This window comes from Adiantum capillus-veneris, chromosome 5 (assembly GCF_014529385.1).
Source record: "Adiantum capillus-veneris isolate H3 chromosome 5, ASM1452938v2, whole genome shotgun sequence".
NCBI lineage: Eukaryota > Viridiplantae > Streptophyta > Polypodiopsida > Polypodiales > Pteridaceae > Adiantum > Adiantum capillus-veneris.
The window spans coordinates 60,771,279-60,843,367 of record NC_140935.1 but is presented as its reverse complement, the minus strand read 5'-3'; the positions used below and the strand labels follow the sequence as shown (position 1 = coordinate 60,843,367).

Sequence of the window (72,089 nt, the reverse complement as noted above, 5' to 3'; positions counted from 1 at the left end):
TGCTTGTCATCTTCTCCATGCGGGTATGCATTAAAGGTGCATGTGTTGCTGACAATGGTATTGTCGGCTATTGTTTTTGGCATTTTCTAATGGTGAGTTCATAAGTTCATACCTTGGGTGGCCCTAATGATCGGCCATTATGCCAGAGGTGATTCACACGGTGAGAAGAGGCAAGTGTGATGCCATGCTAACCTAGTTGGAAAGAGGAGTTGTATTGACTGAATGCGAGTTTCCTAAAATAAAAAATAAGACACCATTTTTATTCTATTTTTAGCAACATGTCCAAAAGAAGGGGAGGAGGGAAATCTGGGCATTATTATTGGATGTATTAGAAAAATTATGGGGGAGGAGAAGAAGGGAAGAAAAGAAAAGCTTATTGAAGAAGAAGAGGAGAAAGAGTAGCAAGATTTTCTCATTTCCTTGTGTTCAAGTGACAAGTAGCAAATCCTTTGATATCATTAGGAAGGAATGGGGTCTAAGGGGGCCTCTTTATTTTCCATGGGATTATAAAGGAGATTATGGAAGGGGCAAATGGGTGGATTCCTATGTGGACTGAAATGGTGGGTATGGCAAGGCCTAACGGTAAGTGGTCAAACTTGTACCCTTTTATAAAATATAAAGATAAAATCTCTTATAAATTAAAAAAATTGAACTTTTCTCTAAATAGTTGGGTAAAAACCAATCCTCTCTCTCTAGTAGCTGCCAGTTTCTCCCCCCCTCTCTCCTAAAAGGGGGTCCCTCCAAAAACGTGATGATCATTCCCTCCCTCTCTCTCTACTGTACCATCTCTCACTTCTCTTTATTTCACCTTGCAGGTTGCTTTTCTTCCTTCCTTTCATTTTTCCCTCTCAAAAGCTCTATAACAGAAGTTTGAACCTCCTTTCCCTCCTCAAGCTTACTGCATTCTCCTCAAGCTTGCTGCATTCTCCTCAAGCTTAAGTTCTCCATTTCTCCATGAGACTCCTTAAACACCTCTACCTAAAGCTGAAGATTTGTAACATATCCTTCTGCTAGATCATCCTTCCATCTTTCCTCAACAGGTTTCCTACTCCTTCTCCATTAATCTCTCTAGAGAGGATCTACTTCCCTCTCAAGATTTGCAACATTATCTTCCCCATTAAGCCAACAAATAGATTGAGCAATAAGTGGCATCAATCATCTTTGTGTACTGTTGGAATTAGGGATGCAGAGAAACACACACAGCTTGAAGAAGACGAAGGAAGCTCAAGGCACACATAGAGAGTATGTTACTTAGTATGAAATGGAAACATGGATAGCCCTAGAGTGATGGGCGTATATACAATGCTCGGGGGAAAATACCTCCTAAAGAGGGAAAAACTGCCTCAGCGGTACTAGTGTGTTCACACACATCACTACCACATGTATATGGTAACAAATCCCCCCTGGAGTGATGCGATGAACGAGAGCTGGCACATGAGTAAAGGGAAGTGCCATGCCCTGAGGACATAATCAGTTCACAAAGGAGAGTAAGCCCAAAGCTTTGCGGAAAGCTTCAAACTTCTCACGAGACAATGCCTTTGTGAAAAGATATTCAAGGTTGTCCTGTGTTGGCACATAAGCCAAGCTGATATCTCCTGCTGAGAGCCTCTCCCTGACAAGGTGGTAATGCACCTTAATGTGCTTTGTGCGAGCATGAAAAATTGGGTTCCTCGCAACTGCCAATGCACTCTGACTGTCAGTGTAGATAGTGTTGGCAGTGTCCTGTCCAACACCCAAATCAACCATAAGGCGTCTCAGCCATACACACTCAACCGTAGCTGTGAAGACTGCCCTGTACTCAGCCTCACAACTCGAAGTGGCCACAGTAGGTTGCTTCTTGCTCAACCATGATATACATGAACTGCCAAGCATGAAACAAAAGCCACTTGTGGACACTCGCGTGTCAAAACAACCAACCCAATATGAGTTCGAAAAAGCATGTAAGTCTGGCGGCAATGATCCCCCCTTGGGATAAAACAAGCCAAGATGTAAAGTGCCACTAAGGTAGCAGAAAATCCTCTTGACAGCCTGCCAATGCTTAGACCCTGGGCTATGCATAAATCTACTGATCTGTGAGACTGCAAACTGAATATCCGGCCTCGTGTTGCATACATAAATGAGACAGCCAACAACAGTTTGGTAAAGAGTGACATCAGCAGGATTGCCAGCATCATGTAGACTCAACTTCAAACCTGTTTCCATGGGAGTGGCAATAGGTTTGCAATCCTCAAGTCCAAACTTACATAGCAATGTCTCTATGTAACTTTTCTAACACAAGGCAATACCACCATCACACTGCTTAAACTGTATGCCCAAATAATGATGCAACAACCCCAAATATTTCATCTTGAAAGTAGCATTCAAATCAGCCTTAAATTCAGCAATATGTCTCTTATTTGGTCCAATGATCAACAAATCATCGACATAAATAACCACAATGAGAAGTACATCACCCTCACGCTTTACATACAATGTGGTTTCTGTTGGACGTGTTACGAAAGCCTCGTTTGACCAAATGAGTGTCAGCTTTCTCATACCAAGCACGAGGAGATTGCTTCAACCCATACAAAGCCTTCTTACATCTGCACACCTTGTCCTCTTGTCCTTTTATGACAAAACCGCGAGGCTGCGTTACATAAACTTCCTAAAAAATGTCACCATTCAAGAAAGCAGTAACAATGTCTGATTGATGTACATCCCAACCAAAATGAGCTGCCAATGCACATAGAAAATGCACAGTAGTCATACGACAAGTGGGAGCAAAGGTTTCTTCATAATCTATGCCTTTTTGCTGTGCATAACCCTTTGCAACAAGTCGAGCCTTATGGCGATCGATCTCACCATCCAGCTTGCATTTCAACTTGTAAACCCACTTCGTACCAATGGCCTTTTTTCCAGGAGGCAAATCACATAAAGTCCATGTGTCATTTTCTAGAAGTGCATCATATTTTGATTGCATGGCAGCCATCCAATTTTTTGAATTCTGTGCTTCATCAAAAGACAGAGGCTCCTCAACATCATGTAAGCTAGACACAGCCAAAGCATAACAATCTGATGCATAAGATGCATGGAGAGAGCCTGAACGAATACGACTAGATAGAGGTGCATCCAATTTACTATCACAAAGTGTGCACCAGCCATTTTGGCATACCTCTAGCCTGCTCATATTCAGCCCTTTCCTCATTAAGTACATCATGTACATATGCATCAGTAATAGGCTGATCTGTAACATTTTCAGAAACCCCCATAGGCTGTACATTTGTCTCATTGGAACTTACATTCGTATTTCCACCACTGAAAAGAGGCAACAAAGTGTCATAAATGTCCTGTGAGCTTACATTACTGTCTCTAGTACATGACAGCAAGAGCTGAGCAGAATCTTCCACAAACACTACATCCCGTGAAACTAGAATACATTTTGTTTGCGGATGATACAACCTGTAACCTTTGTTTTCAACATATAACCAACAAAAATACATTTGACAGCATTATCATCCAGTTTTCTGCCCTGTGTTTATGGCAGCAAAGCATATGCCAAACAACCAAAAACACGCAGGTGCTCAATAGAAGGCTTTCTATCATGCCATGCTTCATATGGAGTAATAGACTGCAAAGATTTCATAGGACGCCTGTTTAGTACATAAGTGGCACACATGATGGCCTCAAGTCAAAAAGAATGCGACAAAGCTTGACTTTTGACCATACATCGTGCCATTTTTGTAAGTGACCTGTTTTTCCTCTCAGCAACACCATTTTGCTGAGGTGTATAAGGCACTGTACATTGGTGTTTTATCCGATGACTAGCCAGAAATGCATTGAATTCATGAGACGTATACTCCCCCCCTCGATCGGTGCCCATAGTACATTTCGAGACATTTTCAGCCATAGCCAAAAACTGTTTTGAAGTACATAAAAGCTTCGGACTTCGCTGTAAGTGGAAATACCCATGCATGCCTGGAGTAATCATCAATGAAAGTCATGAAGTACAGGTAATTGCCCAAGGACGGAGTTTGCATGGGCCCACAAACATCACTATGCACAAGCTGCAACTTGCATGTGGCCCCAACTGAACCATCCTTTGGAAACTTAGAACGCTGTACCTTACCTAAAATACAGCCTTCACAAACATGTTTGACAGGTGCTTCAAGAGGCGGCAAAGAAGCAACCATACCAGATTTCTGGAAACGCAGCAAACTGGAAAAATTCAGATGACCAAAACGTGCATGCCAAAGTTTTGCATCTGAAATAGCCCTTGAAGCTGCAATAGCATTTGCGAAATTTTGCCCACACTTGTCATACAAAGTGAGCTTATACAACCCATGGCACAAAAGGCCAGCTGCAAAAATTTCATCAACGAAATTGAGATCATGAGCTGTACATCTGTCATCCACAAATTTGACTACAAGTCCAAGTCTAGCAAGTGTAGATACATACAAGAGATTCTTCTTGATCCCAGTTACATAAAGTGCATCAACAAGTGTGAAAGAACTGCCATTTGTAGCAGTAAGCACAATCTTTTCAACTCCCTGAACGGGATAAGAGGCATTGTTAGCACAAGTGACTGAATTCCCATGAGGGACAGACTCGCGAGAGGTGAACAATTCACGATGTGAGGTAATGTGCTTTGTAGCACCACTGTCAAAATACCACACATGTGAATCTGTAGCAACTGACAAGCATGCATCATGGACAACAGCATTGTAAGTGCACTGTGCGCTAAAAGCCCATTCTGCATCAACATCAGCATCATAGTCTCTTTCACAAAGGACTCAACAATGGCTGCATTTGTAGTGGGACCAGCATTTGCAGTGGAACCACCCTCTTTCTTCTTAGCCTCTTTGGCCTTCAACTTAGGACACGACTTGATTAAGTGATCGTTAGCTTTACAATAATGGCAACACATTTTCTTTTTGCCCTTATCACCAGAATTGCCAGACGAAGTGTTGCCAACAAAAGCATTGGGAACAGAAGTTTTGCCACTCACAACAGAACCATAAGAAGTGGATGCATTGCTATGACCACCCTTTCTTTGAGAACCAATAAAAGCCTGTTCAATTGCACGCTGCCTAGTCCTGTTTTTTTTGGAAAGTGACTCTTGCAACAACAATGTGCATAATGCATCAAACTTGACAACTTCAGGATTTCCTTGTGAAATAAGTCTCCAAGTACTAGCAAAAGTCTGGTAAGAATCTGGTAAGGCATCTTGAACAGTCTGCACAAGGGAACTGTCTGAAATGACTTCACCTGCAGAAATAAGTTTCTCATTGATATCCTTGACACCAGTAAGAAAAGTGTCCATATCATCTTCCTCATGTATAATCTTCTACTCTAGCTCTTTATGCAGCAAAGCAATTTTAGCCTCATTGCGGCTTGCATAAAGACCTGCTAGAATATCCCAAGCCTGTTTTGCAGATTTTGCTGAACAAATGTGAGGAACAATGGTGCACTTCACAGACAACGCAATCTAGCATGAGCCTGCACATCCTTTACATCCCGACCAGCTTGTTCTGCCGTAGGCAAAACAACTCTAATAGCAGTAATCCTTACAGCAAGACCTGCAATATCCTCAACATCGCCTACATCCTCAGAACCAGGACGTACATCAATGCCCTGCACAATATTCTAGATGCCCTTTGACACAAGAATGTGTTGCATCATATAAGCCCACATAGGGTAATTGTCCCCATCCAACTTGTCCTCAGCAACAAACATCTTGAAGACATCTGTGTTGTTGTCAGCCATGGTAAATACTGCACCTGATGTGAAAACTACCCGAAAATAGGAGAAATGGAGCGGGAACAACACGTGCTATATAGCACAGACCGTAGAAGACTGTAGGGCACTTGTTATGTAGGAATTTTGGCCAAAAAATAGGATTATGCAATTCTTGTAAGTTGGTCATAACTTTCACTTTAACGATTAGTTCTCCCCTGAAGCATCAGAACAAAAGGCTTATCCTCTAGCAGTCTAAACCTCACAAACATGAAGTTTAGAGTGGTATATTTGTAAAACTTTGAAAAAAAGCCAAAAGCACGACCCGTTTTTTCACACAGTTTAGATTCAAAAATGTTGTGCAAGAGTAAGGTTAATGGTGAGATTGGTATTCCAACAAAAAAGTCAAGTTGTTTTCAGCTCATAAGGTAAATTTGTGGATATATAGCACCTAGAAATTCATTTTCATAACTCTTCAAATAATTCAAGCAAAATGATCACTTAACAGGACACAAAAGGGTCCAAGGACATAAAAGTGTCCTGTTACCAGTCTAGTGTTAATTAATGGTCTTTTCCTATAGAAGATGGAAGCTGACAATGGGAGAATGGGAGGCACTTGACTCTGATGTGCTGCTAGAGAATCAATTGACCTACGAATATGCCTCCATGATGATACATTATACGACATTGTAGTGAATAATGATTGGCACCTGAGTCACCTTTGCAAGTATCTTAATCTCAAATATACCTTGCCCAAGCAATATCTCTTTGTAATAAAAGAATAGGTTCTTCACTCCAGAAAAGAGAAGAGCTTTTTGTGTGAGAACATTTCGTTTTCACGATGTATTTTTGTAAAAGCCTATAACTGATAGAAATCTTGCTCCCATTAATACATACGGTGTTTTGAATCTCGTTTCTGTGCATACGTGTTTATTCTCAACTTGTTCAAGTTTTTGATTGAAACATGCAATTTCTTTGATGTGGATCACAAATGTTTTCAATGTTGGTGTTTTTCAATGCTTTGTCGCGTGATTTTGTTTAAAATTATGATTTTAAGTTATTTTGACATTAATTTTAAGTTCTTTTTCAAAAGTGACTTTCTAAGTTTTAAACTTCATTTCTCACATTCACAAACTCTAGCTCTAAGCTCTCTTTGCATCTTCTTTGCGAAAGAACCCATGGCAACATTTATTGATGCACTTTTCACACAACCAAAAAAGGTAGGACTTACAGATCAAGCACATGAACTACTCACTGTGCTCGAGGGGACAATTGACATGCATGCCATTGCCAACCTTCATGCAAAGGCATTCAAAAGCTTTCTTGACTACATGGTGCAACACATGGAAGAATATGCCATACTCTTTGATGGATCTGACACGGCGTGGTTGCCAATGGGTTTCCTCAAGCATCTCTATGCGACCGATAAAAACTTTCTCTTTCCCTTGTTGAGGTTTATTTATTAAAGGCCTCATGGAACAAGACTGCATGACAGAGGATGAGGATGATGTCATAGATTTGGGCATGGGGTGCATAAGCACCCAATTTATTTGTTGGGACATGGTTCTGGCCTTACTTTTGCTTGAGGGCACGGATAAGGGAAAATCAAAGAAAAGGTCAACCAAAGACTGCCTGTGACTATTGTGGAGGAATCAAATGAAGCTATCGAAGAGATTGATGAGCAGTCTGAAGCATCTATGGCACTCGTCCTCTTGCAAGGGCCCAGCTCCACTGAGAAGGAAGATCGGATGATAGAGGGATATGAGGTGCTGGAGGAAGTCCCAAACCTCCAAAGTCTCACTTTGCATGCAGTGGTGGTCGATGATCGTCACTTTTTGTTCCTTGACGACATTGCCAAAACACTAGGACTCAGAGAAGATGAGTCGCTTGCAGTGCTTGCTATCTATGTGGGCATGAAGGATCCTAGTGGAAAGAAAGAGAAAGTCAAATTTCAAATTGACTTTGAAGACCAAGGTCTCCCAGCAAGCCTCTCTTTCCTCCCCAATGAAAATGAATAGAAGTTGGTGCAAATAGTAGCAAGTACACTTGTGGAAATCAAATCATGTGCCTCATTTTACGAAAGCGTCTCGAAAAGCACTTTTCATCCACACAAACCACTGATCGCGATGGGTAGAGATGATCGATCTAGCATCAATCTTACAAAGAAAAATCTTGAAGAGAAGGATAAAGAAATTGAGGTAAACATAGCTTAACCTGGTTGATTGTCTATTGCTCGATACAACAAGTGTTAAAGTCGTTTAAAATGATTTGCAGATGGCATGCCATGTTGAAAGTTTGCAATGCATACTGGAGGTTGATACAATGCGTCCATTGGTAGGGATAGCTCGCTTTGGCACTACTTGAGCCACTTGGGTCCATCAATTCTTTGAGTTGCTCACACAGAGTTCTCCAAGAATGGTTTTGCGGAGCTGCTCAAGTGCAAAGCATTAAGTGCCATACTCGATGAAGTTCCCTCACCCTAAATGCTCACAAATGTATATTGTTGGACCAAGAGGCGGCATTGTATGCCTTTACAGGCAAGCGCCCAAAGATCAGTCCTCTCCTACTGCGCCTTCAGTCTAGGTCAAGGGGTGACAAACCCAGAGGAAATTGTAAAATCCCTTGGCGTCAAGTCAACCATTCGCCCCATACCCATATATGTAATTTGTAGTAAAACTAATTGACCATGATGTAATATCCAAATCAATATAGAATAATTGTTTTTGTTAGCGATTTCTATCAACATTCTATACTTTTTATTTATTTATTCATATTGTCTAATAAATTTCATTTACGCAACACATGCGCACAGAACCTCAAACATGTAGCGACCCATCGGCTGGGGGGGGGGGGGGGGGGGGGACACCTCTCGAGGATTTTTTTAACAAAACTGGCCAGCAAGGGGGGGGCCTACGGGGTCAATGGGACCACCACGGAGCACCGAGAAACCCTGTGGGATCAAACGGTGCGAAAAAAAGCCCTGGCATATAGGGTTTTTTTTGCCTAGTCGCTCGGTTTTGTAAAAGAATCATCGAGAGGTGCCTCCCCCCTCCCCGCCCCCATCCTCCTCCCCCCTCGACTGATGGCTCACTGCATGGCCTTTTTTTGCACCGTCCACCCCGCCGGGCGAGCCATGTGCCATGGTGATCAATTTAAATTTAACATCTTGAACAATTCAACTACTTAAAAAAAACAATGTACAAAATCTAGTTCAACAATTGCACGGAATGGTAGAAGTTTGACTCTTTAATATTATATAAAAAGATTACAAATCTCATAGAGAGAGTACATGGGATAAACTATTTGTTATGAAGGCATCCTTTATTTCGCAAATTGATTGCTAGAGCTAAATCCATATTTTTCAATGTTATGCGCTTAGCATGCACCATACAGGAAATTGCATCCTTGTCAGGACAAGGGTCCTGTACCCTAAGAACTAGGATGGTCATGGACTACGGCCTAGGGTCGGGCTAGACAGTGTGGACAGGGCATCTGTATAGGGCAAGGGGCTAGGAGCCCGCCTATATAAAGGAAGGTTGGGAGGAGGATCTCAGGTCTAGTTTCTCTAGTTCTGACACTGGTATCAGAGCTTAGGAGTCTCTCTCCCACTCTCTCTCTAGGCGTGGTCTCTTTAGGTCCCTAAAAGCAAGCTCTTTGGGTGAGAACCGTGGCTTTTTGGGGGCTTTTTCAAAAATAGCATGTTTTTTTGCCAAATCGGGCTGCCTTTCCCGTTTTGGAACGGAGTATATGGTGCATGGAATCGCGAGGTTATTTGGCTGGCTTGCAACGCCGTGGGAAGGTAGGGAGGTTGCCAGGAGCTCGCGGCCGTAGCCGGCCCCAGCAAATCATGCCATCGACTTCTTTTCCCTCGCGCTGAGAAGCACGCTGTCTCTGCGTTTTTTTCCTTCAAAAATCCACCTATTTCACATTGAAAGGCCTTTTGGCCATTGGCTTTTGAACTTGGCCACTAATAGTGGCCCTTCCCACAGCAAGGCAGCACCTTCGTGTGCCGGCAAGCCTCCCCTCAGTTTGGGTGATCCGGTGGAAGGCAAACGACCACAAATCATTGTTGAGTAGGAATAACTCATCATTCTGAACCGGCTGCAAACTAGTTTTGGCAGTTTCGCACACCACAACTTTACAGAATAAAATTGTCCGTTTGCATAAGATGCACATCTAGTTATCGGCCACTACGAATTGATCGGTGTTTTTCAACTGCATCCTCGGCGGCAAGGCAATTGTTGATTTCACAGTTGCTTGGGATTTAAAATCCGACTTCGAATTCAACGTTCGGTTCATCAAGTCTACATTAAACGCCTTGCAATTTGCGGGACTGCAAACAATGCGAACAAGTTTATTGGGAAGCTCGACTTTCTCAATACTTTCAATGTCATTGGAAATTTGAACTTCCTCGGTAATTTCACCTCTTCGCCAATTGTACCGTGACTTGAAATTCACCTTCTTTACGACCGCCGGCGAAGTTAGCACGGCTAACTACCGACCTTTGTGTTCGATACGGCTATGAGTTTTTTTGCACTCCAAGGTACTGTTTTCTATTTGTTCGCACAACACAGATTCGCCATGAGTGCGAAAATTGATGATTAACATATGTTTGACTTTGAATACCTGGAATTGGCTCCACCTGTGGATGTCATGGGGCCGAATACTCTCACGTAGAGTACCATCATGGCAACAAGGATGGATGGTGCAAACCCAGGTGATCTATCTCCGTCTCCTCATTTATCAACCCCTCCTCCTTAGAGTGTGTTGGATATTCTAGAGGATGACAATCAATTGCCGGATGCCAGGGAGTTTGTCACTCGACAGGGCTGGCAAACTTTTGATGCCGATTTCGCAAGCTTGCTGTAAGGGTCCAAATATTGGTGACGCAAGTAGAAAATCTCACACAACTAATTTACAGAATGCTACAAGAATCAGCTCCCCGCTTGCCAGCAACCCAAGGGGTTGTCAATCTACCAGTTATGAACAAAGAGGTCCAACATGTCCAAAATAATTGAGTTGTCGGAACAAATCGGGGCACGACCAACGTGGTCAGGAAGCGCATATCACCATCCGACTTTCAACGTGCAAAAAGTCAAAAATTATGATTTATTTGCTTAGGAATGCATCAAAAAAAGCAGTGTCCACATGTCCGACAACTTAAGCATGATGCATGAGTTCGTGATTTGACATAAACTCCACTTTTGGTGCACGGCACAGTAGTTATATGGCTTTTGAACATATTATGCTTAGCCATTTTCTCATACTTGAATATGGATTTTCAGCGTATTGTAAGTTTTTGAATTGGGTACTGTTACGCCCCAATTGTTTTTCTGCCATAGTCATTTTTCGTACGACCGGTCACATCATCTCGGCTTATACGATCTGCCGAAAACATTATGAGATGCATGCAAGATCACTGAATTAGGTTGTATATGATACACGTGTCCTACAACTTTACGTTTGGCATTTACTTTGGACAGTATCATCGAATCCCTACCAGTCTAGCCGATGCAAGGCACTTAGGGTGTTGACTTTTATGGTTGTCATGGTAGCCACGGGCTTCCGCTCTTGTATGCAAGGCATGGTACCCAGATGGTATAAAGTACGCTCTCACACAATCACTCTATCAAGGACAATATTAGTTATGCATTGTTTTCCATAATTTTCGGTTGCTATCAAGGCACACACCACTAAAAAGAACCTAAAACTTCTCCTGGATTCACAACCCATACGCGGTAGACACTCAGGATGTGACTTGTGTTCCCTCTTGCGATGCGAGCATCATACAGTCAGATGGTTGCATGCTTATGGGATAAGCTGCCAGTCAGGCATAAGATGTCTAAGAGCACACATTCTGGGCACACACACACTAGAAATGTAAGGAAAGTTCCTCAGCTCAGCATGCTCTTCTGTTCATTCTTCATCTCTTTCTCTAACGAACAAAATGAAATTTTCAACGAAGTTTGTTTCATGTTTCACTACTGAGTTCTCCTAAGCCAAGATGCTCTAAAATTATCAGCTAGAAATTGGGGAAGGTGCCATTCACATTCATTTTCATCGGTTTATCGATTGAACACTCATTACCATAAGGGCTATGAACCACACACGCTGGCTAAGGGCCATTGCTAACTCTAGGATAAGATCCACTTGTTGGTATTCCTTGGATGATTGTTCTAAAGATCGAATAGCTCTACGTTAATTGACAAGCAAGTGTCTTGTCATTACGGATGTCATTACGATGTTTAGGGTGTCATTTTTGCACTACATGTTTTCAATGCAACGCTCATGTGCGTTTTTTGATAATCTTAAACTCACACAGGCTAATCTCTACCACGGAGTATAGACGCAGCAATCAGTTGTGACAACATGGTCTTAAGGGATCGGTAGTTCACTCGTGTGGGTCTCTTGCTCTCTCTATAGCACTACGAAGTGTCTATGGACATACTGTTTTGGGGTAAGACCCGGCGGGTGATTGCTACATCACCCCATAGGCATTAAGGATCACAGTTTGATCTGCATTGAGGATCACAATCGATCTCTCCCAGTTCTACTTTCAAGGAAAGAATTCTTCAATCTACCACGCGGTAGCAGACGAACACACTTTTTAAGTTGATTCCACTCAATCTATACACGGTTAACTATGTTGGTTACCGTTATCTCCTAGTTGAGCAGTTTCTACAAAGAAGTCTTATCAAGGGGTTTGACTACGTAGATTCTAATTCAAGGGCTTGGGTTGCAAAGGCAACAACCATGGTTCCCAATGCAATACTGTTTGTTTTTCAGGTAGGGGATGTGCTCCTCTCCATTTGCATACAGGTAAATGTACATTATGTTATAGCATTTGCATACAGGTAAATGTACATTATGTTATTGCATTTGCATACAGGTAAATGTACATTATGTTATTGCATTTGCATACAGGTAAGTGTACTGATTTGGTGTCAATTCCATGTTTATTATGCTTTGCTTGGTGTTTCAAGACGTCTAAGTATGCTTGAACGTTACAGAGCCATGCCAAGGGCATGTCGGCACAAAGTATTTTGGGCCAAGTGTCCAATCTATCTTTCTGCCTTATGCAGTTACAAACCTACTTGTAGGGTTCAATTTGGCACATGTTTTCACATGGGATACAACATGGTCTGGAACTCAAGGAGTTTGGTTTAGCCAGTGGAGCAAGGCGAATGAGGGTCCCTCTCACTCCCGTCGTAGAGTGTTTGCAATTACCTCCACACACTAGTACATCTTGTACTTGAAGGATGTTCCTTTTTACACATCTTTACATGAGACATATTCCACATGTGGAGAATATGAGTCTCTGAACTGACACTGGCGTCATTATTTCAATTATGTGTCACGACAAATTCCCTAGGTGCTGGTCACATCTGTTTTCTCAACCATTTTTAGCACAACGTATTAGGAGAAATTTCGTGGCCAGAAATTGTCGGATACTTAAAATGACTTGTTAAGGTACAAGTACTGCTAAACAACATTACAGATGGTTGTTTATACATATAGCAAGGCTATAAGTTGTTAATGAAAAAGTTTCATTGTCTGCACCTAGAAGTGATCAATGTTTCACCTTCTATTGTGATTCAGACATTTCAACATGGCTTGCAAAAGATTGCAACTAAAAGTATTTAGTTTCTTTTCAGAACTATTTCCATTCCTTTCAATGTGTGCTGGGCGCATCACATTTTCCATAAGTATTGGCAAGGATCATTATGGATATACAGGTTCGGGTTAGTTTTTGCTAAATGCATGCACACTGGGTGTTATGGGCCCTAGTGTTTAGCAAAGGCTGATTTGGAACGGCATGCATATTCCTCAAGTTGTTGCTTATGAAGCATTTTGCACTCTATGTGCACTATCTCTCTGAGATTACTTTTGGGTCTACTAATAACCAATAGAGGTCATGGCTCGGTTTGGGCGTTTGTGGATTTCTTCAAGTTAACCACAATGGTTATTTCGGACATTGTTGATTCCTCACCAATGGTATACACTACTGTGATTCCCCGTTTGCCAGTCATCTGGGACGACTGTCTGTAAACGTGAGGAAAACACACCTCAATACTGTCAGTTATCCAAGGGGATAGGCAGATTACAAAGAGTAATCTTGTGCTAAAGGATCTGCTAAGAGCATACGTTAGCGCAACGCATTTCTGAATAGATGATTCTCTCCCTATTCTAGAATTTGCTTAAGTACGGTTTTCGACTTTGAACACTTGTTGTGGTGGGGTTGGAGATTGTGTCAATACTTTCATACGTCATACGTTAGCGCACCACATTTCTGAATAGATGATTCTCTCCCTATTCTAGAATTTGCTCAAGTACGGTTTTCGACTTTGAACACCTGTTGTGGTGGGGTTGGAGATTGTGTCAATACTTTCATACGTCAAGGACTTACTAGGTGTGCTGACAAAGTATGTTGGCAAGTAACCTTAATTAGGGATGAACATGTAGTTCTTTGTGTTCCAAACTATTCAGAATTCTAACACGAGGACACTCCCTATCTATGAACTTTTCAAGATACTCAGGCGAGTAGGAAATCTGGCTCACAACTACATGGAAAGTTTTGCCAAGGTTTCCTTGCATCATCCAGTACCTTCAAAAGATCTGAAATCTGGTTATGCCTTTGGACAACTCTTAGTTGTGGTTACTCCTTTACAGTACTCAAGTGAGTTATAACTGGAGTTACCATTTCAACCCAAGTGGTTGCAAACGGACAACAATGTTGAAAATCAAGATGTTGCTCTTGGTTGCATTGAACCTCCTCACTTCACCAATTATTGGTCATACAGACAATTGGATCACTTATGCGACGTCAATAAAGAAAACATCAGTATTCTTAAGAAGATAGTACTACTTGTGTTTTCGAGGACGAAAACTCTTCCTTAAGGGCGGAGTAATGTCAGGACAAGGGTCCTGTACCCTAAGAACTAGGATGGTCATGGACTACGGCCAAGGGTTGGGCTAGACAGTGTGGACAGGGGATCCGTTTAGGGCAAGGGGCTAGGAGCCTGCCTATATAAAGGGAGGTTGGGAGGAGGATCTCAGGTCTAGTTTCTCTAGTTCTTACAATCCTAAAACAACTGCACCAAAATGTCTTTAACAACATCCTGTAGGTGTAGTAAGGCTGCGTGTTGTATGCATGTAATGATGTTGTCTTTGACAGCATCTTGTAGGTGTAGTAAGGCTGCGTGTAACGAAATCACTATATTCATCCATTATCTCTCTCACCATACGAGAGAAGACCGCTTTGGTATGATGGACTCAATGCTCTTCTAATACTTTCAAATCTCCCACAAAGAAACTGTGTGTGGCTTCTATGTCCACTTTTTCTGTGTTGTTGGCGATGGCGGAGGAGCCGCTTGTCTGGCCCATTGAGGAGGGTCATTTTTGTACTTTTTCCTCCTCTCCTCCTATGCATGTTTTTCTTCAAGCGTCACCTTGTCCTTCTTTCTCTTTGCACGTTGCTTGGATCTTTCAGGTACTTTTGAAGGCCTTGAGCTCCCAGCTTTTGCTTGTTGGGTGGCTTGAGCTATATCCTCTGCCACCTTCTTCTCTGCCTTTGCTCGTGCTTGTAAGTTTGCCAAGTGAGCTCTCTCGGCATCGTCTCTCTGCCATTCCTCTTGCTCCCTCTGTCTTCTTTGTTCTTCTTGCATTCTTTTTGCTTGCTTCTTAGTTGCCTATTTCTTTTCCATCTCTTTCATTCCTCCCCCTCTTGGCCTCTCGTGCTTGTGAGAAACCGGGCTACATGGTATTAATTTGATTACCCTTTGTTTGATTCGCTGTCCAAATATTTGCGACGTGGCACCTCATGCTAACCACTTTCTTATTCTGCGTTTCAAACTTCTTTGCACTCTTGTCTTCTTCCTTTCTCTCCTGCTAAAACTCTGTATAAAAAATTGAGCATCTCATGTAGGGCATTTCTCTTTTTCCTTCCACCTCCGTGCCGTGTATTTTTAAAATACAATGCTTTTGCTTAATAGTGTGAGTGCTCCATTCCTTGGCTACTCCAGATGCCCAATGAACCGTATGTGTCAAAAAAAATGAGCTATGTGAAAAAAGAATGTGCTGAAAAAACAATAAAACTTTAGTTCAAACACTGATGTTTCTTGACTGCAAAGACAAAGTGTTCAACCCACTATGTAATGTGTTATGTTCGTCTCCCCCCAGGCATCCACCATTTGTGATGTGAAACTATTGATTACAAACTTTAAGGTGGATATCTCAGCACGGGTTAGCTTTTCCTTTTCAAGAAAACAAAGAATATCATCTACAGACTACCACACACCAGCATGCTTAATTCCTAGGGCTGCTTTGTTACCTCTGTAGGTGGTAATGTCACACACCTTTTTCCACAATTGAAACTCATTGGGACTTTGGGAGTCAGAATAGTCTAAAATCAAATGCCTAGCTTTTAGTGCTTTACTATTTTTGTACAGTTTACTATGAGAGCCTGCAGAAAGAAGAGAAGAGTGTATAAGAGAACTCAAATCTATTCTATCAAGTGTTGATCAATGGGGGTGTAGTTGAGTTATCAAAGGACAAGAAGGCATCTGAAAGTACATAGGATCGTCCTAATAAAATATGTATGGGTGTACAAAAACATTGGGACTTTGTTGTAGTGCTTTAGTGCTTTTGTAGTGGGCACACCTTTCGTAGAGTTGACTGTAGCTTTGCCACCCTTATCCTTATTGCCCTTTGACTTGCTGGCCTTTGCACCCTTGCCCTTAGTTCCTAATGAGACTTTAATGTGGCAGCAATAAATCCATGGAAAGAGGGTCATTGCACCTTGCTTTCACCCTAACATACACTTGACAGTTTTCAAGTCTCCTGCCAAATGACACTCCACTAGTATACCTAGACCTGAAACCTGCAATGATTGTCCTTCTTGTTGTTGTTGAATGACATCAACGATTGGGGTGTGATTAAAATACCATTTGAGGGACTTGTGTGTCTTGTGTGGGAGATGAAAAGATGCCAGCCACCAAATATTCTTCTCTGTGACTGAACACCTAAATAGGTGTTTCCCTTCTTGTTGGCATTTAGCTTAACATCGACACCCACCAAGGCTCTGTTCATAATCGTAATTCTTACCCTTTTGATCCATTGACCTTTGACAATTAGACACATCAAACTTCATCACAAATATAACTTTGCCATCACACTCTTCGTGTGTCAACCCATAAAATTTGATCATTGACTCTTGGAGCTTCAACAAGTCAACATAGACATTATTGAACTCGTTGTAACGGAAGGATTTTCTCTCTTATAATGGCAGGGCATCCTCCACATATTGAAATCCACCCAGCAAGCTTGCAACATCATTATTGGTGCACCTTTTCACAACGCTAACATATTGTAAGGTGTTGGCAGCAACCTAAACAAACCTTTTTCTCTCTGACCTAGTGTGACAATTCTATACAAATCTTCGTAGGTCTTGAAACTTATTCTTGCACTGTCACACACCTCCATCATCTCCTGAGGCAACACAATGCTCTTTAGCTCACTGGAATACTTCTTGCAAAAAACATTAGCAATGCCAGCATTGGATGGATCGTCCAATAGCTCCACCCACTCCTTTGAATTGATGATATGTTGTAGCAAAGTATGTCCAGTCGTTTGAGCATCGAAATTGATTCTCATGATCATCCGAGCCAAGTTCCTGCATATTGAAATAACATTACAACAACTTGTAGAAAATGTAAGAAATTAAAAGCTTGCATTTGTATCCCTACCGAGTTTGATGGATACATTTTTTTCGAGCTCCACCGCTTGAAGATATCATAGACATCGCATGTCTCTTGCGCTTGCAAATGTGGTAGCCCAATGGAACGTGTGTGAGATGATCAATTTGTCGAGGCATATTATGCACAATGTGTTGTAGCTGAACGTAATTGTTTAGACGGTGCTCTTGATACATTTTTTGATGCTTTACTTTTTGATTAAGCTTCACCATCTCATTGTTTAACTGCTGCGTCTTCTCGTTGGCTTCCTCTCTGACTTGCTGAATGTCTTTTATGTATTTCTCTTGCAATGACAATTAGGTAGCACAAAGATGTTTTCTTGCTTCCCTTTCATTGAGATGAAAGTTGAATACAATCTCCAGTAGTAGCCAAACCATCCATCTCTCCCATCTCCAATAAAACACAGTTGCTCAGTGGCGTTACAAAAGGGTGATGATGCATTGGTCATTAGATCGTCATGGTAAATATGGCCATCAACCCATAAGTTTATTGCCTTGCACCCAAGGTTCCATAACTGATCTCCAACATTGGGATTAGATGTGCCAAGTCGCACAGTAGAATAATCCTGCTCTAAATCAGTGTTTAATAGATATCATTTTGTCTTGTTAATAATATCTTGTAGTGGTAGGGGATTGAATGAAATTTGTGTTAGCTAATCAAGCAAATTATAGAGAGAATGTGTAATGGTGACTGCTATAAGCAGGTGAAGCTGACTATGGAGGAAACAAGTGGAGAGTACTCAGAGATATGAGAAATGGATTATGTTTTGGAGGGAAGAAAGAGAGGGAGTGCAGCTCAATCTCCTTTGAATTCAAATTGTTGATCATGAGTGTAGAGAGAGAAATGCTACTGCACATAGAGGTAATGGAGTTTTCCATTACTCTTAGCTAGAGCTGGAGAGAGAGAGAGAGAGAGAGAGAGAGAGAGAGAGAGGGAGTGGGAGATAGAAAGAAAATAAAGGAAGAGAGAGTGGGAGAGAGAGCATATATGCAACCTTGGGAGGATCTAGTAGACAACAAAGAATGTTTCCTTAATGATTGGGAGGTGAAAGTGACGAGAGAGAGAGAGAGAGAGAGAGAGAGAGAGAGAGAGAGAGAGAGAGAGAGAGAGAGAGAGAGAGAGAGAGTTGGCTCACAGTGAGAGAATGTGCAAAATCTATTTTTCTGATGGGGGGGGCTGAAAAGTGCCTCTAATGAGATCTAAGTGAGAGAGAGTGTTTTATATGCTAGAGAGAGAAGAGAGGTGGGGAGAAAATAATTTAAAATTCATTTACCCACCTCTCTTTTGGGTTGATGAATAGACTATTTTCAAATACAAAATATGGAAATGGCTTTTAAAAAAATCTTAGCATAGGCCTTTTTGCCCTCTCTTTTAGGCTTGGTCAAACTTGGCTTAAGCTTTAAGCATTCCCTTAAACTTCCAAATAAAGAGGCTCTCCTATACCCCATTCACTTCCTAATGTTGGTACAAGTGAGAACTTCCACAATTTTTGTTGTGCAATCAACACAAGGTTCAATTGGTGCAAAGTTGGTTTGGATTTGAAGCTAATCAATTAATTTATTGGCCAGTTTTGCTTGAAATTGCATAATTCGGGTGTATATTGATCATTGATGAGTATATGGAGGACTCGTCTTGATTGGATATATTGAATTCATCAATTGGATTTGTTTGTTGGCTCAATTCTTCTCTATCTCTCTCTCCGATATCTTAATTCTTTATTAGTATCTGCAATTAGTAGTTGATTACTAAATTCTAACATCTATATGCTCTATTTGAACCCAAGCTACACTCTACTCATAGCCAGAGGCTTGACACCTACTTGGTCTCCTCTAAAGAATGACCTTCTATGACACCATGTTACACCATACCATATTTTTTCCATACACCCCCAATGGAGGTCTATTGCAAAAGTAATGCTATGGTGCGACACGGGACCGAGGAGTCAGACTTGGATTGCAATGAAACTTTTCTAGAGAAGAGGGATTGGTGCATTCCCTACCTTTACAAAGTTTTGTTGAAATTTATTGATATCGTGTTAATGTTTCCATGCTGCACCTTAATCTCTCATCTAGGTTGCATTCAAGCCCCTACATAGTGCTCTATGGAACCATTGGCTCCCCCCCGGTGTCAGCGAGCTAGGTGGCTTGATCACTCTCTCAACTTGAAGAGTCTCTACTGCTCATAACTTTTTCCATAACCATGGATTCCTTTGGGTCGTATGCAATGGTAGTTTGCTTTTAGCCCTAGAAAAAACTCTACATATAGTTGCATTGCAAGATATATGGGCACTTGGAAATGGTGGGCCAGGCTCCATGGTACATTACATATTGTAGTAGGACGTGCTCCTTCATGGCATCATGGAGACAATGGTCAACTATGAAGGGTGGTTGAGCCTTTGTGTCTCCAGGCCTAGGATGAAACTACTATCTTGTGAGAGATTTTATGTAAGGCAAACTCTCCACCTCACACCATGAAAGGCCTCAACACCCAACATGCTGAGTGGCTATCCACACTTGGAAAGTATAGGAGTCATGCATTGTGGCAAATGTATCCGTGGTAGCCTTGAGGGACTCTGGCATTGACATAACCCGTATGATAGGAGGAAGTTTGAGAAGACACTCTACCACTACGAAAGAACTAATGGGCCAAAGTGCGAATGTGTTGTAGAGAGGGTAGTGGCATTGAAGGAGCATTGAAGGGGGTTGTGGCTACTACCATTGTGGAGGCTATTGCTATGCATCCTAATGTTGTCCATGTTGAGACTGTTGTGACTGTTGTGACATGGTGTCTACATTGAAAAGAAAATACAACAAAAATCAACAAATGGTCATAGTTGCAAGAATCTCCTTAAAATAATTTATTGTTGTTATTTATGATCAACAATAACATATGGTCATGTGCCATGGATCCCTATATGTATAGTTCAATCTATGGTCAAACTTATGCTTGTATTCCCAAGTCTTTCTAAGAAGCTAAACTTAGGGTCACGTTGAAGATCAATTATCTAAGGTGCTGTTACTATTTGGCCCAATACATAGAAATTATACAAATATACTTTGGTCCAAAAATATATATACTATGACTAGTCCTTAGCAAAATTCTTTTATATGTTTTTGTTTGCCTATCGTTAAGTTCATTATGTAGGGTTATCTATAAAATTATCTCTATGGGTCATCTGTATGGTTGTCAATGTGGACATCTATACGGTCACCTACAATACGAATGTTGTTTTTTCTAGATTGTCATCAAATGATCACTTCACCCATCAATTGCACACCTATGTTGCTCTTCTAAGGTCATATATGGATCTATGCTCCTCTATTCGGTTGGAAAATTGTTTGTTGCCATCTATATGGACATGTAGTTATCATTTACCAATGGTCATCAATATGGTACCGTTCTTGTTTATATCATCATCTACTTTGCTATCCTTCAACCATAGACGAAGGATATCAAAGTAGAAAATTGATTGTTGCCATCTATATGGACATGTAGTCATCATTTATCAATGGTCATCAATAGGGTACCGTTCTTGTTTATATTATCATCTACTTTGCTATCCTTCAACCATAGATGAAGTCGTCGTTTATCAACAACCATCAATATGGTATTGTCCTTGTTTATATGATTGTTAACTTTGCTATTCTTCAACCATAGATGAAGTCGTCATTTATCAACAACCATCAATATGGTATTGTCCTTGTTTATATGATTGTTAACTTTGCTATTCTTCAACTATAGATGATGATATAGAGAACCATTTGTGGCCATCAATATGGAGATCCATGTGATCAATTATCAATGGTCATAAATATGGTAGCATGTGCTCATCTGTAAGGAGGTCTACATTTCTATTGTACAAGGATAGACAATTATATGACCGTCAACAATGTGGTGATCCCTTGATGTGAGCCATAACCTACAATATGGGTATCTAAGAGGTGGGCTCTATTTCCACAATTATGTGCTTTATGAGTCATGAATGCAAAAATGCTAAAGTTATTGATATCAATCCACCAAGTTTTTATCTCTTGTTGGTCGATACCCTCTCTTGAAATTTGGTTAACATGTTTGTCTTTTGTGGTTTGATACATGAACAAGATATCTTTTTCAACTATGAAGCCAATATGAAGTAATGCTTCAAACAATCTAACTTTGGAAATTTGCAATAGAGAAATAAAGCAATAGTAGGCTCTGGATAACCGATTGAATGAGAACTCTCGAAGGAGTTAACGTGGCTTATAGCGGACCTATGGAAAAGCTTTGTCTAAGAGGGCTCACCTCAATGCTCCATAGATAATGAGCACAACCTCAATGAGTTTCTTTAGGGTGTAGAAGATTGTCAAAAATTGTATGTGGCTTATTTTGGACCATTGAGAGTATAGATAAGGTTTCCTTATGTAGTATGGCTAAGAAAACTTGGGAATTGTTGCTGCTTGATATAGCTAGACCAATAGAGATAGATGGGGGATCCTCAATTTCTTGAAACACGAACTAAACCATTGATCAAAATTGGCTAAAGAGATGAAACTCCATAGATTGGAAGATCTAAAAGCTGAGCTTGCAGTTTACCCCAAATTTCATGATTTTAGCTAGTAGAAAATAGACTAAAGTCGGTTTTTCATGGACCATTTTCTAAACTACATGTCATGTTTTTTGTAAACCATTTTTCAAACCAAAGGTCAATTTTTTGTAGATATTTTTTTTCCAACAATTATTATGGATTTTTAGATATATTATCTAGTTTTTAATAGTCATTTTTAGTTCTTCAAAAATTATAGTTACAAAATTCAAAAAGTTTATTGTACTCTCTCTCTCTCTCTTGAGAGAGAGAGAGAGAGAGAGAGAGAGAGAGAGAGAGAGAGAGAGCCACCGACTCGGAGCAACGAAACTAGTCGCCACATGCAATGTTGGAGTGAGGTTGGAGACATGACCTAAGCTCTCACATGATATGTCAAGGGATGGTGGGCCCACTGCTATCACCTCTTCTCCAGTTTACGTTCACAACACGTCCCCTTGATCAATGCACACAATTCTATCTTGAACTACATGCATTAAGCAACTCCTTGAACTTGACTAAATGAGTTCAAAATGGGTGCCTCCACATAACTTGATGAGTTACATGGTACGTGTTACCATATACATGTGGTAGTGATGTGTGTGAACATAGTTAGGACCACCAGGGCATTTTTTTCCTCACTAGGAGGTTTTTCCCCCGTGCATTGTACATATGCCCATCACTCTAGGGCTATCTTAATTTTTAAATTGCACCCTAAGTAATACACTCTTTGTGGTGTGTCTTGAGCTTCCTTTGTCTTCTCCAAGCTGTGTGTGTTTTCTTGCAACCCTAATTCCAACAATTGGTATCTGATTAGGTTGCATCCTCCAGGGCTTAGTCGCAAGAAGCTCCAGTGCACACCTGCTCACTTTCTTCGATTTCTGTGAGCTTTGGCAAGCGCTCAGATTTTTGATTAAGGCTCATTTCAGCCAGCGCTTCCACTACACATAGTACTATGTAGGATATTTTATCATTTTGTGTAGAATTTCTGTCAGTGCTATTTTTTGCATCAGAAGTCAAGCTCACAATCTTCTACGGTTTGTGCTATAGCACGTGTTGTTCCCGCTCTAGCTTTCCTCTTTTCGAGCAATTTTCACATCGGGTGCAACATTGGCCATGGCTGACAACAACACAGATGTGTTCAAGATGTTTGCTGCTTAGGACATATTGGATGGGGATAATTACCCTATGTGGGCTTACATGATGCAACATTTTGTGTCAAAGGGCCTTTGGTTGTAGGCAATGTTGAGGATGTTGCAAGTTTTGGTTGCCGATGCCATAGTTGTTTTGCCTACGGCTGAGCAATCTTTTTGGGATGTAAAAGATGCATGGGCTCATGCATTGATTGTGTTTTCTATGAAGCGCACTATTGCTCCTCACATTTGTTCAACAAAAACTACAAAACAGGCTTGGGATATTTTGGCTGGTCTTTATGCAAGTCGCAATGAGGAAAGAATTGAATTGTTGCGTAAAGAGCTAGAGTCAAAGATTATGCATGAGGAAGATGACATGGACACTTTCCTTGCTGGTGTCAAGGATATCAATGAACAACTTATTTCTACAAGTGAAGTCATTTCAGACAGTTCTCTTGTGCAGAATGTTCTTGATGCCTTGCTAGATTCTTACCAGACTTTTGCTAGTACTTGGAGACTTATGACCCAAGGAAATCCTGAAGTTGTCAAGTTTGAGGCATTATGCACATTGCTGTTGTATGAGTCACTTTCAAAAAAAAAAAAAAAAGGACTAGACAGCGTGCAATTAAACATGCCTTTATTGCTACTCAAAGAAAAGGTGGTAACAACAATGTAGCCACTTCTCATGGTTCTTCTACAAGTGGTAAATCACATGTTTCTAATGCTTCTGATGGAAGCAATTTATATGGTAATTTTGGTGAAAACGGAAAAAAAGAAGATGTGTTTCCATTATTGTAAAGCTATTGATCAAGGAGCATCCTAAGGTGAAGGCCAAAGAGGCTGGTTCCACTACAAATGCTGTTATTATTGAGTCTTCTGTGAAGGAGAATGTGATACTGATGTTGGTGCAAAATGGACTTTTAGTGTAGAATGCACTTATGATCCTTCTGTCCATGATGCATGTTTATCAGTTGCTGTAGATGCTCAAGTGTGGTACTTTGATAGTGGTGCTACAAAGTACATTAACTCTCATCGTGACTTGTTTACCTCTCTCTAGGATGTCCCTCATGCGAATTCTGCCACTTGTGCCAACAACACCTCTTATCCTGTTAAGAGACTTGGAAAGGTTGTGCTTACTGCTGCAAATGGCAGTTCTTTCACATTTGTTGATGCACTTTATGTCCCTGGGATCAAGAATAATCTTTTGCATGTATTTGCACTTGCTAGACTTGGACTTGTAGTCAAATTTGTGGATGACGGATGTACAATACATGATCTCAGTTTCGGTGATGAAATTGTTGCATCTGGCATTTTATGCCGTGGGATGTATAAGCTTACATTGTATGACAAGTGTGGGAAAAATTTTGCAAATGGAGTTGTGGATTCTAAGGCTATTTCAGATGAAAAACATTGGCATGCACGTTTTAAAAATTTGAATTTTGCGAGTTTGCTGCGTTTGCAAAAATATGATATGGTTGCTTCTTTGCCGCCTCTTGAAGCACCTGTCAAACATGTTTGTGAAGGCTGTTTTTTGGGTAAAATACAATGCTCGAAGTTTCCAAATAATGGTTCACTTAGGGCCACATGTAGGTTGCAGCTTGTGCATACTGATGTTTGTGGGCCCATGCAAACTCCATCCTTGGGCAATTACCTTTACTTTGTGACTTTCATTGATGATTACTCCAGGCATGCATGGGTATATCCGCTTAAAGCGAAGTTTGAAGTATTTATGTGCTTCAAACAATTTTTTGGCTATGGTTGAAAATTTGTCAAAATGTACTATGGTCACCCTCCGTTCCGATCGAGGGGGGGGAGTATATGTCTCATGAATTTAATGCATTTCTGGCTAGTCGTGGGATAAAACGAGGATAAAACACCAATATAGAGTGCCTTATACACCTCAGCAAAATGGTGTTGTTGAGAGGAAAAACAGGTCACTTACGAAAATGACACGATGTATGGTCAAAAGTCAAGCTTTGCCGCATTATTTTTGGCTTTAGGCCATCATGTGTGCCACTTATGTAGTAAACAAGTGTCCTTTGAAAGCTTTGCAGTCTATTACTCCATATGAAGCATGGCCTGATAGAAAGCCTTCCACTGAGCACATGCATGTTTTTGACTGTTTGGAATATGGTTTGGTGCCACAAACACAGCGCAGAAAATTGGATGATAAGGCTGTCAAATGTATTTTTGTTGGTTATAGTGCTGAAAGCAAAGGTTACAGGTTGTATCATCCGCAAACAAAGTGTATTATGGTTTCACGGGATGTTGTGTTTGTGGAAGATTCTCTTCCGCCCTTGCTGTCATGTACTAGAGTAATGTAAGCTCTCATAATAATCAATATCTAATTCTGCCAAATGATTTTCTCATGTTAAACTGATCATTTAATATGGGGAAGTACCAAGGGAGAAAAAGCTAGAATATTGGTGAAGCTAGTAGACCGGCCACAATAGGGATCCAAGTGAGGGAAAATAGGGATCCAAAGGGGGGCATCTGTAAAAGAGCCACGTGCAACAATGGGCTTAAACGACCCTAAGGTTCAGCCCATTAAGACTTCCAAAATGCCAAGGTTCCAAAATTCAAAGGTTGTGTCCCAAGGTTAAACTTGGGGGGAATTGGATGCTTTTTGTGTGTCCCAAAAGTCTTTAGAAATCCCTACATAGGAGGGGGAGAGGCTTGCAAGTAGGGGATGAGAGATAAACTCACACACTCACACACACAAGCTCCCTTTACACAAAGGGAATGAGGGACACATGTCAGCTCCCTAGCCCAGATGCCCACAAGGTATACCCAATTCCTATTGGATGGCCTTGGAGATGGACCAATGAGAATTAGGCTAGAGTAAATCTAGTTTAATTAATTTTAAAACACTTAATAAAAGAACCAATAAGAATTAAGCTCTCTAGAAGACTATTGGACAGTCTCCCAAGGGGACCAATGAGCATTCAGCAGCCCAATGGCTTGCCTGATTCCTATTGGCCAGGAGGAAAAGGGGTCCAATGAGAGTTTAGTTGAATTAAATAATTACCTAAATCTCTCACAAAAGGGGAAAGGGGGAAACATGTCAGAAGGCTATCACTTATGCCGTGATAGCCTGGGGAGGTCCAATAGGATGCTAGCAAGAGCAAATAGTAAGAGGGGTCAACCAAGAGAGAGAGAGAGAGCTGATTTTTTCAAAGGCGCTTTTTCTAAAGGGGTAAAGAGGAGTAGCAACTAGGGATTGAAGTGCCAAAGTAAACCTAATAATTTACACCTAAAAGTTGTTAGAATGGCTGACAATAGTAAAGAGAGTGAAATTAATGTTGATAACTTTGATTTTGCTAATGAGCAAGCTACTAATGATGCCCCGATGCTTGTTAACTATCTTGTTTCTAGACTTCAACAAGCCATGGGCAATCCATCCCTCCAAAGTGAAGTGCAACGGCAGATTTGTGCTTATTATAATTCTCCAAGCTCCCCACCATGACGAGAGAACACCTAGGAAGCCTCCTTGCGAGACTTCCAAAAGAGGTCTATCCCCGATTCGGGAAGAAGAAGAGGATCCCTATGAAGGGGTCAAAAATTTTCTTCTTGATGACGCATCTCCTTTCAAGAGCCTCCACCGAAGGAACGAGAAATAAGTGAGTCTCCCGCCACCTCGACGGAGATGGCTCCACGAAGATGGCGGGCTAAACGCTCTCCATCACCTCCAAAACGGAGAAGACCATCACATACTTCTCCACACCATACTTCAAAGAGGGATGACAAAACGCAAGAGAAGAAAAAGGCAAGAAAGAGGACACCCTCTTCTCCACCTTCTTCATCCTCTTCCTCTTATGAAAGTGATGGTCAAGACAATGAAGATCAAGGCAAGAAAAAGGCGAGAAAGAGGTTACTTCCTCAAATTCTTCATCTTCTAAAGAAAGTGATGGTGCAACCTTTGAACCATCAAAAAGAAGAGGCATAGGAAATCCTATGCCGCGTGGAAGAGGTCATCGAAGCTCAAGAAGTTCAAAGAGGGAGGGAAGAGCATCTCTTTCCTTACCTACGATGGCACTTTTGGTGCTACAGAAAAAGTCTTGGCCTTTATCCAACAATTCGATCCGGTGTTTGGAGATGGGGGCTTCACGGAGTCCTCTAAGCTACACTATGTAGCTATGCACTTTCAAAAGTCTGCTAGGCAATGGTGGTCTAGCCTACGGGCCAATGGTGAAGCTCCACGAACATGGAAAGCTTTAAGAGCTTCCATTATGAAGAAGTTTTTGGCCACCGATGCCAAAGACAAAGTACTCACCGAATGGCGAAGCTTGAAGCTCTCTCCCTATGAATCCATCCACAAATATGTAGACAAGTTTTGGACCTACAACTCAAAGACACTGTCTTCAAAAAGTTGGATTTTGGAGAGCAAAAGCAGCAATTTTGTGCGGGCTTAATCGAAGAAATGGCGGAGTATGTCAACTCCCAAAGGCCACGTACCATATCGGCGGTAATACATCATACTATGGTGGCCTCTCGAATCAATTTCCAAACAGGGGCTAAGAGGAATTCTAAGCCCCTTGGAAACAAGGGTTCCAATGAGCCTAAGGAGAAGGAGAATGTCCAAAAGTCTGCTAAGGGCAACTCCAACAAATCTAAAGAGAAGGGAGTTTATCAATGCAAAAATAAACTCTCTCTTGAAGAGCTTGAGCGTTATTGCAAGGATAACCGGTGTTTCAAGTGCGGCGAACAAGGGCATGCGTACCGCGCTTGTCCCCAAAAGAACAACTGCCATGATCCTCCTAGAGCTACCTTGGTTGAAATCCAAGAGGAGGAAACTCACCACAGAGGATCTCCTCTATGCCATGCTTGGGGAAAGGTAAGAGAACATGATGCATTTATTCTCTTTGACCCCGGTTCTACTCACAATTTTATATCTATAGAGTTGGCCTCCAAGCTAGGCATACAAGCCTACAAGATGGGAGATGTCCTACCCGCAGATGGTGCTTTCAAGGGGCAAGAAGCTTCAGTCACTCCCTTAATCATGAAATTGAGGCTCCATGTCCAAAGCTATGTGGACAAAGAGGACTTCTTTATCTCTCCTCTCAAGCATGAAGATGTAATCCTAGGGGCACCATGGTTTGATCGCGTGGTTGCCAATTCTAAATTTCATGAAAGGAGAATCTCCTTTAAGTTCAAGGAAAAAGATATGTATATAAATGCTAAGGAAATGGGTAACACTATACCCATTGTACATACACAAGCTTTCAACAAGTCAATAAAGAGCTCTATTTCCATGTACATGATTTTTGTTAAAGATTCTCAAAATGAACCTAATGTTTTAGCAAAATAAATTATACACTATCAAAAGGAATTAGAGTTATCCAATTTTCTCAAGGGGGTTTCAAGATGTCTTTATTGAAGACATCCCTTGTGAGCTACCTCCTAAACGAGGCAATGATGACCATGCAATTGAACTTCTTCCGGGAAGTTCACCGCCTAACAAGCCTCCTTATAGAGTTTCTTAAGCTCAACAAGAGGAGATTATGCGGCAAGTGCATGAGTTAGTTTAGAAGGGCATGGTTAGGCCTAGCTCATCTCCATTTTGTTCTCCTGTGCTACTAGTGCAAAACAAAGACGACACATATCATATGTGTGTCGACTATAGAGCACTAAATAGGATCACTATCAAAAATAGGTTTCCCATTCCACGGGTAAAACACCTATTTGATAAGCTACAAGGCTCCACCTACTTCAATAGGATTGACCTAAAAAAGTGGCTATCATCAAATAAGGATAGTTGATCAAGACACACTACATTTGGTCTTTATGAATACATTGTCATGCCTTTTGGCTTGACCAATGCACCAGCCACATTCAACCGCTTTATGGAGAAGCTATTCAGGCCACACCGAACTTTTACTGGAGTGTTCTTTGATGATGACATCATATACTCTAATTCATTAGAAGAACACAAGCGACACCTCCAAGTAATATTTCAAGTTCTAAGAGAGAATAAACTTTATGTTAATCGAAAGAAAAGTGAATTTTTCTTACAAGAGATTCAGTTTTAGGTCACATTATCTCCCAAGATGGCATCCAAATGGATCCATCAAAGTTAGAGGTAATAAAAGGATGGCCTAAACCAAGGAATCTTCATGAGTTAAGAAGCTTTATAGGTATGTGCGCATACTATAGACGCTATGATAGAAAAGTTCTCACTAATAGCAAGACCATTACATGACCTAATAAAGAAAAACGTTAGGTACACATGGTCTGCCAATCAAAAAGCTTATCTATCAACCTATGCTTACACTACCGGATCTCTCAAAGCCATTTGAGGTCCAATGTGATGCTTGTGGTGATTGCCTTGGAGCTGTTTTGCTTCAATAAGGGCACGCCATAGCCAGGCTATGAAAGTCAAAGGCTCGACCCTGTTGAGCAAGCTCTACGAATATTTGAAAAGGAACTCCTTGCAGTTCTACATGCCTTAGACTCATTGAAGCACTATTTATTGGGGACTCATTTCATTCTGCAATGAACGGATCACCAAAGTCTTAAGTACTTCATGACGCAGACCAAGCTCTCCAACAAACAAATGAGGTGGGCAAAGTTCCTTTGGCAATTTCATTCATATTGCTCACATTGCTGGCAAACATAATCAAGCAGCCGATGCACTCTCAAGACGGCCGAAACTGAATGCGGTTTCCATAGCAACTCACAATGATCTATCTTCTATGATAGATGAGTATGCTATTGATCCCAATTTTAGAGATGTGATTTCAGCCCTTGCACTAGGGAAGAAAGAGGAACCATTTACTTTACAAGATGGTTATCTCCTCTACGGCAATAGACTATGCGTTACTAGCTCACTACGTGAGAAAGTAATGTATGAATCTCATGCTCCTCCTTATGCGAGTCATAGAGGGATTCAGTCTACCCTAAAGGGAATTGAAACATATTTCTATTGGCCTACCATGAAAGCAAACATACAAGAGTATGCTTCTAAATGTGTGGTATGACAAAAGACAAAATTTGATAGAGGGAAGCAACCTAGATTGCTTCAACCCTTGCCAATCCCTAATGCACCATGGGAGAGCATATCCATGGATTTTATCTTTGGATTTCCTAAGTCTATCCATGGGAATACGGGAATATGGACGATAGTAGACATGTTCAGTAAACAAGCTCATTTTATACCTGTCAAAAAGACTATCAAAGCCCATCAAATGGCAACCCTATTCATTTCACAAATCTTCAAGTACCATGGCTTGCCAATGTCCATAGTGTCGGATAGAGATCCTAAAATGACCAGTAATTTTTGGAAGGGCTCTTTGAGAATTTAGGGACAAGGCTAAACTTCTCTTCGGCCTATCACCCGCAAACGGATGGCCAAAGTGAAATAGCTAACCTGACAATTCTCGATCTACTAAAAGCCTATGTAACAGAAGTAGATCAAAGATCCCAATGGGAGAAGTACTTACCCTTAGTGGAGTATGCCTACAATAACACTGTACATACTCTCTTCACTGTAGATGAGTGTAGCTGTGACCCACAAGAATCTTTCCAAAAGATTAAGGATGCTATCTCTATCTCACAGCAAAGGCAAAAGGCTACTGCTGACAAGCACAGAAGAGCCCAAGCCTTTAAAAAAAATGATTGGGTCTTACTCAAATTTCCCAAGGCTCGATTAAGACACACGACGGGCAATAATCCTACGGGACACCAAAAGTACTATGCTAAGTTAGCAAACATGTACTATGGTCCTTTCTAGATTCTTAGGCCAATCAATGAGATGGCCTATCAACTCAAGTTGCCCAACCATTGGCTCATACACAATGCTTTCCATGTGAGCCTACTAAAGCCTTACAAAGGAGAGCCACCTCAAGAACCAACTATTGAAAACCCACCGGAGATCGAGGACCAAGAAGAGGTGCTCCAGCCCGAGTCCATTCTCCAACATGAAGACAAGGTACTAAGAGGCGGTAAGACTATTCGACAATATCTTGTTAAGTTTAAGAATTATCCTTTTGAAGATGCTAGATGGATGCAAGGCATACAACTAAAGGATAAACTAAACCTTGTCAATGCTTACAATGCTTCCCAAGAGTAAGAAAATGTACAAATGTTAAAAATCAACAAAGTTTTTGTCTTATAAGACTCTCTTTTTCTTTATTGTGCACAAAAATGAAGTAGTATGCATGCTTAGATCAAGTTTGCGGAGACAACGTCTCCCGAACACCATGGAGAGCTTGTCACTCTACTATGGAAGATGGATAGGACTAATGTGCAGACATGCTTGCAGCAGCCTCAAGCTCTCAAGCGCCAAATGGACTAGTCATCCATTGTGGAATGATGTCATAATAATCAATATCTAATTCTCCTAAATGATTTTCTCATATTAAACTGATCATTTAATGTGGGGAAGTGCCAAGGGAGAAAAAGCTAGAATATTGGTTAAGTTAGCAGACCGGCCACAGTAGGGATCCAAAGGAGGGAAAATAGGGATCCAAAGGGGGGGCCATCTGCAAAAGAGCCATGTGAAACAATGGGCCAAAAAGACCCTAAGGTTCAGCCCATTAAGACTTCCAAAATGCTAAGGTTCCAAAATTCAAAGGTTGTGTCCAAAGGTCAACCCTAGGGAAAATTGGATGCTTAGTGTGTGCCCAAAAAGTCTTTCTACATCCCTACATGGGAGGGGGCGAGCCCCAAAGCTAGGGGATGAGAGAGAAAGCCACACACACACACACAGGCTCCCTTTACACAAAGGGAATGAGGGACACATGTCAGCTCCCTAGGCCAGATGCCCACAAGGTGTGCCCAATTCCTATTGGAAGACCCTTGAAGTGGACCAATGAGAATTAAGCTAGAGTAAATCTAGTTTAATTAATTTAAAAACATTTAATAAAAGAAACCAATGAGAATTAAGTCTCCTAGAAGACTATTGGGCAGTCTCCCAAGGGGTCCAATGAGCATTCAAGAGCCCCATGGCTTGCCTGATTCCTATTGGCCAGGAGGCAAAGGGGTCCAATGAGAGTTTAGTTTAATTATTTAATTACCTAAAGCTCTCACAAAAGGGGAAAGGGGGACACATGTCAAAGGCTATCACTTATGCTGCTTAATTCCTATTGGCTTGACCTGGGGAGGTCCAATGAGGCAAAGCCAGACTTATTTAGCAGCTAGGGCTCGCCCAAGAGAGAGGGGGGGCTGATTTTTGCTTGGCATTGACACACACACTCTCACACTTGACCATGTGTGAAGGGAAAATACTCTATCTCCTCCCAAGCTTTAATGGAGAGCTCATCACCTACTCCAAGCTTGTGAGATAGAAGCCTACATCAACACTCTCTTGGCATGTGGATGCAAATCCAACCAAGAGCCAAGCTTCAATGCATGCTCATCTTCTCTACCAAGCTAATTACTAAGCTAAGCTATGCTAATATGAGTGATTATGTGAGGAGATGTACTTCTTTCTCGTAAGATACTTCTTTTTCCTCTCAATCTACTCTCATACCCTGCTAGCTCTCACCATCTTCGAAGGTGTGTGAGGTCTTGGGTCTGAGAACGGGGATAATTCAAGTTGTGTTTGATTAAGTGTTTTGCTTGGTGTATGAAGCTTCCATCTTCATTGCACTAGCTAGTCTTGAAGGAACACAAAGAATTGTATTGTACAATGTCTCTCTTGATGGGAGAAACCATAATACAAAGCCTTTTGGAGGGGGGACCGGCTCCATGCAAATCCGGTCCTCAACTGTTGTCAATAGCTTAATTGCTCTCTCTCTTTTGAAAGTATTGTCGATGCTATCTAACTAGGTGTTATGCTTTTTGTTGCTCTCTCCACCCAAGCACTCTTGTAATTCTCATTAGGAATCTATTCTAATGAAATGCCCACTATGTTCATGCTAATTTCCGCTACACATAAGATTTTAGGCCATTAAATGTTACATTGGTATCAGAGCTCAAGGTTTCTCTTTTCTTGCTCAAGAAGGGAGGTCCTCAAGCTAGCTACAAATGGTTGGTATTATTAATTGCCTGTGAGTAAGTAGAATAGGGATTTTTCAGCCTTGCAGTGCGCCTGCCTTTGTGCAGTTAACGGGGCATCACCGTCGAGAGCTATGGTCTTAATAGTGGAGTCCTACGGGGCTTGCCTACGGCTTAACCACTATTGAGCTATTAGAAGCTTGACAGGAGCCGGTGCTGTTTTGGTGTCGAAAGACCCTCTCTTCTATTCCTTGCAATTAATGGTATTCGAGCCGCGGGTACAGTAGCTTGAGTGCTTTTTCTAAAGGGGTAAAGAGGAGTAGCAACTAGGGCTTGAAGTGCCAAAGTACACCTAAAAAGTTTACACCTAAAAGTTGTTAGAATGGCTGACAATAGTAAAGAGAGTGAAATTAATGTTGATAACTTTGATTTTGCTCATGAGCAAGCTACTAATGATGCTTCAATGCTTGTTAACTATCTTGTTTCTAGGCTTCAACAAGCCATGGGCAATCCATCTCTCCAAAGTGAAGTGCAACGGCAGCTCCGTGCTCACGGGATTCTCCAAGCTCATCACCATGACGAGAGAACACCTAGGAAGCCTCCTTGTGAGACTACCAAAAGAGGTCTCTCTCCGATTCGGGAAGAAGAAGAGAATCCATATGAAGGGCTCAAGAACTTACTTCTTGATGATGCATCTCCTTCCCAAAGGAGAACTCAAGAGCCTCCACCGAAGGAACGAGAAAGAAGCGAGTCTCCCGCCACCTCGGCGGAGATGGCTCCACGAAGACGGCGGGCTAAACGCTCTCCATCACCACCAAAGCGGAGAAGACCATCACACTCTTCTCCACGCCATAATTCAAAGAGGGATGATAAAAAGCAAGAGAAGAAAAAGGCGAGAAAGAGGACACCCTCTTCTCCATCTTCTTCATCCTCTTCCTCTTATGAAAGCTATGGTGAAGACGACAAAGATCAAGACAAGAAAAAGGCGAGAAAGAGGTCACCCTCTTCTCCACCTTCTTCAAATTCTTCATCTTCTGAAGAAAGTGATGGTGCAACTTTTGAACCATCAAAAAGAAGAGGCCATAGGAAATCCTATGCCGCATGGAAGAGGTCGTCCAAGCTGAAGAAATTCAAAGAGGGAGGGAAGAGCATCTCTTTCCTTACCTATGATGGCACCTTCGGTGCTACAGACAAAGTTTTGGCCTTTATCCAGCAATTCGATGCGGCGTTTGGAGATGAGGGCTTCACGGAGTCCTCTAAGCTACGCCATGTAGCTATGCACTTTCAAAAGTCCGCCAGACAATGGTGGTCTAGCCTACGAGCCAACGGTGAAGCTCCACGAACATGGAAGGCTTTAAGAGCTTCCATTATGAAGCAGTTTTTGGCCACCGATGCCAAAGACAAAGTACTCACCGAATGGCGAAGCTTAAAGCTCTCTCCCAATGAATCCATCCACAAATATGTAGACAAGTTTTGGGACCTACAACTCAAAGCCACTGTCTTCAAAAAGTTGGATTTTGGAGAGCAAAAGCAACAATTTTGTGCGGGCTTAACCGAAGAAATGGCGGAGTATGTCAACTCCCAAAGGCCACGTACCATATCGGCGGTAATACACCATACTATGGTGGCCTCGCGAATCAATTTCCAAACGGGGGGTAAAAGAAATAATAAGCCCCCGGAAAACAAGGGTTCCAATGAGCCTAAGGGGAAGGACAATGTCCAAAAGTCTCCTAAGGGCAATTCCAACAAAGCTAAAGAGAAGGGAGTTTACAAAGGAAAGAATAAACTCTCTCCTGAAGAGCTTGAGCGTTATCGTAAAGATAACCGGTGTTTCAAGTGCGGCGAACAAGGGCATGCGTACCGCGCTTGTCCCCAAAAGAACAACCGCCAAGATCCTCCTAGAGCTTCTTTGGTTGAAATCCAAGAGGAGGAGATTCACCAAACTCACCACAAAGGATCTCCTCTATGCCATGCTTGGGGAAAGGTAAGAGAACATGATGCTTTTATTCTCTTTGACCCTGGTTCTACTCACAATTTCATATCTATGGAGTTAGCCACCAAGCTAGGCATACAATCCTACGAGATGGGAGATATCCTACCCGCAGACAGTGCCTTCAAGGGGCAAGAAGCTTCAGTCACTCCCTTAATCGGGAAATTGAGGCTTCATGTCCAAGGCTATGTGGACAAAGAGGACTTCTTTATCTCTCCTCTCAAGCATGAGGATGTAATCCTAGGGGCACCATGGTTTGACCGTCTGGCTGCCCATGTTAAATTTCCTGAAAGGAGAATCTCCTTTAAGTTCAGGGAAAAGGACATGTATATAGATGCTAAGGAGATGGGTAACACCATCCCCATTGTACATACACCAGCTTTCAACAAGTCAATAAAGAGCTCTATTTCCGTGTACATGATTTTTGTTAAAGATTCTCAAAATGAACCTAATGCTTTAGCAAAAGAAAATAAAAGCAACCAAAAGGAATTAGAGTTATCCAATTTTCTCAAGGGGTTTCAAGATGTCTTTATTGACGACATCCCTTGTGAGCTACCTCCTAAACGAGGTAATGACGACCATGCAATTGAACTTCTTCCAGGAAGTTCACCGCCTAACAAACCTCCTTATAGAGTTTCTCAAGCTCAACAAGAGGAGATTATGCGGCAAGTGCATGAGTTAATTGAGAAGGGCATGGTTAGGCCTAGCTCATCTCCATTTTGCTCACCTGTGCTATTAGTGCAAAAGAAAGACGGCACATATCGTATGTGTGTCGACTATAGAGCACTAAATAGGATCACTATCAAGAATAGGTTTCCCGTTCCACGGGTAGAAGACCTATTTGATAAGCTACAAGGATCGACCTACTTCAGTAGGATTGACCTAAAAAGTGGCTATCATCAAATAAGGATAGTTGATCAAGACATTGTAAAGACCGCATTTCGTACTACATTTGGTCTTTACGAATACATTGTCATGCCTTTTGGCTTGACTAATGCACCAGCCACATTTAACCGCTTGATGGAGAAGCTGTTCAGGCCTCATCGAACCTTCACTGGAGTGTTCTTTGATGATATTATCATCTACTCTAATTCATTGGAGGAACACAAGCAACACCTCCAGGTAATATTTCAAGTTTTAAGAGAGAATAAACTTTATGTTAATCGAAAGAAAAGTGAATTTTTCTTGCAAGAGATTCAATATTTAGGTCACATTATCTCTCAAGATGGAATCCAAATGGATCCATCCAAGTTAGAGGTAATAAAAGGATGGCCTAAACCAAGGAATCTTCATGAACTAAGAAGCTTTATAGGTATGTGTGCATACTATAGACGCTTCATAGAAAAGTTCTCACAAATTGCGGGACCATTACATGACCTAACAAAGAAAAATGTTAGGTATACGTGGTCTGCTAAGGAGAACAATGCTTTCGAAAAGCTTAAAGAAAAGCTTATCTCTCAACCTGTGCTTACACTACCGGATCTCTCAAAACCATTTGAGGTCCAATGTGATGCTTGTGGTGATTGCCTTGGGCTGTTTTGCTCCAAGAAGGGCACGCCATAGGCTATGAGAGTCGAAGGCTCGACCCTGTTGAGCAAGCTCTAGGCATATACGAAAAAGAACTCCTTGCAGTTCTACATGCCTTAGACTCATGGAAGCACTATTTATTGGGGACTCCTTTCATTCTGCGAACGGATCACCAAAGTCTTAAGTACTTCATGACGCAGACCAAGCTCTCCGACAAACAAATGAGGTGGGCAAATTTCCTTTCGCAATTTCATTTTCATATTGCTCACATTGCTGGCAAGCATAATCAAGTAGCCGATGCACTCTCAAGACGACCGAGAGTGAATGCGGTTTCCATAGCAACTCACAATGATCTATCTTCAATGATAGATGAGTATGCTATTGATCCCGATTTTAGAGATGTGATTTCAGCCCTTGCATTAGGGAAGAAAGAAGAACCATTTACTTTACAAGATGGTTATCTTCTCTATGGCAATAGACTATGCGTTACTAACTCACTACGTGAGAAAGTAATGTATGAATCTCATGCTCCCCCATATGCGGGGCATAGAGGGATTCAGTCTACCCTAAAGGGAATTGAAACATATTTCTATTGGCCTACCATGAAAGTGAACATACACGAGTATGTTTCCAAATGTGTGGTATGTCAAAAGACAAAATTTGATAGAGGGAAGCAACTTGGATTGCTTCAACCCTTGCCAATCCCTAATTCACCGTGGGAGAGCATATCCATGGATTTTATCTTTGGATTGCCTAAGTCTATCCATGGGAATACGGGAATATGGACGATAGTAGACAGGTTCAGTAAACAAGCTCATTTTATACCTGTCAAAAAGACTATCAAAGCCCATCAAATGGCAACCCTCTTCATTTCACAAATTTTCAAGTACCATGGCTTGCCAATGTCCATAGTGTCGGATAGAGATCCTAGAATGACCAGTAATTTCTGGAAGGGTCTCTTTGAGAATTTAGGAACAAGGCTAAACTTCTCTTCGGCCTATCATCCACAAACTGATGGCCAAAGTGAAATAGCTAACCTAACCATTCTCGATCTACTAAAAGCCTATGTAACGGAAGTAGATCAAAGATCCCAATGGGAGAAGTACTTACCCTTAGTAGAGTATGCTTACAATAACACTGTACATACTTCTACAGGAAAAGCACCTTTCGAGGTAATTGAGGGAAGATCAAAAAGTCCCTTGCTACTTAAGGTACATGGGAAGATCTTCGCTGCAGATGAGTATAGCCGAGACCTACAAGAATCTTTCCAAAAGATTAAGGATGCTATCTCTATCTCACAGCAAAGGCAAAAGGCTGCTGCTGACAAGCACAGAAGAGCCCAAGCCTTTAAAGAAAACGATTGGGTCTTGTTAAAGTTTCCCAAGGCTCGATTAAGGCACACGACGGGCAAGAATCCTACGGGCCACCAAAAGTACTATGCTAAACTAGCAAAAAGGTACTATGGTCCCTTCCAGATTCTTAGGCCAATCAATGAGATGGCCTATCAACTTAAGTTGCCCAATCATTGGCTCATACACAATGCTTTTCATGTGAGCCTCTTAAAGCCTTACAAAGGAGAGCCACCTCAAGAACCAACTATTGAAGACCCACCGGAGATCGAGGACCACGAGGAGGTGCTGCAGCCCGAGTCCATTCTCCGACATGAAGACAAGGTATTAAGAGGCGGTAAGACTATCCGACGATATCTTATTAAGTTTAAGAATTATCCTTTTGAAGATGCTAGATGGATGCAAGGCATACAATTAAAGGATAACCTAAACCTTGTCAATGCTTACAATGCTTCCCAAGAGTAAGCAAATGTACAAAATGTTAAAAATGAACAAAAATTTTTGTCTTATAAGACTCTCTTTTTCTTGATTTGTGCACAAAAATGAAGTAGTATGCATGCTTAGATCAAGTTTGTGGAGACGACGTCTCCCAAACACCAAGTAGAGCTTGTCACTCTACTATGGAAGACTGATAGGACTAATGTGCAGACATGCTTGCGGCAGCCTCAGGCTCTCAAGCGCCAAATGGACTAGTCATCCATTATGGAATGATGTCGTAGGGTAACATAGGGATCCTCTACCCGCTAAGAAAAGGACTCATGCATATGCTTTATCTTCTCTACACCATAGTCGAGGACGACTATGATTTCAAGAGAGAGGTAATGTCATAATAATCAATATCTAATTCTCCTAAATGATTTTCTCATATTAAACTGATCATTTAATGTGGGAAAGTGCCAAGGGAGAAAAAGCTAGAATATTGGTTAAGTTAGCAGACCGGCCACAGTAGGGATCCAAAGGAGGGAAAATAGGGATCCAAAGGGGGGGCCATCTGCAAAAGAGCCATGTGAAACAATGGGCCAAAAAGACCCTAAGGTTCAGCCCATTAAGACTTCCAAAATGCTAAGGTTCCAAAATTCAAAGGTTGTGTCCAAAGGTCAACCCTAGGGAAAATTGGATGCTTAGTGTGTGCCCAAAAAGTCTTTCTACATCCCTACATGGGAGGGGGCGAGCCCCAAAGCTAGGGGATGAGAGAGAAAGCCACACACAGACACACAGGCTCCCTTTACACAAAGGGAATGAGGGACACATGTCAGCTCCCTAGGCCAGATGCCCACAAGGTGTGCCCAATTCCTATTGGAAGACCCTTGAAGTGGACCAATGAGAATTAAGCTAGAGTAAATCTAGTTTAATTAATTTAAAAACATTTAATAAAAGAAACCAATGAGAATTAAGTCTCCTAGAAGACTATTGGGCAGTCTCCCAAGGGGTCCAATGAGCATTCAGGAGCCCCATGGCTTGCCTGATTCCTATTGGCCAGGAGGCAAAGGGGTCCAATGAGAGTTTAGTTTAATTATTTAATTACCTAAAGCTCTCACAAAAGGGGAAAGGGGGACACATGTCAAAGGCTATCACTTATGCTGCTTAATTCCTATTGGCTTGACCTGGGGAGGTCCAATGAGGCAAAGGCCAAACTTATTTAGCAGCTAGGGCTCGCCCAAGAGAGAGGGGGGCTGATTTTTGCTTGGCATTGACACACACACTCTCACACTTGACCATGTGTGAAGGGAAAATACTCTATCTCCTCCCAAGCTTTAATGGAGAGCTCATCACCTACTCCAAGCTTGTGAGATAGAAGCCTACATCAACACTCTCTTGGCATGTGGATGCAAATCCAACCAAGAGCCAAGCTTCAATGCATGCTCATCTTCTCTACCAAGCTAATTACTAAGCTAAGCTATGCTAATATGAGTGATTATGTGAGGAGATGTACTTCTTTCTCGTAAGATACTTCTTTTTCCTCTCAATCTACTCTCATACCCTGCTAGCTCTCACCATCTTCGAAGGTGTGTGAGGTCTTGGGTCTGAGAACGGGGATAATTCAAGTTGTGTTTGATTAAGTGTTTTGCTTGGTGTATGAAGCTTCCATCTTCATTGCACTAGCTAGTCTTGAAGGAACACAAAGAATTGTATTGTACAATGTCTCTCTTGATGGGAGAAACCATAATACAAAGCCTTTTGGAGGGGGGACCGGCTCCATGCAAATTCGGTCCTCAACTGTTGTCAATAGCTTAATTGCTCTCTCTCTCTTTTGAAAGTATTGTCGATGCTATCTAACTAGGTGTTATGCTTTTTGTTGCTCTCTCCACCCAAGCACTCTTGTAATTCTCATTAGGAATCTATTCTAATGAAATGCCCACTATGTTCATGCTAATTTCTGCTACACATAAGATCTTAGGCCATTAAATGTTACAAATGATGTCGTAGGGTAACATAGGGATCCTCTACCCGCTAAGAAAAGGACTAATGAATATGCTTTATCTTCTCTACCCCATAGCTGAGGACGACTATGATTTCAAGAGAGAGGTAATGTCATATCTAATTCTCCTAAATGATTTTCTCATGTTAAACTGATCATTTAATATGGGGAAGTACCAGGGGAGAAAAAGCTAGAATATTGGTTAAGCTAGCAGACCGGCCACAGTAGGGATCCAAGTGAGGGAAAATAGGGATCCAAAGGGGGTCCATACGTAAAAGAGCCATGTGCAACAATGGGCTTAAAAGACCCTAAGGTTCAGCCCATTAAGATGTCCAAAATGCTAAGGTTCCAAAATTCAAAGGTTGTGTCCAAAGGTGAAACTTGGGGGGAATTGGATGCTTTGTGTGTGTCCCAAAAGTCTTTAGCAATCCCTACATAGGAGGGGGCGAGCCTTGCAAGTAGGGGATGAGAGAGAAACTCGCGCGCGCACACACACACACACACACACACACACAAGCTCCCTTTACACAAAGGGAATGAGGGACACATGTCAGCTCCCTATCCCAGATGCCCACAAAGTGTACCCAATTCCTATTGGATGGCCTTGGAGGTGGACCAATGAGAATTAGGCTAGAGTAAATCTAGTTTAATTAATTTAAAAACACTTAATAAAAGAACCAATAAGAATTAAGCTCTCTAGAAGACTATTGGAAAGTCTCCCAAGGGGACCAATGAGCATTCAACAGCCCAATGGCTTGCCTAATTCCTATTGGCCAGGAGGCAAAGGGGTCCAATGAGAGTTTAGTTGAATTACATAATTACCTAAATCTCTCACAAAAGGGGAAAGGGGGACACATGTCAGAAGGCTATCACTTATACTGCTTAATTACCATTGGCTAAGCTTTGGGAGGTCCAATAGGATGCTAGTTAGAGCAAATAGCAAGAGGGGTCGACCGAGAGAGGGAGGGGGCTGATTTTTCAAAAGCATTATCACCTACACACTCACACTAGCTCATGTGTGAAGAAAAGAAGACTCTCTCTCCTTCTCTCGCCTACACGAACAACTCTTGGCTTTGTGATACAAATCCAATCAAGAGCCAAGCTTCAATGCTCTTCTACCATGCTAATTACTAAGCTAAGCTATGCTAATATGAGTGATTATGTGAGGAGATGTACATCATTCTTCCTCTCAATCTACTCTCATACCCCGCTAGCTTTCACCATCTTCGAAGGTGTGTGAGGTCTTGGGTCTGAGACTGTGAGGGAATTGATGTTGTGTTTGATAAGTGTTTTGCTTAGTGCATGAAGTTTCCATCTTCATTGCACTAGCTAGTATTGAAGGAACACAAGAAATTGTATTGTAAAATGTCTCTCTTGATGGGAGAAACCATAATACAAAGCCTTTTGGAGGGGGGACTGGCTCCATGCAAATCCGGTCCTCAACTGTTGTCAATTGCTTAATTTCTCTCTCTTTTGAAGTATTGTTCATGCTATCTAACTAGGTGTTATGATTTTTGTTGCTCTTTCCACCCAAGCACTCTTGCTAATCTCATTAGGAATCTATTCTAATGAAATGCTCACTATGTTTATGCTATTTTCCGCTACACACAAGTTACTAGGCCATTAAATGTTACATAAGCTCACATGACATTAGTATGACATTTTGTTGCCTCTTTTCAGTGGGTGAAGTTCGAATGTAAAGTACACGATGAGGAAGGGCTGAGAATGAGTAGGCTAGAGGAATGCCAAAAGGTTGGTGCATACTTTGCGTGATAGTAAATTGGATGAACCTTTGTCTAGTCGTACTCGTTCAGGTTCTCGTTATGCATCTTATGCATTAGATTGTTATGCTTTGGCTTTGTCTAGCTTACATGGATGATGCACAGAATTCAAAAAATTGGATGGATGCCATGCAATTAGAATATGATGCACTTATAGAAAACGACACATGGACTTTATGTGATTTGCCTCCTGGCAAAAAGGCCATTGGTACAAAGTGGGTTTATAAGTTGAAACGCAAGTATGATGGTGAGATTGATCGCTATAAGGTGCGACTTGTTGCAAAAGTTTATGCATAGTAGAAATGCATAGATTATGAGAGGAATTTTGCTCCCACTTGTCGTATGACTACTGTGCGTTTTCTATGTCCATTGGCAACTCATTGTTGGGATGTACATCTGCCACACATTGTTAATGCTTTCTTGTGTAACGCAACCTCGTGGTTTTGTCAAGAAAGGATAAGAGGATAAAGTGTGCAAATGTAAGAAAGCTTTGTATGGGTTGAAGCAATCTCCTCGTGCTTGGTATGAGAAGACTATCACTCATTTGGTCAAACGAGGCTTTTGTAATAGTCCAATAGAAAGCACATTGTATGTAAAGCGTGAGGGTGTTGTACTTCTCATTGTCGTTCTCTATGTGGATGATTTGCTGATCATTGGACCAAATGAGAGGCATATTACTGAATTTAAGGCTGATTTGAATGCTACTTTCAAGATGAAAGATCTGGGGATGTTGCATCATTACTTGAGTGTACAGTTTAAGCAGTGTGATGGTGGTATTGCCTTGTGTGAGAAAAGTTATATAGAGACATTGCTATGTAAGTTTGGACTTGAGGATTGCAAACCTATTTGTAATAGTCCAATAGAAAGCACATTGTATGTAAAGCGTGAGGGTGCTGTACTTCTCATTGTCGTTCTCTATGTGGATGATTTGCTGATCATTGGACCAAATGAGAGGCATATTGCTGAATTTAAGGCTGATTTGAATGCTACTTTCAAGATGAAAGATCTGGGGATGTTGCATCATTACTTGAGTGTACAGTTTAAGCAGTGTGATGGTGGTATTGCCTTGTGTGAGAAAAGTTATATAGAGACATTGCTATGTAAGTTTGGACTTGAGGATTGCAAACCTATTTCACACAGGTTTGAAATTGAGTCTTCATGATATTGGTGATCCTGCCGATGTCACTTTTTACCAAACTGCTATTGGCCGTCTCATTTATGTATGTAACACGAGGCTGGATATTCAACTTGCAGTCTCACAGGTCAACAGATTATGCATAGTCCAAGGTCTAAGCATTGGCAGGCTGTCAAGAGGATTTTTCACTACTTGAGTGGCACTTTACATCTTGGCTTGTTTTATCCCAAGGGGAGATCATTGTCGCTAGATTTACATGCTTTTTCAGACTCAGATTAGACTGGTCGTTTTGACACGCGAGTGTCCACAAGTGGTTTTTGTTTCATGCTCGGTAGTTCATGCATATCACGGTTGAGAAAGAAGAAACCTAATGTGGCCACTTCCAGTTGTGAGACTAAGTACATGGCAGTCTTCATAGCTACGGTTACGTGTGTACGGCTCAAATGCCTTATGGCTAATTTGTGTGTTGGACAGGACACTGCCAACACTATCTACACCAACGGTCAAAGCGCATTGTGAGTTGCGAGGAAACCAATTTTTCATGCTCACACAAAGAACATTGAGGTGCATTACCACTATGTCAAGGAGAGGCTCTCAGCAAGAGAGGTCAGCTTGGATTATGTGCCAACACAGGACAACCTTGCAGATCTTTTCACAAAGGCATCATCTCGTGAGAAGTTTGAAGCTTTCCACAAATCTTTGGGCTTACTCCTCTTTGTGGACTGATCATGTCCTTAGGGCATGGCACTTCCCTAGATTAGGTGCTAGCTCTCGTTCATTGCATCACTCCCAGGGTGGATTTGTTACTATATACATGTGGTAGTTATGTGTGTGAACATACTTAGGAACGCCGGGGAATTTTTTCCTCACTAGGAGGTTTTCCTCCCGTGCATTATATATACGCCCATCACTCTAGGGCTATCTTATTTTTTCCATTGCACACTAAGTAATACACCCTCTATTGTGTGCCTTGAGCTTCCTTCGTCTTCTCCAAGCTGTGTGTGTTTTCTTGCAACCCTAATTCCAGCAGTACGTAATTTATTCAAGTAACTTGACGAGTTACATGGATAACTTGAATAAGCCCCTTTTTAGCGTGTTCCATGCAAGCTATCTATGTAACTTGTGGAGTTATGTTGGATATCCAACTCAATGAGTTACATGATGGACATCCACACAACTCATCGAGTTATGCAGGATGTCCACATAAATATGCACAAAGGTCCAACAAGTAAATCAATGAGATACACGGAGGACATCGATGCATTCAAGCAAGGCACACCCACATAACTCAAGTACCATGCAAACGAAGTTGGCATGCCAGCACACAATGCCACACAACTCATCACGTTACACAAAGTTGCCACGAGGCATGCAAAATAACTTGATGATTCAATGCCATGTAACTCTTCGAGTTACTGAGAGAGGACGCATGTAGTTGTTTGAGGCTTGGTGCTCCACGTTTCTCGATGAGTTATGTGGGACGAACTAGGGTCTTCGAACTAGGGTCTTAATGTCATGCTTACTATGGGGTCGGGATAGCCGATGTTTTTCATGCTAATGCTTGCTCGAATGTCTGTAGCTTGGGTAGGGGGGAGCGGGGTGGGGCGAGAAGTCTTCATTGTGGGCGTTGCTCATCTGCGAACCCCCACCAACCGACCTCGAAGTATTCTTTGCGATGTTTAATGAAGTGCATTTTTAGATTTTTGGTCCACCCTTTCTTTCAATTGTGCGTGGACATTTGTAAAATTGGTTTGAGGCCCATGTGACACACAAGCGTTTGACATGCTAAAAGGTGTTTGCTTGGGTACTTGTTTGCGTCACACCTAAGTGGACATAATAGATACGAGTATTGTTGGCCGCCTTTGGCGGCCTCTCTCTCTCTCTCTCTCTCTCTCTCTCTCTCTCTTCCATTCCCCTTCATCTCACTTGGCGTTCACCCTTCATCTCGCAGAGAGAGACACGTGTAAAGGGTTATGTACTCCGCCATATTATGTTAGTAGATACAAAACAACTTTTGCCATGTAAAACATTGAACCAACTATAATCGACTCTGAAGATGAGAGCAACTCAAGCCGCGCAGAACATCTTCACACGCTCATCTTTTGCATGTTTGTGGAGCAGCGTTTGGGAAATATCATTTTTCACACAATTCCTTTTTATGATTTTTTCAAGAGAAAAATTTGAGTTAAAATTTACTATTTTTACACTATCCTTCTTAAAATCTAAGTGAGATTTTCCCTTTTTTCTCTTCCTCTCAACTGGCATTTTTTATTTTCTAATTAAGAAAACTTTGCGCCACTTTAGAAGCAGCTCCCATTGAGGGAGTGCCTGGTGTGAAGATGCCGTCCGATCGACAGTTCAAACCTTGCTGGCACTCGTGTCTCTGATTATCCCTTGCCATTATTGCCGTTCTTCGCAAGCGGAGCTCTGTTCGCACTAGCATTTTTGCTATAGACAACGGCTACGCATCGCTTTCGTATGAGCCACTCCTAGTGCAATAGAGGTCTCATGATTTGTTGCCCAATTTTGGCGCCTCTAAACGGGCTCCTCTACCCTTGGCCGTTTAGTGAGACTACCATAGTGTGGATATTAGTTTGATTTTCACCAAAATGTAGGGAGGTGTAGTATGTACCTGGTTGAAACTTGTGGAAGGGGGGTGAGTTTGGCAAAGGGCCGTTTGATGAGCAGCGGTTTTGGGGGTTTGAAAGGAGGAAGAGAGCGGATTCCAAGGGGCGCGTGCACGCATGCTGTCTAAAATAAGCGCCACCCTAGCCAGTTTGGCTCTCTATTAATTATTCTTTTATTCCCCAAACATGGCTTGCATTTTGAATTCGCTTTTGGCCACCTTGCCGGCTTCACACTTGGCATTCCATCATCATCGACTCACCTTCCCAAATTCCAACTCCGCCTCTCTTTTTGCGCTTAAACTCTCTCTGCGGCTCCAACTCTCACCGCCCACATTCTAATTCTCATGAAATTTGTTAATTAAATTAGCGCCCACATCCCAAATTTTGATGCTCTATTCAAACATTGAGCTAATTTTGGTAAATTCCTCTAATTTTCTTACTGGGTTTCACTAGCTTTCACCAACAATTAAAAAATTGCACTAATTATTCCTATCAACCCCTGCCCTTTTAAAGAGTTTACAAGCATGCACACACAAATCAAGAAGCTGCATTCTCATCGTAAACAACTCTCTCTCTCTCTCTCTCTCTCTCTCTCTCTCTCTCTATAATGCCCTTCTCATCCCCTCCTTCCTCTGCAGAAGAGGCAAAGCCCACCACCCTCAATATGGCAAGTGTGCATCCCTTCCTTGCTAGAAACCAGTCTGTGTCTCATGGAGAGCACCAACAAGCCCTCCACTCTGTAGCTGCCACCATGCATCATCATCCCCCCCACAAGAGACGGACCAAGAGCTTCTCATCCTCAGATGCAGACCCCCCTCATGATGATATCCCCCCCTCATCACACCCCCATGTTGATGGAGCCCTTATAGCCCCCTCCCCTCACAGTACCCATATGCCCAACCCTGCCCACCCTAATTCCCTCCTCAAACCTGCCAATGCCAATGCCACTGCCACACCGCCCCTCCCTCTCCTCAGCTCCGCTGCCGATGACGTCGACCACGCCCTCCACGAGCTCTTCCGCGGCAAAACCAAGTCCAAAACCAGCGCCTCCTTCGGCGGCCTCCTCACTGGCCTCTTCTCCTGCTGGAACCCCCGCAAATCGTCCGCCTCCGATGCTCCCATCTCCGCAAGCAAGCGCGTCGCAGCGCTGCTCGAGATCAGCAAAAAGCAGCAATTTGAGCTTGCCAACAAGCAGGACACCATTGACATGCTTGAGTGGCAGCTTGAGCAAATGCAGATGATGGAGAGGCAGCTGGAGGCCGACAGCGCATCGGCCCTCTTGTCCGAGCACTCCTCCGATGAAGAGAACAGAAAGCCTGCAGACTTGAACAAGTTAGAGAGGGAGGATTGCAAGAGCAACCATCAGAAGAAGAAAGTAGAATTCAGCAAAGAAGAGGGTGCAAATGGGGGTCAGAAGCAAGGGGAAGGGAAGGAATATAGTAATGAGGAGTGCACCCATGGACAGGACGCAGCACCTCTTCTTGCCGATCGCCGAATTGCGACGCTCTCCCTCTTCGAGATGGCGACCGTGCGTGCACGCTTCTCGGTTCGCTCATTCGGGAAGGCGCTGATCAAGCAATTGGAGGCATCAGGGTACTCTGTTTTGAAGACTCTCATGGAGCTAGAGCCCAATGTAGTGTTTACCAGAAAAGAGCATGTAGTGTATGCATTGGAGTCAAGGATCAACAAGGCCTTCTACCATTGCTTTGAGAATGACAACTTCGACAACTCGGGGCTCATGCAGATCCTAAACCCGGTGTCGCGTTGCGCCGCACGGCTCGAGGAATTCCAAAAGCTCAAGCTGGTGGAAGTGAGCAATGCAGTGAATAGTAGCCACCCTGCTTTCAATGAAGAGTTCAGAAGGTTTTGTGAGAGGAAAACACGAGAGCTCTGGTCGCAATTCTCGTGGAGCATAGCTTTCAATACGGGCGAGGAGCGAGATGTCTTTACTGCAGCGTTCTTGGATGCAGCAAAGGGAGTGTGGCTTTTGCACAGGCTGGCTTTCTCTCTTCATCCACATGTGGTTATTCTAAGAGTGGGGAAAGGCCTGCAAATTGATCACCAATATGTGGAGGCTCTTCCAGAGCTTGTGGATGCCAGGCCGTGCACCTCGTGCTTGCAAACGAAGGTCGAGTTTCTGGTCGTACCGGGCTTCCATGCAATGGACAAAGTGATCAAATGCCAAGTTTATCAGCACATCCATTGCTGAGCTTTCTTTGTAACCCAAATTGTACTGATAAAAATGGCAAGGTGCTATGGTTTATCTTGTACTCAAGATGCTCCAATATGGTGTTCCAACAAAGAGGACTTTCCACACTATATGTTGCTACACAAAAGTATACTAAGCTTTTTCTTTTGCAAAATTAACTTTTCCATTATCATGCATCATTATTATTAATGCTTTTGTATTAATTGGCTATAAATTCCTTCATGAGGTTAGCTTTTTAATGCCTCTTTTTTTTTTTTGAAAATTACCTACAACTTTGAAATTACAACACACACCCCCAACCCCCGTAGGTGGAGGCAACCCGACGCTTAAGATGAGTCTTCCCAACCGGGTAAGGATGGCCAACCCAACATATGGACTAGGGGAACAACCCCTAAGGGCTACATGTGATACGAGCTGTCAAGGGGGTTTGAACCCAAGACCTTTGACATAAGGGGCTCTAACTCTACCAATTGAGCTAGCACTCGTTGACTCAATGCCTTCTTTATGTAGTCCAACGTAGGCCTTTTTCTCCTAAAAAATTATATTTTTACAAATAGTGTGCGGATAAAATTTTCCAAGGAATATTCCCCGGGCCCCAAAGTTGGCCACTTGAATTAGCTCACTACCATCATGATCACTCCAAAGTTTAATTCTTTCGAATGCGAGGCAGGGGCAATCCTTGTGATTACACAAGTTTGCACTGCTTTGCAATTTGAAGCTCTGATGTAAAATTGGCCTTGCACTCATTTTCACTTAGGAAAATATATATTGTAATGGATGCTCAGTGTGAGAATCAAACTTTTCTAAGCAAAGCTTTCTTCTCTTGGCAGTTGTGAGAGATTTTGCTTCTAAGGGTCAAATTATTGTACAAGGTCCTCCAAAGCCCTTGTTATCCATCACATTTAAGCTTTGTATTGTCATGAGGTGTGAGACGAAGGAAAAAACCTTCACATGTAAACATATCCAACTATGTGCCTCAAATCTTCGCAGCACGTCAAATTAATTAGAATCTGCGAAGATGCTGCTGTAGCTTTGAAGGAAAAGAAGCATGGGGAGGCACGTGTAGAGAGAGAGAGAGAGAGAGAGAGAGAGAGCGAGAGAGAGAGAGAGAGACGCCTTGTGTCAAAATGCGCGTGACAGAGGCGGCAGCCATCCGCGGTCCATACTCTACAGACGGTAACCGTGCGACCCTCCAAGCTGATTAATGGTGTCGTCCTGCAGGTATTTGCATGATTATGCCACTCCGCATATCATACACAGGGATGTTAAAGGCTCGACTGAAATTTTGAGGCCCAGCTGGTAGCTCATTCCAGAGGGCGCATCCCTGCATGTCACCACAAGAGTGAAAGGCACATTAGGCTACCTTGCACCGGAATATGGGGGAAGGCGTCTGAGAGCTGTGATATCTACAGTTTTGGCATTTTGCTGCTAGAGATCATTAGTGGAAAGAAGCCCATTGAGAAACTCGGCCATGGTGTCAAGCGCAGCATTGTTGAATGGGCATCACCTTTGCTTGTAGATGGGAAAGTGGAAGAGCTTGTGGATCCAAAGCTTGATGGGAGGTATGATGAGGAGGAGCTCATTCGTGTGGTGCATGTGGCCATGATGCGTGCGCAAACGGCTCCGGAGAAGAGACCTACAATGCAAGAGGTGGTCGACCTATTGAGCTGTGCGTAGAGCTTGCTCTCTCTCTCTCTCTCTCTCTCTCTCTCTCTCTCTCTCGGTTGCAGGGGGGGATCCCGTCAAACTGTGTACAGGTGGTGTTGTGGCCATGGAGAGCACGTAAGGGTCTCTTGATAGTGGTCGATGGCAAGTGTGTTGGAATGCAACGAGATGCAACGCACGGCAGTGCAGGGAGAAAGAGGCGCAACTGGTGGGGCCATAAATTGGAGCACGTAGGGGCCACAGCATGCCCATTCGAGAGGGAACGGGGGCCATTGGGGCAGGTGGTGAGGAAGGCAGGGTTTTCCCTTGCAGGTGAGTGCTGGCGGGTGCAGCAGCGGCAGACAACGCGCAGGGAGCAGAGGTCGCAAACACGTCTGGGCGCGTGCATCGGATCCAACTGACGCGTTCGATTTAACGGTTAAGGTGTAGCAGAATCTGCTAAGCAAATTAATTAATCGAAATGACTTCGATCAGTATGTCCCTCAAATGTCGCAAAGAACTAGTATGTGCCCACGATTTTGGCAGCACGTCAAACTATAAGGAATCTAGCAAGATGCTCCTAATGTTTTGAGCGGAAACGCGATGGAAATGAGACGTGTGAGAGAGAGAGAGAGAGAGCGAGAGAGACCCCTCATCGTGGCCATCGTCTGGCGCGACAACTGCTTGGCTGCTGCTGACGCGTTGCTCGGTGTGCCTGGCTCGTCCGCGTGTCTTTCGCTCTCTCTGGTCTTCACGAACCTCGCGAGTGGCAGAGCTCGTAGAACATTGAGAGCTGCAACTCTCTCTCTCTCTCTCTCTCTCTCTCTCTCTCGGTTTGCAGGGGAGCATCTCGTCAGGCCGCATAGTTGGATGTATGGCGATCGCTGCTGTTGTCGTCGTGCACAACAGGTAGGGTGTCGAAGCGTAGCAGTACACGGACAGTCTGTTTGCAGGTATCTACACTTTGTTCCACTGCAGCCACATGCAACGCAAGGCAGAGGAGGAGAAAGACGTGTAGGGGGTGCAGCGGAGAGGGGCGGGTACAGGAGGGGGAGACGGGCCGCAAGGAGCATAGGTCGCAGGTGCTCTGTTCCAGGCGACCTTGCGCGTGCACTGGATGCAACTTAGACACCGGATTTAAAAGTTAAGGTTAACGTGAATTTGGTAGAGAAATTAATTAATGAATCAGCATTAGACCCAGTATGTCCTTACTATTTGCAATAATGTATTGTGATCCTAAGGTTTCCTTGTGTCATAAGCAATAACCCATTGGGTCCTAAGGTTTGTTTGGAAGAAAGGAGTAAGAAAGAGATATAACCATGGTTAAATAAGGAAGTAGACATTCTCTACTTTATATTCACACTCTCCCTAGGAGTCCACTGGGAAATATGTAAAGATAGCACTTGTGAACAAAATAAGAAATTTATAATTAATTATATTTTAAAAAAAACTTATGTAAAAGGTTTTTTATTTTAAAAAGTAAAAATTTTCATACGTAAAGATTTGTTTTTTTACAAAAATGTATACACAAAGAGTACATATAATACATGAAAATATAACGATAAAAGATTATTTAAATACCTTTTGTTTGCACATGTTATATGCAATTTTTATATATTGGCAATTTTCTTCAAGGCAAGCTTTGAATCAAGCGCAATGCTCTAGAAACACCTAGGTCTACCTATAAAATTTCATATTACATGTAAATTTCTAAACTTGAATGTGATAAAACCTACAAAATAAAAGAAATTTATGATAAAAACCTTAAAATATAGTCAATTTACCCTAAAAATTTTTCATGTATTGGGTTTTCAAGTTTTTAGAAATAGATTAGTTATCAAGCGGCCATTTTGCAAACACAAAAGTTCAATTTTTCCTGAACATTGAGGGTGCTCCTATTATGCTTCTACCTCGTAGGACACTTTTCCATGGATAAGTCTGAGTGTTTGAGAAGCATTATATTCAAATATGGTAGTGTGTCACCAAGACTATCTTCGTGAGGCATGCATTTGCCTAGACTTTAGAAGGGGCATCCCTCTTACTTTTCCAACTTTTCTTTATGGCTTGTTTGTAGATACAAAGTGTTTTTATCCTTGAAAACAAGGGGATTTCTCTTTTTATCCTTGAAAACAAGGGGATGTCTCTCGAGGGATGGATGGATGAATGGATTGGGGGGGAGAGAGAGAGAGAGAGAGAGAGAGAGAGAGAGAGAGAGAACAACAATAGGAGAAGAAGAGAACAAACATTTTAATGGCATAGAAACTTTTTTTTGGGGCCATACTCACAATTGTGAGTGTAAGCGCTATATTCACCTGAAAAGGAATGTACAATCATCCTCAAGTACGTAAGGTGCCTTGAGGGGTAACAAATTACATTTCAGAGCTACACAACCCCTGATTGTCAAGCTACTTAATTAGTTACATTTTGTGATGAGATCAGCTAGTTGTTACTCGAACCATGATAGCTTCTTTTCACTCCTCAAATTTTTTGCTTTTTCCAAGAGATATAAGTTACTTTCATGTTGTCCTGAATAACTCCTTTGAAGATGGTTGTCGAGAGGTTCTTTTTGAAGACACGCAGGTTCCTAGTGCTCCATACTTGTTTGAAATAGCAAAAGTGGACAATTTGTGTGCATGTTAGGATAGCTTGGTTCTTCAAAATCTTTCCACCCAAGATCGTTCTTCAAGAACAAGATTTTCTAGATCTTCTATATCTATTCACATATTTTACCAGCTTAGGCTCTCGTAGCTCGATAGTCCTTGAACAAGTGAAGGGGATCTTCACTTGCCCTTTGTACCTTGAGCATCTATCAGAGCCTATCCCTCTAGTTAGTATCTTAACCCCAATCGGCATAGCCCCATAGCACCTTCCATAGAATGATCTTCATAGTAGGGGCCACTAAGGGTACCATATGTTACTTGCTATTGATGCCCACATGGAGTTCAGCCATTGCTTATTTAGTGTGGCAAACCAATATGATTAAACATTAGTTTGCAGTAGATTTCCTTAGTTTTGTAGTTTAGTAAAGTTTTTGTTCTTGGGCTAATGCAAGATTTCCAATCAAACTCAGCCTCACATATTGGCATTAGCACATTGCCCATCCCTTTGATGTTGATCAGTAGTCTTTCAGTTCCATTGAGGTTAAACCAGTTAGCCAACTGGTGTGCTTCTTTCCATCTTGTGCCACTTTCGTCCATAATTGGGCCAGTTTTAAAAGTTCTTACTTATTAGCTCGTTTGGAAATTTATCTCTAAAGAGGATTTAATAATTCGCTTCCCAATTTGAAGAGCCATGGGGACCAATGTGTTGTGGATTTCTTGAAGTATTTGGCTGCTACCTCTCCCCATTCTAGCACGTCACCAGATGCTATGGTACACTTTCCTACTAGCTCGTTATGGGGCCACCTACTTTCAGGTTTTCCCACCAAGGTGCCAACAATTTGTCATGGACCCCGATCACTTTGTCATGTCCCTTGTCATAATGACCCATGCTTGAGCTTGTTTTTCTATTGAAACCATCAATTCAGCACATTGGGCCTCTACTTGCGCACAACAAGGTTGTGGATGCCAATATCGCTTTTCTCCTTGGGTCTAGCAACACAGTCCCACTTCACCCACTGCCAGGGTATTGTATCGTTTGTGTTATTTTTACAATGGAATCTTTTCACTGGTTTCAAGAATTCCTTCCAATTGCATTTAGCTATTTTGAGGAGTGGTCCAACAAATGACAAATACGGGATCATAAAGGAATTGAACACCTTCACCACGTTGGAAATGGAAGGAGACATATTCCCACATTTGCATCTCGCTCCTAACTTTGTCGATGACCCATAGGAACTTTTTTTTGTTTGAGATTCCTATCCCCAGCGGGACCTCTAGGTGGTGGAAGACCTTTCCTTTTGAGACAATCTCTCCTGACATTCAGATGGGTCGAATCCATCATTTCTTGATAGAGAATCATTCTTGATTATTCCACACTGCACTTAGAACCAGAGGCTATGATGAACTCTTGAACAATCTATAGAGCCTTTCTGAGCACCTTAGGACTGGCTTTTAAGAAAAACATTGAGTCATTCGCAAAGAGCTTTGCCAAGAGTTGTTTGTTACTTGGCATTGAAACAATCTTTTTTGTTTTGCAAAACTCACAATTGTGAGTGGATTATATTAGCACAAAAAAAAACAACAAATGTTTGTCATGCTCGTGTGACGAGTCATGACAACTATAACAGGACATGACTACACTGGCTGACAGGGGAGCCACCCTAAGGAAAGGGAGGAGTCAGCTTCTTCACCCTATCATGTTAGTCAAAGCAGTGTTGAAGGTCTTGTTCCATTCATCAGATCTTGTTTGCTTCCCAATGGCGATGATCGCCCCCCTGCTTTCTTGGATTAGCTCTGAGAATTTAGCGGTTATAATGGTGTTCTCAAATATGTGGCAATTCCTTGCCTTGCGTACATGTTGGAAGTAGCAAAATCTCACTACTTGTATAATGATAATAAGTGCTTCACTTTTATATACTTTCCCTCCCAAGAAAAGATCATTCTTATAGAAACCAATTTTCTAGGTGTTTTGAACCCATTTGCAAATTTTTCTTGCCAGGTCACTAACTACTGGGCATTCCTTGAAAAGATGAGCGAGGTTTTCACTGGAGGATCTGCAGTACGGGTAGTGATCCGGACCAATTCCCCTAGTGAGAACCTTCCCGTCAGTCGGCAAGGCTCCCCACAACACCTTCCACACAAAAACCTTCATTCTATGTAGCCAACGCAAGTGCCATATGTTGCTCAAAACTGTTCCCATCTTGACTCTGACCATTGCTTGCCCCATAATTTTTTGAGTGGAGAGAACCAGTCCTTTGAATACATAAGTAAGTACACTCCCATGGTTTGTGGCTTCAAAAAGTGTCTGTTTTTTGGCCACCACCAAGCTCAAATATGGAATTCCCATCTGGAAAATACCACCTATTTAGCTGTTCCAAGGCTTTGCTTATTAGCAAGATTTTAGTCCCATTGAGGTTTAATTAACTAGCTAGTTGATATGTTCTTTTCCATCAAAATTTGTTGTAGTTCCAAAGTTGGCCAAAACGTTTGATACACACTATGAGAGATCGTGGTGTTTACCGCGGGCCATTACCGCAAAACAAGAGAGAGGAATTCAAAATGAGGAGAGAGAATCCTTTTGATGCTGAAGCGGCACTTTACCGCAAATATTACCGCGTAAATTTCCGCGATTATTGCCCCTCCCATTACCACTAAGACAGGCTGGACCCCCTTCCCCCTCCCTCTCCCGCGGGTTTCCATTTAAATCCAATACAACTCCTACAATCTCCAAAATGATTGCTCACTTCACTTAATCTCTCTTTCACTCTAAAAATTCTATACATAAATCATTGAACTCACAACAAAACCATTACAAATACTATTCATAAGCACATAACAAAACATTTGCAAATTAATCATATACTACACCAAGTGAAAGAATGGAGAGTTTTATTAATTCTCATCTTGTATAAGATCTCTACAAGCACTAGGATCCATATTTAGACCCATAGTATTCAAATCAATAAACAAGTTTAGAGATTCTTCCTCCTCTCCATCACCTCCTGTAGAATCATCATCGCTTTCTCCCTCTTCCTCCTCCTCAAGATGACTATTTGCAAGGCTTGGCTGACCTTCTTCAACTTCTACTACATCTTCCTCTGCATCTTGTGGTGATGGTATGATGGGATCAATTACTGGCTCAATGTCCGTCTCTGCAAAGATAGATCTACCCCGCGGCGTGACTGGAATGACATACCAAAGTCTTCTTTGATATATACATGGCACATAAAAGACCTGTACCTCACACACTAAGAATAAGCTGATATACATAACTTAAATTTTTAATTTAAGTTAATTGCACATAGCCTAAATTACCTGCTCGCAACTACTAGGATACACCAAGTTGTCAGTTTTTTCCCGATGGAATTGGGTGGAATCCACCATAATGAGCCCATTTTCATGTCTTTTGACCTCACCCGCAAACCATCGACACTCAAAGAGGAATTTGTGAAAAGATCTGAAATCCACTTTGATTATTCTCTCTATAGTACCACAATATCTGACCTCATCTGTTGTTGTGTCAAAGTTTCCCATCACGCCACAATCATTAGTGGTCCGACGCTCATCTATCTTGCGGGTGCGAAAATGTCGGCCTTCAGACCAAATGGAGTTGAAAATGGGACCCTACAATCACAATGCATAAGAGGTTACATCGCATTTCATTAAGTGATTTGCATACATGCATACATAACACATACACACTCACCTTGCGCAAGCATCCTCGCGCATACTCCCATTCTTTAGGGCTTATTTGTTCTCCTTGTGCTTTGGCATTGGTCATGGCATTATGGATCCACTCTACTTGAATCAAGTCAGGATATTTTGCAAGCTCTTTAGGAAAAGGAGGTGCACGTCTACCTCCATGGGACCTCTTCCATGCATCTCTATCCCTTTCTCTAGCTGCGCGGGCTTCCAAGTACATATTGACCCATTTGGTCATGATAGTGGCATTGAGTAAAGTGTAGTTGTTGACTATGGCATGAAACTCTCTATCCATGACCAAGAGTGAGCCTTTTCCACTGGGAATGGTTGAGTGCTTCCTAGGATCCTCTTCTTCACTCCACAGACGAGGCAATGATGGATCCATTGTGATGAGATACTGTGAGACATACACAAATGCCTCTTGCACCACCCAACCTTCTGCATGCTCGCCTGAAAACATTAAAACCACATATTTTTATTAGTAACTCCATAGCGTATAAATGCTATCTATATTGTATTTATTTTGCATACCTCCGGTTGTGACCTCAATCTAACAAAATCCTTTAAAGTCTTCAAGAATCTCTCCAAGAAGAACATCCATCTAGAGTGAACCACCCCACAAATGGCAATCTCCTCAACAAGGTGAAGCAATAGGTGTATTTGGCTAACAAGGATTGTAATTGGGAATGCATCCTCAATAGCACACACTGCCTCTACTGCTAGGTGATGGGCTACTGGTATGGGTTCTACTTCTATCTCCTTGGAGCTCACAAATCTACAGGGCAAACGTTATATAGTAGATGAAAAAAAATTCCAAAGTTCATGCATGCACAACATGATATAGTACTTGAAGAAAACCCATTACCTCACAATCTCACCCACTTTGAATATTGCAGCCTTCACCTTAGTGTCCCCATAACCACTAATAGTTATGAGAAGTACAAACTACAAGAAATAAAACATCTTAGTGAATGTCAACCTATATATAAGGACACATAGACACCATAAACTGTTCTACTCTTACCTGAAGGATTTTATGCCAATCATGGGATTTCAATCCATACAATTGAGTGGAGCCACCCTTTTTGGTTTTTGTGAAAGCACCTTTGAGTGACCGCATATATCCCGTTGGAGTTCTGATGGATGCAATAACTTGCTTTGTCTGCTCTTGGTCTGCCTTTGTCATTATCCACGGTGCTTTTGGGAGAATCATCTTTCCCCGCTCCCCCATGCGGGGCGTGGCTGAAGGGGGGAGACGTCTAATGGCTCTTAAATCTTCCCTAGAACCCAATGAATCCTTCTTGCCAATTATGTGATCCCATATATCTTGCCCAACATTTTTGAATACATGCATAGGGTCTAATAAGTGCTGAGTTTTCAACGAACCCCAATAGGGGAGCGACAAGAAGATTGAGTACCTCGACATACCCTTTGGCAACCCATTGGGAGGCGGTGAGGTACCATGATGCTCCTCCCAATGCTTCGCCCAATCAGCCATGTTCCAATGGAACGGCTGCACTCCATTGATAGGGGGAGCATATCTACGATGTGAAGGAGGTAGGAAGCGATGGTTGTTGGGATAGATCACCTTCCCAAGAAGAGGAGGTCTCTCTGTCACAAGGGAAGGGCCACAAGTGGGACACGCACTATGTCCAGATGTTGCCAATCCTGCCAAGAGGTAAACAAACGTTACACATGAGACGATAAACCTAAAGCAAAGAGTACAATTAACATGTGCATACTTACCAGATACCTCTCCAAATCCTGGGTAATCATGCATGGTCCACATGAGGATGCACTTGATGACGGCTTTGCGGTCTCGTGGTGGCCGTGAAATGTCAATGACATCTATGCCTCTACATAGTTCTTGAAGCTCATCAATAAGAGGCTGCAGATATACATCCATGTTTTTTACCTTGTGATTTCCTGGAAGGAGAAGTGATAGTAAAATGTTTCCCTTTTTTGTTGCGTCCCAAGGCGGAATATTGTAGTTTACAACAACCACCGGCCAAGTGCTCCATGAAGTAGAGCAGTGCCCAAATGGATTCACTCCATCACTAGCTAACCCAATCCTCAAGTGACGAGGCTCATCCCTGAACTCTGGCCATGTGTCCTCTATGTGCTTCCACGCTGGTGAGTTAGCTGGCACTCTCATAATACCATCTGTGGAGCGATTTTTTGCATGCCAACTCAAAAGCTCGCTCGTACCCTTCGATCTAAACATGTGTTGGATGCAAGGGATGAGTGGAAAATGCCTCAAAACTTTACATGGAATTCTGTTGCTCTGCATTCCTTCTTTGAACCTAGGCTCCCCGCACGATGGACATGTGTCACAATCGGCATGCTCATTACGAAAGAGCACACAATCGTTCACGCAAGCATGAATGCGATCATAATCCATCCCTAATGCAGTCACCACTTTGCGGGCTTTTCGTCTGTTCTCTGGTATGTGATTGCCAGCTGGCAGCATCTTTCCTAGCAATCTATCACAAGAAGAAAGTACATTAGAAGCTAATTTATGCACTCCACAAGCATCCTTCACAATTTGTATACATACCTCAAAAGTGCGTTGACACTAGCATTGCTCCATCCAAACATCGCCTGAAGGTTAAGGACTTCGAGAGATGTCCTTAAAATGGAGTAAGAGAATCTATCATATAGTGCGGTGTGTGCCGAATCAAGTAGATCACTCCTCGTTCGCTCGAAAGCTTCTTCGCATGCACACTCTGGTTCATGCTCCTCCTCTCGTGCAAAGAGATCCTCAACCATTCTATGCAAATGGTCGTCTTCTGCATCCACGTAAGTAGATGGGATGTGGTCACTCGGATAAGAGGGAGCAACAGTACTTGGCTGATTTGATGTGCTTCCTCCCTCTCTAATGGATTCTTGGCGCATGCGCTCTTCCACCCTCCTTTCCCCTCCTCCACCAACCACACGTCAATGAGGGGTGACGTTAATAGCCGCTACAATTCGCGGATCGTTTGTTTCCATCCGTGCACGCTTGCGAGGATCATCCCATAGTCCATAATCTTCTACATGGCTCAAGCATATCCGTCGAAGTCGAGCAATGGTGCATTTGCACCGCACGCATGGGCATGGTAATCGCTCGGCCAACCACCGTGATCTATCCGGTTCAGTTGACGGGCCAAAATCATCCCAAGCAACCTACATTAATAAATTACATACACTAATTAAAATCAAATTACCAAAGAATGTTAATAAAATATCAATAAAAAGTAAAAATTAAACTTTTAGGTAAAAATGTCATTTTCAAAGTACTAGGAATACTTTCATTTTATATATATTTTTATAAAAAACATAGTACCAATAGATTTTGAGGATCAATAGTAATAATGTCAGAATGTGGCCATCTGTTTATATGGCCCGAATTTGCGCCGCGGTAATAGATGCGGTAATGATTGCGGTAAGCCACACGGTAATACTCGCGGTAATAGGAGCGGAAAATCAAATTTCAAATTTTTTTATAAATAGGGGCACCCGTGTGCCCCGCGAAGTTCAAAGCCCTAAAATTCGAATTTCATCGTCTTCTCCACAGAAGCCGAGAGAGCGAACCTCACAACCTTGAGCTCTTCCTCCATCTCTACTCTTCTACTCTCCACTATCTCTACTCTTTCACTCTCCTACCCTCTCCCAACAAGCGCTTCAATTCCATGTAAGTTCTGTTGTTATGTTTTTTGAGTTTTTCACACGCATACACACACATGCATACACTCATACACACGCATGCACACACATACATACACATGCATACACACACACACTAATTACACACACTAATTAGTGCACATGTACGTTCTTTACACACTAATTACACACACTAATTAGTGCATGTGTTCTTTACACACACTAATTAGTGTGTGCATTATTCTAATGCACACGCTAATTAGTGTAAGTAAAGACACACCAAAACTTAAATTTGTTAATTATTAGTTACTTGCAAAATCTAAACTTGTTAGATTTGTCAAATTTGTTAAATTTATTACTTGCATAACCTAATATGTTAAATTTGGGATTGGCCATGCACACACTAATTAGTGTGTGTTAACACACACTAATTAGTGTGTGATTAGTGTGTGCATTGGCCAATGTGATTGGTCAATGCACACACACTAATTAGTGTGTTATTAGTGTGTGCATTGGCCAATGTGATTGGTCAATGCACACACTAATTAGTGCTCATTAACACACACTAATTTGTGTGTGATTAGTGTGTGCATTGGCCAATGTGATTGGTCAATGTACACACTAATTAGTGTGTGATTAGTGTGTGCATTGGTCAATGGGATTGGCCAATTCACACACTAATTAGTGCACACTAATTTGTGTGTGCATTGGCCAATGTGATTGGTCAATGTACACACTAATTAGTGTGTGATTAGTGTGTGCATTGGTCAATGGGATTGGCCAATTCACACACTAATTAGTGTGTGCATTAGTTTGGGATTAGTGTGTGCATTGGTCAATTGGATTGGCCAATACACACACTATTTAGTGTGTGATTAGTGTGTGTACAAGCCAATTGGATTGGCCAATACACACACTATTTAGTGTGTGATTAGTGTGTGCATTGACCAATGGAATTGGCCAATGCATAGTCCAATTACACAAGCCAATGCACACACTAATTAGTGTGTGTATACATTAATGCACACACTAATTAGTGTGTGCACAAGCCAATTACACAAGCCAATGCACACACTAATTAGTGTGTGCATTGAATTGTGCACACACTAATTAGTGTATGTTAACACACACTAATTAGTGTCTGCACAATTCAATGCACACACTAATTAGTGTATGTTAAAACACACTAATTAGTGTGTGCACAAGCCAATTACACAAGCCAATGCACACACTAATTAGTGTATGTTAACACACACTAATTAGTGTGTGCACAAGCCAATTAAACAAGCCAACACTAAAACACACACTAATTATGTTAAATTAAACAACAATCAACACAAAATAGAAACATACCTCCATGATTAAGTCGTAGGTGACATATTAGGCGCCAATGACCATCCAAGTGATCGCGCAATCGGTCACACTAATCATAAACACAATAATCTCTTATTAGTCAATACACACACTAATATCTTATTAGCACTCAAGGCTTTGCAAGACTCTTTTATAGGTTGTAGATACACATTGGATTCTTTCCACATTGGATTCTTTCAACATTGGATACTATAGAGAATCCAATGTTAAAAAATCCAATGTTTGAAAAAAATCAATGTGTAAATTTTTAATCATATATTCAAATTTTATACCCTAGTTTAATCTTTGTCATAATAAATGCAGACCATGTCTTCTTCTTCCACACCACGCTTTCGTAGCATTGAGGATTTCATGGCAGACGAGATGTCATATCCCGATGCTCTCTCTGCCTATCATTCTTAGCCGTCGCCTCAGCAGTCATCATCAGGGTTCGGCTGGTTTCGGGACGCTCTAGGTGGGTCCACTGCCGTACCTGTGACCGATCCAGATGTGGAGAGGGCATTGCGTCTTCGGGCTGAGTGGTTAGGTTCACAACAGACTCTTACGCAGCGCTATTCACCGGCGCAACTAGAAGCTTTTGGATTATCAGAGGTCTCTACTCCGACTGGTGGCACTCCATACCTGCAGAGTTTTCCAGCTACAGCTCCAGGTTCAACTTTTCCTTCACAGGGTCCAACGCCCCAGGGTCCGACGTCGTTGGGTGCGACGCCACAGGGTCCGATGCCACGGGCGTCCACCTATCCATCACCTATCCCACCTTCTGTCCCAAATTCACGTCGGCGCTCTTCTGGCAGTCAGCGTCAGGGTAGCTCGCGCGCTAGCGTCGGTCGATCTTGACGAGGGAGCGGAGCTAGTTGTTGTTTTGGGGGGGGGGGGAGTACTACAGATTCTCCTCCACAGTCACCGCTCCCTACTCCAGCAGAAGATGAGGACCATGACATGCCTTCACCAGATGCTCGCGGGTTATACTACCAGGTTCATAGAGGAGGTATGGTGGATCTTGGGACAGCGCAGGGCAGGAGATTCCACACACACGTCAACCAATTAATCCACTCCACATATATCAATTGTTTTCTCAAATTTGATCAGCAAGATCCCTACAACCTCACATATATAAAGAAAACCATGCACATGCGTTTCCCCAACCCTGAGGGGCAACAATTCTCAAGGCAATGGTTGCAAGAGCATGTCAAAACATTTCTGAAGAACAAAAAATCTAGTGTGAGGAGAGCGGCAAAGAAGACAATGGAGTCTCCAGAGCATAGCTATTGGCCAGGAAATGTCCATGATGTGGAGTGGGAGACCGCTATGGGCGAGAAAGAGGACGAAAGGGCAACGGGTGCGAGGATGTATACGCGTCAAGTTGAGGCCAGATCCCATCAGACTCCTTTGCATTATGGTTCGGGAGGAAAAACGGCTTGGAAAGACAAATATGTAAGTAAAAATATCAGTTTTATTGTAAAAAATCTAATGTTTTTCATTTAATTAGTTGGTTGCTATTTTTTGTCAGTATAACATTACCATGAGTCGCCCGACTAGAGATGTGCAGAGATATAGAGAGAACCATACCGAGTATCAAACTTGGTGTTGGTTGTTTGAAAATCAAAGGATCTCTCGAGAGGAGTTCGAAAATGCGTGCGGAAGTCTGCAACATGTAAGTTTAATCTTATCTAAATAATCAAATTGTTGATTTTATATCAAATATTAAATAACAAAGTACGTGTTAATTGTTTCTTTTTTATGGTTTTGCAGAGTCAAGGAGTTCCACGTGATATGCTGCCAACTCCCCCATGAGCATCCTCTATTTTGTATACGCGGGCCCCGTTTGCCCTATCCCACATGACCATACTCTATTTTGTACACGCGGGCTTTTTTTTCCCTTTATGTAAATGCAATACCTATCATTTTTTGGCTCAATACCTCCCCCAATTGTAATTCCACTTATGTAAATGAAATTATCAATCTTTTTTTGGCTCAATGTATTGTCCAATTGTGATATTTTGTTGTAATTAATAATAATTTTGTAAAATAAATAAAATAAATAAAAAAATTGATGACCTTTTGGATGGTCTTGCAAAGGACCAGCCAAACGGTCATCTGTTTTTTTATAATAAATTCCGCCCCGGTAATGCTCGCAATAACTCTGTCGCGGTAATGTTTGCGGGTATCTGTGTTGCAAAAGGCGCGGTAATGTTCGCAGAAATATTGTCGCAGCCATTACCGCGGAAGTTATCGCTAGACCATTACCGCAAACTTTGCCGCAGTATTTTTCGCATACGGGAATTTTTATGTTTCAAGTTTGTTTGTTTTTTTGCGGTAATGTGAGCGATAGTACCGCGCATATGTTATAGTGATACCTTTGTTATTAATATGTCTGGAAACTTCCCTACCAAAAGAGGTCATAGAAATTCTTATAGCCTTAGAGAGCCAAGGGGACCGATGAGTCATGGAGTTGTGGAAGTACCTTGATAGGTCTCCCCACTCCAAAGACTCCATTGCCTTGTTGTATTTTTAAAAGAGCTTGCCTGTCAATCCACCAAGTTGAAGGATGGCCCAATGCAGGGCAAAAAGATTATTGTGTACTTCCAACCCCTTCCAGAGGCTTCCTTTTAATTTAGAGTTTTCCTTCATAGCCTTGGCCATAATGGCCCAGGCCTGGACTTGCTTAGTTACTGTCACCACAAACTTAGCACATTGGGCCTCCGCATGGATTGTAGGGTTGAGAATCCCTAGACCGCCTTGCTCCACTCGTCTCACATCTATCTCCCAACTAACCCATTGCCAAGGTGTAGAGTCTTTAGTGTTGTATTTCCATAGGAATCTCTTCATAGGTTTCAAGAACTCTTTCCAGTTGCATTTGGCTAGTTTAAGAAACAATCTTAAGAGACCTCAAAGATCCACCAAAAACAATCTTTGCGTAGAAACGATAGTTTTATTTTGCAAAACTCACAATCGTGAGTGATTATATTAGAATGATAGAGAGAAAATTACAGACCAACCTCAAGCTCATGTCAAGCCTTGAGGTATTGAAATTACATATGGGCTCATCTGAACGGCACGGGTTGCCCAGAGCCAGTCATCCCAGTTGTGCCTTTTACCTATCACATATATAAGCTCCGCTCTTTCTTGTACAATTACTGAGAAACTAGCCACAGAGAGGTCGTTATCAAAGATGCAGGAGTTCCTGACCTTCCAAATATTATGAAAGAAGCAAAATCTAACAATTTGGGTATAAACAAGAAGGGCAGGACTTTGAAACTGTTTCCTCCCTAGACAAAGATCCTTCTCGAAGAACCCCATCTTCCACGTTCTTTGTATCCACTTGCACACCTTCCCCACCATTTCTCTAATAGTTTGACAATCCATGAACATGTGTGCTAGGTCTTTGCTAGCCCCTCGGCACCCTGAGCACCTATTGGATCCAGTGCCCCATGACAGAATCTTGATGCAAGGCCCCCCATAGCACCTTCCACACAAACACCTTCACATACTGCCACCATTGTGCCCCCCAAATGTTCATCGTGACCAAAGACCACCGGGCTTCCGACACTACAAGAGGCTATTCATATTAGCGACGCTCACACAGTGATGCTAAAAAAAAAAATTCCCGACGTCGCTATGAGCGTCGCAAATTTCTTTGTAAATTTGCGACGCTCATAGCGACGCCAACTGGGCTAAAAAAATAACCGAGCGCGCCCAAAAACTCAGATCTCAGATCTGAGTTTTTCGGCGCCCTCAAGCAAGGAGCAGGTAACGCTCTCCCTCACTCTCTCTCTCTCTCTCTCTCTCTCTCTCTCTCTCTTTTTCTTCTCCACACACACACACACACACACACACGAGGAGAGGAAGGAGAGCCAGGTATGCTCCTTCCCTCTCCTCATTCTCATGTTCCCTTCCCCTCTCTCTCTCTCTCACACACACACATACACACACACACATAGTGTTTTTGAGAGAGAGAGAGAGAGAGAGAGAGAGAGAGAGAGAGAGAGAGAGAGAGAGAGTACAAACAAAAACAAAAACGCACACACACATACATAAACAAAGAATGCACACACACATTGAGAGAGAAAAAGAGAGAGAGAGCATGCATAAACAAAAAACGCACGCATTGAGAGAGGAAAAGAGAGAGAGAACATGCATAAACAAAAAACGCACACATTGAGAGAGGAAAAGAGAGAGAAAACATGCATACGATCCAAAAAAACGCACACACATTGAGAGAGAAAGAGAGAGAAACTAATTTAACGTCATAGGAAACTAATTAAAATTAAAAGACCTAAAGATCTAGCCGACGAGGAGTTGAACTCAAGACCTATTATTCAAGAGGGAAATGGCATAATCAATCTATCATACTTGGCATGGGTGATATAGAGGTTATACCATTTATCTCTTTTTATTGGCACACACATCCACACACACGCACACACACAAGAAGAAGAGAGTTATAACGTCGTAGGAAACTATCTTAAAAGACGTTAAAGATTAGGTTATATGTAGACTTACATTAAATTAGATTTAGGTTTATTTTTAATTAGATTTACCTTTATTTACGCTAGATTTAGATTTACGTTATATTAGATTAGATTTAGGTCTCCATAGACTGCGATGCCTGCATGAAGCGGGTGAAGAAAGCCCTCAATGGAATATAGGGTATTGCTGCCTTCACTCATGGTGGGCTCCGTCGATCCAAAAGTACTGGTGAAATGTCTTCAGAAGATAGGGAAGAAGGTGGATCTTCAGGGTGGCAAGAGTCACTACATCCCCGACACAATGACCATCTAGACAACCTCTAGTCATTAGACTTACGTTAAATTAGATTTAGCTTTATTTTTAGTTAGATTTACGTTTATTTAGATTTACGCTTATTTACGTTAGATCGAGTCCACGCAAGAATTACTTACGGTTTAGGGTTTAGAGTTAGACGAACAGTGAAAAGATCTACTGTGAAAAGATGTTAAGATGCTGTGAAGTGCTACAGCTAGAGAAGAGGCAAAGGGGTTTTGTCCACTACATGCAGTATCATGTAGACGTGGGTGTGTAGATTTCTTGTACCCACAAATATAGGTATTGACCAATAAAGACGAGATTATAACCCGGTGGTTCTGATCTCCGTGCACCTCTAGACCGAGGTGTGCGGGGATTGGACATGACTAGAGAATGTGAGGTAGAGAGAGAGAGAGAGAGAGAGAGAGAGAGAGAGAGAGAGAGAGAGAGAGAGAGAGAGAGAGAGAGAGAGAGAGAGAGAGAGAGATAAGACGAAGAATGCCAATAGAATATTAAATTTGTTGTCCAGGTTATAAGTTTTCTATCCTCATTATGAGTAGCGACGAGGATGTGGGACCGTCCAACGGAAACACCTATCTCTCAACGAGGGTCTTATGTCCTTGTAATCAATGCAAGCATGCTGTGCGACGGACAAGACGTGTTTCTTTGCAGCACGTTCGCGAATTTGGCGAGTTCGATCCATCTATTATAGATCGAGTTGTTGCCAATTATAACTCGTCAGACTCTGACGCTGGCCAACAAGCAGCAATCTTGCAACCCAATAGACGTGTTCGCAGGCGCTTTGGTCAAGCAGCATATGTGAGGCCACAAGATGTAGCCTCTGACAGCTCGGGGGATGATCATGCAGCGCACATTCCCAACGAGGCAATGTTTGAGCCCGAGATTGATGAAATGATCGAGACGATCATGGATTCAGAAAGGCTTATCTATGATGATATGAAAAGTGAAGCCGATACGCCATTGTATAATGGAGCACGTATGTCTAGATTGAAAGCACTCCTGGTTCTTCTCAACATGCAGGCAAAGTTTGGATGGAGTGACACTAGCGTCACAACGCTTTTCAGGTGATCTATTACAATTAGTTTACTTTAATAAAACTCTAAATGTATAATGATCTGATAGATTTTTACACGACTGTATCATATTTTTATGTTGTGTAGATTGCTGAAAGAGCACATACTACCAGCTGACAATGTGATGCCAGATTCCCGAGATGAAGCAAGAAAGATTTTGCGAAACTTGGGGATGGATTACAATTCTATCCACGCTTGTCCTAATGACTGCATTCTTTTCAGAGGGGAATACATAGACATGGAGAAGTGTCCGAAATGTGATTCCGAAACATATCGAGTAGATCTCCACGGGACAAAAATTCCACAAAAGGTTTTGCGACATTTCCCTCTGCTTCCTCGCATCAAGCATTTCTTCGAATGTAAGTCCATGGCCGCCCTAGCATCATGGCATGAGGAGAATAAATCTTCGGATGGCGTGCTACGAATTCCTGCAGATTGCGTAGCGTGGAAACATATAGATGGAACATGGTCGGATTTTGCCAGGGAAGCTAGAAATTTGCGCTTAGGCCTGGCTATGGATGGCGTAAATCCATTTGGTCAAAGATCAACATCTTACAGTGTATGGCCCGTTGTCATCGTCAACTAATTTTTCCCATAGTTGATCTATTATCATGTGTATACATGCAGGGCTTCAAACAAGCGGATACAGAGCATGTGTCACATGTGGACCTAGACTGAATGCACGTAGGGCACCCTCATTGAAGAAGCAAATCTACGAAGGTCATCAAGCGTATCTTCCAGAGAATCATGTGTTACGCGACAGCTTTTTGGGAAGAGAGCCACCAAGGATGTCTGCACAAGCATGGTTAGAGCAGAAGGAGATGTGCGATGACGGATTGCCTCCAGGGATGAAGAGACTATCTCTATGGTATGAGTTACCATACTGGCCCCGACTCATGATCAATCACTTGCTCGATCCAATGCACATATTCAAGAATGTGGGTAATCTACTATGGGACCATTTGACCGGCAAGAAAGATACTTTGGGAGCCAGAGTTGACCTTAGAAATGTGGATCGTATGGAGCAATATTGGCCGCAAACAGCGTCTGATGGATCGATAAAACTCCCTAAAGCACCATGGATTTTCACAGGAGCCCAAGAACGCAAAGTAAAAGAGACCATTCGATCTTTGCGAACCCCCACTGGCGTAATGCACTCGCTCCGAACGTGTTTTACTAAAGAAGGAAAGCTTACCGGTTTGAAGTCACACGATTGGCATAAAATGTGTCAGGTACGTTCATAGTGGACTTTAATATCATTGCATAAAATGTGGACTTTAATATCATTGCTGCACATACTTTACAGTTTATTTTATCGGTTGCCATTGAGGGATGTTTGTCTCTCGACATCCGTAACACTATCTACAAACTTGCAAAGCTGGTGCAATGGATCTCACAAAAGGAGATCAACGTAGACTCCATACCATTCGCCAAACTAAATGCTGCGAAGCTTGTGTGCATGTTTGAGAAACATTTTCCTACTACAATGCTAACCATTCAGGTGCATCTTCTTGTTCACATAGTTGATGAGGTGGAAATAGCTGGCACAGTTCATTCCAGATGGATGTTCTTCTTAGAGCGTTTCATGAAAACGCTTAAGGGATATGTGCGTCAAAAGGCACGTCCGGAGGGTAGCATGGTAGAAGGTTGGTTGGTATCAGAGTCCCTAGTGTACATTGGAGAGTGGCTAGACGGATTTGATAAATCCCGGGACACGCTATGGAGAACCATAGATGATGAGCGCATATCTGGGATTGTCATGTGCAATCTCGGTGTTGAGAAGAAGATGACGGAAGATCTAGAGGCTAAAATCAACCGATTTTGCATGCTTCACAATCCAGTGATGCAAAAGTGGATTTCACAATTTGAGGATGCAAAGCAAGAGCGACAAAGGGCACGAATCGAGTGGAGACGGGGAAGACGACCACCGATGCACTATCCAGCGGTTCCGGAGAGCCTACCAACCTTCATGAGCTTAAGATGGTTGCACAACCAATTGAAAAGCGTACAACAATGCGGTGACGAAGTGACTGAAGAAGAGTGGGAGTACTCTCGGGGTTGCGCGACCAAGGTAAGTTTGCAATGTACGACTAGCAAGTGACTTTATTTATAAACGTTTGAACGGCCACTCATAATCTTTGTTCATTGTAGTATAAGTCATACACAGCAGCATGGTGTAAAGGTCGACATTTTAGGGTGGAACGAATCGACAAAAAGCGTTTTACTCAAGATTGTGGAATCATGGGAAAATTTGAACAGTCTAGTCGACGACGTTCCTCTGATGCAGATCCTGTGGTGGCGGAACTCACTTACTTCGGCACGCTGCAAGAGATTTTGAGGATCGATTACAGAGGATTTTTTGTCGACTTGTTCGACGTGCAATGGTTCAAGATAATCATGGAGGGTCGCAACGCTACTGTGCGTAGAGGAGAGTCTGGTTTTCTTGAGGTGGATTCTACTAAGAAATGGACTGACCTAAGAGACACTTTCGTACTACCTGAGCATTGTGAACAAGTAAGTATGTAAATAGTTAACATCCCCCTTTTACAAGTTATATGCTTGAAAGCTCTCATGTAAGTTATGTGGCTCTGGCAGGTAATATTTCATCCTACAAAGTCTACATCAAACTGGTGGTACGTCATAGAGGTAGCCCCTCGTAGTGCAAGGACGTATGAAGGCTACCATGTGCCAATCACAACGACATCAATGGAGGAGATCAGAGAAGATTCTCAATCAGAAGCCGCTGCGGTGGTGCCAGACGAGCATCAAGATGCTACTACTCTATATGGGGTGCATGCAGAGGAGCTACAAAATGAAACAGAGGATATGTGTTTAAACGGAGAGCTCTATATAGATATAGGAAGTTATGCTGAGTTATGCGAGGATGAGAGAGAGATCTCTTAAAGCCACAAATATTGTATTTGAACAATTTTGCTCCGTGTTGTAAAAGCTCTGGCTCTCTAAGTACCTTCCATGGTGTATAACGCTCTTTTCTACTCGCGCTCACATCTTTTGATTGAAAATTCTGAGTTTTCGACTTGCCTCTTCTATCACTCAATTCATTGCGTCATTGTATTTATATGCGTCATTACGTCATTGTATTTATATGCGTCATTACGTCATTGTATTTAATGGTCTTTGCGTCATTGTCTACTCTATTCATTCAATATTAAGTTTAAATATTCGTGTGTTTAATGCAGGTATGGATGATGAGGAGTTTCTTTCTTCTTTGTCACCGCAGCAGAGACAGTGGTACGTGGAGCGTCATCGCTCTGGCGCATCATCGCGCGTTCCTACTCCATCCACATCTCCCTCTCTTTCGGAGCATTCGGCGTGCTCCGAAGCTTCGGCGTCGACGAGACGAGCTTCACACTCGTCTAGACAGCGGCGCTCTAGTGGTGGCGGTGGCGGTTGTTGTGGGGATTCCGCCACCGATGCCTCCACACCGCCTCGTGTTCGACGTAGCTCTTTACCCTCCCCTTCTTTGCCCGCCCCCAGACCAGCCACAGCATCGCTATCTACGCCAGGTTTTGCACGGCTGACTGTTCCTAGAAGCTACACACCTCTACCTACTCCGCCAGGAGCCACCCCACTCGACACTCCTCGCTTCGGGGCCCAGACGCCGGTGGAGACACCTGATGTCCGTACCCCCATCGACACGCCGCTAGAGACCCCTGCCGGGACACCCAGGTTCACGCGTCACCGGCCAGAGGGCTTGCCTTACTCCGTCGAGATCAGCGGCGGCATCATCATGGATGATGACGGCAAGAAGGTGATCTCGCGCATGCGTGGTCTTTGCTCTCAGCTGTTTAGACACTACATACTAAACAAATGGAGTGAAGTACCAAGTGATTTAAAAAACAGAGTCATCAGCATACTTCATGATGAGTTTCCCCTTCCAACACGGGATCAGCGCTTCAATGAAGACCTGATGAAGATTTGAATGCGCGAATACTGCAAACACAAGCGTTCCGAAGTGCAAAAAGCAATCAAGAATGGGTGGAACAGGCCAGATTGGCTGGCCAAAGAAGATTGGAAGAATGCGAAGAAAGCAGCGCGCGAGAATCCCGATAAGTGGAAGCAACAAAAGGATGCAGCCAGAGCACGAGTAGAGGCAGGGAGCTCGCACCACTTGGGGAGCGGTGGATGGGCATCATTTGAGGCCGATTTTGTAAGTGTTTTCACATTGCTCTTTATGTTCGATAGTTTAGGGTTTATGAGTTTTTTAATTCTAACATAATGAAATCTTTGTATGTTTTGACAGTGGTCGATGACAGGACGTGATCCCACACCGTACGAGCGCGAGTACGCAAGCAGGAAGGGCTTAAACGCCCTGATGGACATTCTCAGTTCTCGCGGCGGCATGGTTAGTATTAGGGTTTACTCTTTTTTAACTTTTGTATTGTTTTATAAATGTCGTTATATGTTTATACTTACTGAAAGCTGTCTTATTGTCTTTTTTTGCAGAATCCGACAGATACGCCGCTTGGACGCGATGAGACGTCTGACTAGACGACGTCAGTTTAGCCGTAGCTAGATAGCATTAGTTTAGGGTTTCTCATAGCTTATGTATCATGAGACAGATTTTATACGTCTTTTTGAACCATGTATATTATTACATTTGTCACCGTAGTTCCTTTTGCCAATCAATTCTTTATGCCTATGATGTTGTACAATTGTCATTATTACATTTGCCAATCAATTCATTTTGCCTATGATGTGTACAATTGTCAATTTTGCAAACAATGCGTCTTGTGGGTGACTATTTTGGGTATATTATCTACCCTTGCACTTTTTTTTAAAAGTGAATCAAGTACAATATGGTTGACGGGTGGCAGGGCATTCAATGCCCTGCCACCAAAAAAAATTCTCTCGGGCGTCGCTATAAGCGTCGCTATTTATGGCTCTGTAGCGTCGCTATGAGCGTTGCTATAGTCTTCTGTGTAAACGTCGCTATAACCGTCGCTATGATCGTCGCTATATAGCGACGTTTATAGCGACGCATATAGCGACGCCTATAGCGACGCTCTTGTAGCGACGCTCTTAGCGACGGTTTTAGCGACGCCGGGGGTTATAAAAACCCAGTGTATTTCCGTTGCTAACAGCGTCACAAGAGCACACAACCTCTTGTAGTGCG

At 42.3% G+C, this 72,089-nt stretch overlaps 1 protein-coding gene and 1 pseudogene across 1 annotated transcript; both read left to right on the top strand.

The window, feature by feature from the left end:
• Window positions 1-45,903: 45,903 nt before the first annotated feature.
• LOC147457388 (uncharacterized) lies at window positions 45,904-48,272 on the top strand. The gene has a single exon (XM_086513578.1). It carries the CDS (start codon window positions 46,528-46,530, stop codon window positions 48,127-48,129), a length of 1,602 nt encoding a protein of 533 aa, XP_086369704.1. The 5' UTR covers window positions 45,904-46,527; the 3' UTR covers window positions 48,130-48,272.
• A 1,061-nt stretch (window positions 48,273-49,333) lies between these two features.
• Window positions 49,334-49,806, top strand: LOC147457387 (PTI1-like tyrosine-protein kinase At3g15890 pseudogene; annotated as a pseudogene).
• Window positions 49,807-72,089: the final 22,283 nt, after the last annotated feature.

Coding starts and splice junctions, on each gene's coding strand:
- LOC147457388 (XM_086513578.1), top strand. CDS start 46,528: ATGCCCTTCTCATCCCCTCCTTCCTCTGCAGAAGAGGCAAAGCCCACC.